The sequence below is a fragment of the Bubalus kerabau genome, chromosome 1, assembly GCF_029407905.1.
Source record: "Bubalus kerabau isolate K-KA32 ecotype Philippines breed swamp buffalo chromosome 1, PCC_UOA_SB_1v2, whole genome shotgun sequence".
NCBI classification, from domain to species: domain Eukaryota; kingdom Metazoa; phylum Chordata; class Mammalia; order Artiodactyla; family Bovidae; genus Bubalus; species Bubalus kerabau.
Genome location: NC_073624.1, coordinates 121,807,364 through 121,878,937, shown reverse-complemented (window position 1 = coordinate 121,878,937; position 71,574 = coordinate 121,807,364). Strand labels below are relative to the sequence as shown.

The 71,574-nt window shown below is 49.7% G+C and overlaps 2 pseudogenes; one reads left to right on the top strand and one right to left on the bottom strand.

Annotated features, from left to right (window-relative positions):
* The first annotated feature begins 14,206 nt into the window (after positions 1 to 14,206).
* On the top strand, positions 14,207 to 46,641 carry LOC129653410 (liprin-alpha-1-like; annotated as a pseudogene).
* Positions 46,642 to 67,431: 20,790 nt separating this feature from the next.
* Positions 67,432 to 68,678, bottom strand: LOC129641789 (ATP-sensitive inward rectifier potassium channel 12-like; annotated as a pseudogene).
* Positions 68,679 to 71,574: the final 2,896 nt, after the last annotated feature.

Sequence of the window (71,574 nt, the reverse complement as noted above, 5' to 3'; positions counted from 1 at the left end):
TAAAGCTTGAATTTTAATCCAGTTCAATGAGAATTCCTCTGAAGAGCTAAAATTCTTATGAAAAGGAAATTATGTGGAGTCCTTCTTGCTTTCATCTATTATACCTTATTCTCATCTACTTCTAAGGACTCTTGGACTTCTGACATTTTTGCCTTAGACTGTAATTTTTGACTGAGATAAAATCTTAAATTTAGATATTAAGAATGTCAAGAAGCACTCTTGTAAGTGTGAGTCACTCAGTCATGTCCAGTTATTCATGACCCATGGACTGTAGCCCACCAGGTCCTCTGTCCACAGATTTTTCCAGGCAAGAATATTGGAGTGGGTAGCCATTCCTGTACTCGAGGGGATCTTCCTGACCCGGAGGTCAAACCCTGGTCTCCTGCATTGCAGGAAGATTCTTTACCATATGAACCACCAGAGAACACTGACCCTGATGTACACGGATGTAAAAATCCTCAAAAGAATATTAACAAACCAAATTGAAGATACATTAAAAAGAATCATATACTATGATCAAATGGAATTTATTCTGTGCCTACAAGCATGATTTATTATCTGCACATCAATCACTGTGATACACAATATGAGCAAAATTAAGAATGAAATCATGTGATCTTCTCAATAATTGCAGAAAAAGCTTTTGACAAAGTGTCACATCAATTTTGGTACAACCTCTCAATACAGTGGTTATACATGGAACATCCTAAAGGGTATATAAGACAAGACCACAGGTAACATCCAACTCAGTGGTAAAGAGGCGAAAGATTTATCTAAAAGATCAAGAATAGTACAAGGATGTCCACTCTCACCAATCTTGTTCAACATAGTAGTGGAAGTGTCCTACCCAGAATAACTAGGCAAGAAAAGGAAATAAAAGCATCCCCATTGGAACAAATGAAGTTACACTGCCACTATTTGATTATGACAGGATTTATATGAAACCCTAAAAACTCCACCAACTAACAAGTATTAAAACTAATAAACTCAGCAATGTAGCAGGATATGAACCATCAGAGAGAGAACAGAACAGTACCATATACAAATGCATCAAAAAAAAAAAAAAACATGAAATAAATTTAACTGAGGAGCAGAAACACCTGTACAGTCACAGGCTCCAAGACATAGAGTCTGGGTTCAAATCCCACCTTACACTGACCTGCAGAGTGACCCAGGGAAAATCACACAATTATCTGAGGCTCAATATATTCAACTGTAAAATGGACAGAAACCCAGTTATCTCCTCCCAGGGCTGTGAAACTCCAAAGAAATGCTTATTTAGGCCCGGGCATTGGAGTATCTCCAGGAGCCTCTCCTTGTATGAAATTCCTCTAGAACTCGGCTCTCCTGATCCTGTGGGTGAGGGTCAAGTGTAGAGCCTGGGAGCCAAATGGGACTAGACAAGGACGAGGACAAAAAAAAATGCTAGTTCTGTGTCAGGGAGGGAAGCCACCTCCTTTTCAGATCTCAGAGTGGGGCCTGCACCGAGGGCCTGGGTGTTGAACAATCAGATGTGAACCCTGAACCCCCCACAGCAGGGATGGAGCCTTCCTGGCAAGAACCTTCTCTCTGGTCCAGTCTCCAGTGTGATGTGGTGCTGCTCCCTGAGTTCTCCATGTCTCCACCAGGCAAAGAGCTCTTGGGACTTGGAGGTCTATTAAACCACAGGTGCCTGAGAGTCAGAATGACACAAGGACTAACAACATTGAAAATTAGCTATATTAAAAAAAATGACAGAAGTACAGACGAGGTGGAATGAGAAGCAGAAGGATTGACTACCTCTCAAGCCTTTAGCAGAAATATCTCCATACCAGCTCAGCAGAGCCCACAGGAGGAAAATATAATGGAAAAGCAGGCTATGGGTATATCTGTACACTGCTGGGCCCAGGGACCCAAGTCCCAATCCACCAACATCATTTTGCATATCCAGACACCAAGAGGAAGAAACACAGACCTTGCCTTAGGAAGTCTCAGCCAGACTTAATATTGGGGTTGCTGAGCATGGTCACATGGTCACTATGGACTCAGCCCCTCCTCCGTGCTCACATCCTCTGTCCTCACAGAAACATACATGGTTCACTACAGAAAACCCTCTGAGGGTACTTGTGTATACTAGAAACAGGCAATGGTGAAGTGTGAAGACACAGAAATGGAAACATGCCTCTTGGGTGCTGTACAAATTTCCAAAGATCTGAAGTTCTTGATACTTGGAATTTTTTTTAAAAAGGTTCTTAATGTGTAAATGCAGAAAGGACATTTCCAGGAGAAAGGACAAAGGAATCGTCCCATTGGGAAAATTTGGTATCCATGTGGGAAGATAAGTTGGATCCCTACCTCAAAAAACACCACCAAACCAATTAGACACATACTAAAAACCAACAATTGCAGGAAAAACTACAAAATTTCGAACCATTTTTGATGAGGGAATATCTTTTCTTTAAATTGAGGTATTGTTGATTTACAATAATTTGTTTAAGGTGTGCAGCAAAGTGATTCAGTCTCTCAGGTACTTCTTTGTACAAAATTCATTCCCTTTGGGAGGCCCCTGGGCCATGCCCTCTACTCAGAACAGCTAAGAATCCTGAATAGGCAAAGCAGCATGTGGTGGTGCTCAGTGGGGGGTTTTAGACTGAATAAATTATTCTAACATGATACAAGAAACAAGCCCAGAGTTTAAGAAAGGATCTCCAAACCTATCTTCCAAAAGGAGGTCTTGCTCTCTTGATTGTCCGTACGTGAAAAAGCGCTTGGAAAGGGAAAAGGTGTGTCATGAATATTTGGTCTGCAGAGGGGACAAAGCGGTGTGTAGAGAGGATGCGCAGGCACGTCGTCCCAGTACACTCAGCACACAGACACAGTGACCAGACTCTCAGCCCTGCTCTGGGGGCATTGCACTGTCTTCACCCCTGACAGACTGTGAGCAGCTCACACTTGTCCAGGAGAGTAGGTCACATGACCTGGATCTGGCCAATCAGTGTATTCCATCCTCCCCGTGATTGGCGCTGACCAATCCGGAACCAGGGCCGGGCCTCACGCTGGAATCAAGGGAAGAGGAACTCTGGTTCTGCCAGAAGGGGTGGGGCCATGTGAGGTCAGGCCACAGCAGTGGGAGGGGCGTGAGGTCAGCCTGGGGCAGTTGGTGGCCTTCCCGCGCCCATCAGGGCAGAGCCACCAGCCTGAGAAGGAGGGCACCGCTGAGCCCGGGGGTTGAGAGCGCCGGTTCCTGCTGTGGTCCTGGAGCTCCACCTGAGACCAGAGGGAAGCCATCTGCCCGTGAGTCCTCTCCTGCTTGTCTGTCAGTTTGTTTGAACCACGCTGGATTTTCTGTCCAGCTGGCTAAGTGGAAACCCTGGAAATGCACCTGTGTGGGTTTGGGCTGGCTTCAGGGAAGAAATGCCAGATGATACTGGGAGGTATCTCTTGAAAGTGAAGTGAAAGACCCTCAGTCGTGTCCAACTCTTGGCGACCCCATGGGCTATACAGTCCGTAGAATTCTCCAGGCCAGAATACTGGAGTGGGTAGCCTTTCCCTTCTCCAGGGGATCTTCCCAGTCCAGGGATTTGAACCCAGGTTTCCCTCATTGCTGACAGTTTCTTTACCAGCTGAGCCACAAGAGAAGCCCAAGAATACTGTAGTGGGTAGCCTGTCCCTTCTGTAGCGGATCAGCATTCCCGACTCAGGAATCAAACCGGGGTCTCCTGCATGGCAGGAGGATTCTTTACAATCTGAGCTATCAGGGAAGCCCAGTATCTCTTAAGGCCAGCTATTCATTGTAGGATTACCCTAATTAGTCTTCATGGGATTAAGGTAGCAACCTGCTAAAGTAGCAATCGATGTCCTTTTTCTAGAGGACAAAACTGGGGCTCAAAGAAGGGGGTAACACAGCTACAGCAAGAAAGTGTATACCTAGACAAAACCCCCAGATCCTGCTGTTAGAACTCAGGGAAGCCATATGGTGTGGCTTGTCCTACTGTGGGGACCTGGCTTGGTAACTGCCTTCTGGCAGCTCTGAGACCCAAAAAAGCAATTTGCACTGGAGAGAGGAAGGACACGTCCCTCCATCCACCCCACCACACCCTCCGGGTACTCCCACACCCTGCCCCCTTTCTCTTGCTTTGTGAGGGAATAAGCGTCACACTCATGTGACCACAATGGCTGTCCACTGTTCACGAACTACCACCTGGAGCTGCTACCAGAGAGGCCAAGAGCCTTTGCCCCTGAGTATCTCTCTTTCCTTTGCACCGTGGGGGCCCTCCTCCACACCTGCACACCAGAGGCCTTTTCTGAGACATGCAGGGACCCTCCTTCAGTTTGCAACAGGTTGCATCCATCGCTGTCCTTTCAATGCTTCCCTTGACACTCAGTTCCTGAGCTCCTTTGTCTGCAATGAATCCAAAGCTTGGATCTGACAGGCAGGAATCTGTGTATAAATGACCTGATTAATCACTCTGTAGAGGCTATAGTGGGCTCCAGGGATCCGTAAGTAGGGCTTGGACCAAAGTGACTCCACAGCTGTTTTAATGCCTGGGGAGGGTCTGGCTATAGTGGGGGTGGGATGAGTCTCCTGAGGTTCTGAAGGCCCACTGTGTGCAGGTCCATGGTGCATGGAGAAGAGAAGGTGGAGTTCTTCCCTGGAGGTGGTCACAGCTCATGGATGAGCCAGACAGGCAGGCAGGGCACAATAGCACCTGAGTTGTCTTCATGAGTGAATGGTGTAGGGGCAGAGGAAGAGAACCAGGTCTGCTCCCTTATTGGAGCCCAGGGCAGGTTGTCACCAGACTAAACACTTATTATGGTGATGATCGTCACTGCTGTCTGCAAAGGGTTTACATTGGTGTGTGTCTTCATCAAGCGGTCAGGCCGTCTCTAACCTACACTGGCCATGGGCATTGCCTCTCCTTGGACCTTGACATGTTTCGTCTCTTCCTTACTGACATTCATTTCCAAGAGGGTTTTTGGGCCACAAGGATGTTGGGTTTTTCTCTAGCTTTGTCTCACGAGGAACACTTTTCCGCTTGTTGGTGTGGTTTGTTTTCCCAGCTCTCTTTCTTGGCTTATTTTCTGAATTTGTTTCTGCCAGAGGAAGAGCTCAGAATTTGCCTTCTGGCTGAGATGTGACACTTACAACAGCAATGCCTACCTGGCTATTATGACCAGATTTGCTGAAAGGGCTTTGTTTTGCAGAAGACACCTTGAAAGTATCTACACTGTCCTTTCAGATACCCAAAGGCTATTTGAAATGAAATAAAAAACAAGAATTCTCAAGTTTAGTCTTACAATATGTGGTTCAAGTGAACTCACTCAGTCGTGTCTGACTCTTTTTGATCTCATGGACTGTATCCTACCAGGATCCTCTGTCCATGGAATTTTCCAGGCAAGAGTACTGGAGTGGTACATTTCCTTCTCCAGGGGATCTTTCCAACCCAGGGATCGAACCCAGGTCTCCCACATTGCAGGCAGACACTTCACCATCTTTGCCACCAGGGAAATCCCCTGGAGAAGGGAAGCACTACCCACTCCAGTATTCTGGCCTAGAGAATTCCATGGAGTGTATAGTCCATGGGGTCACAAAGAATCAGACAAAATCTGATGACTAAACAACAACACTGAAGCTTCACCATTTGTCAAACAGAGATAACAACAGTATTTACACGATTGTGTGCATTTTAAGTGGCTCATTCGTGTTAAACTCTTTGTAGCCCTGTGAACCATAGCCCCTAAGATCCTCTATCTGTGGAATTTTTCAGGCAAGAATACTGAAATGGGTTGCCATTTCCTCCTCCAGGGGATCTTCCCGACCCAGGAATTGAACCCAGGTCTCCTGCATCTCCTACATTGGCTGTCAGGTTCTTTTCTGCTGAACCACCTGGGAAACAAGTCATTACATCACTGGGTTATCCTAAAGTACTTAACTTAGAGTCTGGCACTCAGGAAATTCTCACTGGTGATGTGAATATTCAGTCATATATCATTATCGTTCATATGATAATGAAATGGCCATGCTCACAAAGGAGAAAGTAGAGCCTTTCCAAGTCCAGTTAAATCCTTTGCCACACATATCTTTTTAAAAACTTCTTGACTTTGAAATGAACATCAAACATAAGTACATTGATTATGGCCTCCAGAAAAGATCAAGTTGTACCAATAAGTGACAAGGATTCTTCTCCCAGTTCCAATATGCATGCATTGTTTCCCCGGCACCACCAAGCACTTCTCTGGTGGGCTCAGAGAGGCTGAGTCACTCACCAAAGACAACACAGCAGCAGACCAGGACTCCAGCCCAGGTCGCTTAAACCACAGCTCCCTCCTGTGCCCATCTGACCTGCCCCTTGAGGGCAGCAGGAAGATCTGGGCTCCCTTGGCCTGAGCCCCCAGGCCTGCCTCCCCTCATCTGCGCTGGGATGTGTCCATTCCCAAACCATGTGCTGTGTCCCCCAGCCCTGGGCCATCATGTCAGGCTCCAGGATCCCTGCAGGTGAGCCCCATGCCTACCACCACACCTCTGAGCCCTGCCCATCTGGTCTCTGTGCCTGAGTGTCCTGATCCTAACTGTTTTCTTGAGGCAGCCCCAGGACTGAGCCCTGCTTCTTCGAAGCTCCCTGCACCAAGCCCAGTGAGGCTCTGTCCTGTGGCCTCATGACAAGTGTGGTGGACTGAGTGGTGGCTCCAAAAGCTGTCCATCCTTCTGCAGCCTCCAAAGGTGGCCTTATTCCAATGAAAGGTCTCGGCAAATGGAAGTAAGTTACTGACCTCTGCACCAGATCACCTGGGATGCATGTGGACCCTAAATCCAATGACGGGTGTCCTTGGAAGAGGGGAGGGGGTCCTCTGAGGCACAGAGCCACCCAGGGGAGAAGGATTGTGCAGATGGACGCAGAGGTCGGGGTGATGTGGCCACAAGCCCAGGGAGGCCTGGGGTCCCCCAAGGGCTGGGCCAGGCCAGAGGGACCCTCCTCTGGAGGGAGCTCAGCCCTGCCCACACCTTGACAGGTTTCTGACTCCAGAACTGGGGGGCAATGAATTTGTGTTAAAGCTGTCCAGTCTGTGGCCAGTGGCTGCAGCTGCCCCTGGACACTGAGAGTGAACTTGCCAGGTCCAAGGTGAGACCAGTGGCAGGACCCGCCCCCCCACCCCCCTACCCCAACACACAATCTTGTCATGAGGTTAAATGAGTTAATACGCCCAGATGCCTGAATCAGGGACTGACACTTGGATCTCAGCCCCTTCACTTCCTCCTCCTCGTCATCATCACCATCATAGTAAGCGGCCCTCATCCACTCATTCAGTAGACACTCAGCCCTCCTGCAAGGCCCTGATGTGGGCAATGAGGCCAGCGAGCTGGGAGGCTCCGCACAGGATTCACCCTGCCTGCTGGGGCCACATGGACAAGGCCTGTGCAGTGACACAGAGGCCCCGGGAGAGGCTGGATCCTCCAGTCGTGGGAGGCACAGGAGCCTCAGCATCAGAGGTGGAGAGTTGAGCCAGGTTCATCCTGGGGGGTGCAACCCTTCACTCAAAGTGGGGGAAGAACCCCACATGGCACCCGGTGTCCAGGAGCCTCCCCTTGTCCTGGTAGGCTGTGGGCAGAGCCATGGATGACCAGGAGTCTGCATCTCACTAGGGGCTGAAGCTGGCACTGAGTGAATCCCCAGTGAGGATTTAAAAAAAAAAAAGCATCCTAAGTGACTTGGGCTCCATTGCTTTTTGCCAAAAACCTACAATGGTCCCAAGAATTTTGTACACTCCAAGGGTGGTGACTGGACGTGGAGCCCAGCACAGACCCAAGTCAGCTTTGCCCTGAGTCCCACGGGCCAGCCACAGCATCCCCCTTCCATGGCCTGGCTTTCTTCTGCCAGGACCCCCAGAATGGTGGAAAGGCAAGTGTGGCCTCAAGCTGAGGGGCCCAGCGTGGGCTCCAAGCCCCTGGGAGTCCCCTTGGAACGTCTGGTGGACCTAGTTCCCACTGCCGTCGGGCAGCTCTGTCTCAGGGAATGTTGTGTTTCTTTGCTTTCTGTTGTGATGGGGCACCCCAGTTATCTCGGGGCGATTGGGAAGTCTGCTGGTGTTACATGCTCCTACCTTAGATGGGGAAACATTATTGCTGCATTGACACTGCTCACTCGATACTGGGAATCTGTTAAACACAAATGGCAAGGGGAACAGAGAAAAACAAAAAAAGAAAAATGGAGAATTGCTGGGTTGCTTCAGGTCTCACCTGTGATTAAGAGTGTGTACAGCCTGCACGTGAACCTGGGTTCCCACACCTACCAGCTACCAGGTCCCAGGCGCTGATTTTAGACCCCCCAGGTTCACTAAGGAGTCATTGACAGATACAGTTTGTGTGTATTTTAAGTCTACATTGTGATGACTTGATGCCCATAGACATCGTGGACTGATTGCCCAACATTTGCATCGCCTCACACAGTTAACTCTGTGTATGTGTGTGTGTGTGTGTGTGTGTGTGTGTGTGTGTGCGTGTGTGTCTTTTATGTTGTTCTTATAATCCATGAGCACAATATAGATAGCCCTCCATTTCTGTAGATCTTCTTTATCTTAGAAGTTTATACTTTGCTGTATGTTTTGCACATGTTTAATTAGATATCTTGATATTTTCAGTGCCATTATAAATTCCTAATAGATATAGAATTGACTTTTCTATATTCACTTGCTAAATCCATTTATTTCAAATAATTCTAATTGTATTTATTTATGTATACACAATTATGTCTGCAAATAAGTGCTTTTTTCCCCCTTTGCAACTATAATAACCCTTTTCTTTTTCTTGCCTTATTGTACGGACTAGGATCTCCAGTACAGAGTACCTTGGTGAACAGAAGTAGTGAGAATAAGTATCCTTGCTCTTTCCCATTATCAGAGGAAAAGCTTTCAGTATTTCACCATCACACATGATATTAGCTTTTTTGTAGATATTTTTATCAAAATATGTAAATTCTTGTTAGTTTACTAAGAGTTTTTTCCTAGTCATGAACTAAAATTATTACCTTCAATTTTCTTAAGTTTATTTTCTGCAGATTTTGAAACAGGTGGTTTTTCTTTAATGTGGTGATTTAACTTTTAAAAAATTTTGTGATTCTAAAACAACCCCAACCTGATCTCGATGTATTCTCCTTCTGTTGGGCTTTATTTGTTAGTGTTTTATTTAGGATTATTTCATCTATACTCAGAGTCTGTAATTTTACTTTCTTGTACTTCTTCCTTGTTGGTTTTAGTATCAAGGTTATGCTAGTCTTATAAAACAAGGTTGGAGAGTGTTCCTTGTTTACTCCAAGAATTCCTGTGAGATTGCTGTTTTCTTCCCTAGAGTTTTGGAAGAATTGATTGGCAAAACCAGTTGGCTTCATTGTAGTGCGGCTTTTAATTTCAGATGTAATTTTTTTCATGCAAATAAAATTTTCTGATTTTGTATGTCTTCTTGGGTCTATTTAAGTAAAGCATTTCCCCCCTGCTAGGAATTTATTGAGGCGAGCAGACTCTCCAATTAGTAAGTGAACTGTGGTTCATAATATCTTTCTTATCTGCAAGATGTATTGTCTCCCCTTTTAAAAATCCCTGATGCTGGGGATTTGTGCTTTGTTTCTTTCTCTTAATAAGTCTCTCTAGGGGTTTATCAGTTTTATCAGACCTTTCAAAGAGCCAACTTTTGGCTTTGTTTTTTAAAATTTTCATATTTACTTTCTGTTTCCTTATTTTCTGCTCCTTTTTTTCCCATCTACCTTGTGTTTCATTTGCTTTGCTTTTTTTCTGGTTTCTAGGGATAGAGGCTTAATTGATTTTTAGCCTTCCTTCTTTTCCAGTATATGTGTTTAAGGCTTTAAGTTACCCTCTAAACACAGTTTGCTGCATCCCACAAGTTTGAAGAAGCCAGATTTCATTATCTTTTATGGAAAAGTATTTTCTAATTTTCATTGTGTTTTTAAAAATTATTATTTATGAAATTATTCAAGCAGTATGTCATTTAACTTCCCAATGTTTGGGGAGGTTTTTCTAGTGACCCTTTTTTGATTTCTAGCTTAATTCAACAAAGAGCCCTGTCTTTGTCTTTTTGGGCTACTGTTATAAACACCGTAGGCTAGCTGATAAACCACAGAAAGTTGTTTCCCATAGTCCTGGAGGCTGGGGAGTCCCAAGATCACCAGCAGCTGCCATGTCTGGTGAGGCCTATTTCCTGGTTCCTAGACTGCCTGCTGTTCTCCCTGTCCTCGCAGCATGGGAGCCCATTCCCCTCTTGACCTGACCCCTCCCAGAGTCCCTGCCCCCTAGGAAGATTACCATGTGTGGGGTGAAGTTTGAGGGCACATAAACCATCAGCCCATTGCAATCCCTAAGTATACTCTGCATTATTACAGTCCTTTGAAATAATTTGAGCTTTCCTAATGGTCCAATATATATTCTTTTTGTTATATGTTCCTTGAGCTCTTGAAAATAATATGTATCAGTGGGAATGCAATGTTCTGTGTGTATCATTCAGATCAGGTTTGTCACTCATGTAATTCAGATTCCGGTAGCCACGTTGAGTAAAGGCAGAAGTAGGTGAAATTACCTGTAATATATTTTATTTTAACACACCCAAAATATCATTTCAGTGTGTAATCAACATGATAAAACCTAATGAAATAGTTCATATTCTTTTTTTCATGCTAAGTCTTTAAAATCTAGTGTGTGTTTCATGCTTGCAGCACATCTCATTGTAGAGCCAGCTGCATTTCAGGTACTTCATGGCTGCAGGTGACTTCGTACCAGGGAGCCCAGTTCCACGAGAAATGTGTCTTTAACGTCTCCCACTGGGATTATGAGCTTGGCTGTCACTCCTTTTCTATTTCTGTCGATTTTTATGTATTGATGTTAGGTACATTCAAATTTAGAATCCTCATATTCTTGCTATACTGAGCTTGTATCAGTATGAGATGCTCCTTTTTATCGCTAGTAATGCTTCTTTCTTTAGACACTATTTGACAGTGATATTGCCACATCACTTTTCTGTCCTTGTTTGCCTGGGTATCTTTTACTTTCACCTGTCTAAAAGACCTTCCATCTTAACATGTACCTCTGTGAATAGTGTATGGTTTTCATTGTAATCAGTTTGACACTTTATCTTTTAATGAGAGTATTGGCTCTGTTTATAATGTTGATATTTCAGTGTGTAGACACCATGTTGCTGTGTGTTTTGTTTGTCCCACCTATTCTGTGTTCTTTTCTCTTGTCTTCTTTTAGAAGTATAAAGTGTTTTTCTAGTTCTCTGCGCCTCTGTCAGGTTGTTGGATGTACATTCACAGATACAGTGTGTGTTTTACATTCAAGTCTAACTTAGTACTTTTACTGCCTCCCTGACACGACTGTTTCCTCCTTGTCACTGTTACACTTTAAACTGTTATATATATTTTTGGCATTAACATCATTGTTTTGTAGAGTTAATATTTACCTATTTACCCTCACAGTTACCTCATTGTTGGTCTTTTTATATTTCCATCAGAGACTACTTTTCTTTTTCCCAAAGCACTGCCTTAATATTTTTTTTTTTTAGTTCATGTCTATGGGTGATGAGATGTCTCATTTCCATTTGCCCTAAAAGTCTCTATTTTGCTTTCACTTTCAAAGAGTGTTTTTGTTGGGTATAGAATTCCAGGTTGGTGGTTATTTGTTTTTCAGCATTTTACAGATGCCAGTCCATTATCTTCTGACTTCCTTGTTCTTGAAAAGTCAGCTCTCAGTGTTGTTGTGCCATTAAAAGCCACACCATTTTTCCTCTGAGCGCTTGAACATTTTCTTCTTGCCTTAGGCACCCGCAGAGCTGCTGAAACCAATGTGTGGTTTTAATTTTTGAGTCAGTGGTCAGATTCTTGAACCAACTCTTGCCACTGTCCCTGTCAGTCAGTCCAGTCGCTCCATGTCTGACCCGTTGCAACCCCATGGACTGCAGCACGCCAGGCTTCCCTGTCCATCACCAACTTCCGGAGCTTGCTCAAGCTCATGTCCATCGAGTCAGTGATGCCATCCAACCAGCTCATCCTCTGTCATCCCCTTCTCCTCCTGCCTTCAGTCTTCCCCATCATCAGGTTCTTTTCCAATGAGGCACTTCTTTGCATCAGGTGGCCAAAGTATTGGAGCTTCAGCATCAGTCTTTCTGGTGAATATTCAGGTCTGATTGCTTTAGGATTTACTGATTGGATCTCCTAGCAGTCCATGGGGCTCTCAAGAGTCTTCTCCAACTCCACAGTTCAGAAGCATTGATTCTTCGGTGTTTAGCCTTCTTCATGGGCCAACTCTAACATCAGTACATGACTACTGGAATTTAGTAGTCAAATACTATCATAGCTTTGACTAAATGAACCTTTGTTGGCAAAGTAATGTCTCTGCTTTTTAAAATGCTGTCTAGGTTTGTCATAGCTTTCCTTCCAAAGAGCAAGCATCTTTTAATTTCACTATGTGCAGTAATTTTGGAGCCCAAGAAAATAATGTCTGTCACTGTTTCCATTGTTTCCCCATTTATTTGCCATGAAGTGATGGGGCTGCATGCCATGATCTTCATTTTTTGAATGTTGAGTTTTATGCCAGCTTTTTCACTCTCGTCTTTCACTTTCATTAAGAGGCTCTTAGTTTCAACCCCTGGAGACATTTCTAATTCCATTTTCTGTCTTTTTTCCACCATGAGGGTCCCCACTTATAGTTTTAACAACGTAGTTTAACAATAGGCTCCTTCAATATATTCTATACTTTTTTTCCTCTTATATATATTTTAACCGATCCATCCTTCAGTTCACTGATCCTCTCTTCAGCTACGTACAATCTGATGTTAAGCCCAGAAACTGAGTTCTAAAATTCAGTCACTGTTATTGTAAAGTTCTAGAGTTGGTTTTGATTCTCAGAAATTTTTCCTTTTGTCAAGTGTATTTTTGAACAGGTGACGTTTGCATCTGATACCTCTAGCATACCTCTGATATGCTGATATACATCTGATACCTCTGGATCTGGTTCAGTTCTTTTTCTCTTGGTCCTGTTTGTTGTTACACCCTTTTTTGCTTTTTTGGTTGCATGTTGGACATTAAATTTGGAAAAGCCTAGAGGTTCTGAGTGATGCTGTCTTCTCCAGAGTTTCCTCTGACGCAGAGCTGCAGTGGGGACAGAATTGTCTATTCACTCAGGTCCTGAGAGACTTGAGGCTGGGGGGTCCTTGTAAGCTCAGTCTTAGCAGCCTTCACCCACCTCCCCCTCCCCGACCCCAGGGAGGAGCTTACCAGTGTCAGCGACACCCTGAGCCTCCACCGTGCATCCCCCACAGGGCAGAGTAGTCTGGCAGCCCAGGGTCGAAGTTAAGAGGGCAAGTTCGCAGGAGGTTGAATGAACCCCTGTACCCACTGTGGGTTCATTTTAAGTGCCTGGAGCGAGGTTGGTCAAGCCCTTGCTGAGCATGAGTAAGGGAGTCAGTCAGGAAGGACTGTGCTCAGGGTGAGAGTGAGGGGCAGCTAGCGTGGTGAGTGGGTTCTGGGGCACTCAGCTGGGTGGGTTCTGGGGATGCACTTGAGTTCAGGGGTGCCCTTTCAGTAGCCTCACTGGAGGCTTGTTTCGGGGTAGAGGGTGCAGAAGCCCACTTAGAAGATGTGCTCATTCCCGGGGTGGTGGTTTCTGAAGCAGTTTATACTGGTTGGTTCGACTGTGACCCAGTACCTTACAGGGTCATGTTTGACAGGGGGCCTGAGCTGTGGGCACGGCCTTCCTCCCACACCCCACACTCACCTGTCGTCTTTTTGGCAGCCCCTTCCCCCTCTCTGCACCCTTAACGGTGGGCCTGAGCCAGGTCCCCTGTTACCACGGAGCCCCTTGTGACTGAGTGGGTTCTGGTTCCGGGCTCCTGGGAGATGTGCTGGAGGCAGAGCCTTTGTGCCATTTCTCCTTGAGACAGCTGTGCTGGTGGTCATAGTGTGAGAGCAGTGGTCACAGTGTGAGAGTGGTGTCTGAGAGCGGTAGGTGTGAGAGTGGTGGTCGTAGTGTGAGATTGGTGGTAATAGCTCGGGAGCCAAGGTATCCTGCCATGAAACAACGGTTGCCCCCGAGTGGAGATGAGGTAGAACGTGGCCTCGGCTCAAGTCCTGGAAGCAGAGTGGCCTGAGGTGAGAGCAGCCGGGGGGCTGGGCCCGTCGGATTGGCCCTCACCTGGCAAAGCGTTGAGGTTGTGTTTCATTTTGTTAGCATGGTTGTGGGCCCTACCGGCCAGGGTGTTTTGGCCTTAGTGGGCAGGATCGACCCCAGCAGGTTTACCTTGTGAGAGGTTGTGCAGGTGCTGTGTGGAGGATGGGCAGGGGCCCCACAAGAAGGGAAACACTGGCTGGAGGAGTCACTGGGGCACATGGACAGCTATAGAGTCAGTCCTTGAAGCAGAAAGGCTAAGCCCCTTAATGTCTCCCTTCTTCCAAAGAAAGGATATACTGGCTGGAGGAATCTCTGGGGCATGAGGATTGAGCTAGAGAGTCAGTCCTTGAAGTAGAAAGCCTAAGCCCATTAATGTCTCCTATCTTACAAAGCACAGACCAGTGTGTCCAGTATTTTAATGACAGGTACCTAGTGCTTACGTGTATCACATACACCCTCATAGCTTTACATGTCCACCACATGCCTCTTACAAGTGCTGGGCACTGTTTTGGGGGCTGAACACTCAGTATGTAGTAGGGAATATATAGCCCAGGATCTTTTTATTTCTGCAAAGAAAAATAGAAGAATGAAAGACTCTGTGTGGTTCGGTTTGAGCAAGTTCACCATGTGGATGGCCCTGTGTGCACACAAATTGTGGTAAAATACATATAACATAAATTTAACATTTTAACCAGTTGATTGAATGACTGGGTGACTTCAGTGGAGTCAGGCTAACAGATGGCCTTGAGGTGTCATCCGCCTTTTTCCCAGAGGAACACTCCAAAGCCTAGTGGCCTTGTAGACCTTCCCTTTTTTTTTTTTTTTTTTTGACTCTCCCCAGTGGTTCTAGGTCACTTGTCTGTGTGTCGTTTAAGAATCTCTTTATCCACTTTGTCGTTAGGTTTATGTTTTGGAAAGTTTCTCAGATGTCCCTGGGTCTTGAGAAGGCAGGCTTGGATTCCAGGTTCTCCCCTGCCGCATGCCTGCCCGGTCGAGGTGGAGGCTGAAGACTGGTCTGAGTTGTGGTGGTCTGTGTGGTCTTGGGGTCAGTGGACCCCCTCTTCTCTGGAGGGGCAAGGAGATACTTTGTGTAGAGCCTGGAGAGACTTGACAGGGTCAGTCTTCACAGTCTCGCTCTCTTTTTAATTTATGTTTGCATTTAGTTTCTCATTTAACTGTTTTCTAGGAGTTTCTAACTCCTACTGAAGAACTAAAAATATGCAGGGAGCAGCTTCTTAGAAGAAATTGCTGAGCTGAAAGCAGAAAGAAGCAACACCAGGGTCAGTAAGGGGATTCTCATGTGTTGACATTTGCCCCACGGGGGTCACCACTGGTCTCCGTGTTGCTGTCTTTAAATTCCATCTGATTTTCTTTTTTTTTTTTTTTTCAATTAATTTTATTTTTTTAAATTTTATTTTATTTTTAAACTTTTCATAACTGTATTAGTTTTTCCAAATATCAAAATGAATCCACCACAGGTATACATGTGTTCCCCATCCTGAACCCTCCTCCCTCCTCCCTCCCCATTCCATCCCTCTGGGTCATCCCAGTGCACCAGCCCCAAGCATCCAGTATCGTGCATCGAACCTAGACTGGCAACTCATTTCATACATGATATTTTACATGTTTCAATGCCATTCTCCCAAATCTTCCCACCCTCTCCCTCTCCCACAGAGTCCATAAGACTGTTATATACATCAGTGTCTGTTTTGCTGTCTCGTACACAGGGTTATTGTTACCATCTTTCTAGATTCCATATATATGCGTTAGTATACTGTATTGGTGTTTTTCTTTCTGGCTTACTTCACTCTGTATAATAGGCTCCAGTTTCATCCACCTCATTAGAACTGATTTGTTTTCAAGTCATTTTTCATATCTTCCCACTGAGCAAACCAGGGTGGATCAGCTCAGGGTTCTCATGAGTGTGAAGTCGCTCAGTCGTGTCCACCTCTTTGCGCCCCCGTGGACTGTAACCCGCTAGGCTCCTCTGTCCATGGGATTCTCCAGGCAAGAATACTGGAGTGGGTTGCCATTTCCTTCTCCAGGGGATCTTCCCAACCCAGGGATCGAACCTGAGTCTCCTGCATTGCAGGCAGACACTTTATCCTGTGAGCCACCAGGAAAGTCCTCATAACTCGCTTCAAATGTATGATGAGAGCTAATGTAATTTTAGTACATTTGAGGCGGGAGTTCTCTTAACTTACATTTTTGTCCATGCTACACTTTGTGTGGGATCTTAGTTCCCCAATCAGGGATTAAAACCCATGACCCCTGCAGAAGTGCGGAGTCTTAACTACTGGGCCACTGGGGAAGTCCACTCTAACTTTAGACTAAACTTGTGGGATTCCGATGTGCCTTAGCATGTTTCCAGCTATACCGTGAGGCTGAGAGGAGTTATTGGCCCTGAATTCGAGCATGAGGTTGAAGGTGCTCCTTTGGCCCTGCCCTGCAGCTGCTGCTGGAGCACCTGGAGTGTCTGGTTTCCCAGTACATGCCATCCCTCCAGATGACGGCGGGCAAGCAGCAGGCTCAGTCCACAGCTGGCATGACCAGCGAGATGGAGGTGCTCAGGGTGCTGAAATTGCTGTTTGAGCGCCACAAGGCCCTGAACGAGAAGATACCAGCCACCCGGCCGTCCTGGATTTGTACACTTGCTGTCTTGTTAGGTGGATAATGCATGTATTTATGTAACTAGTTGATTTTGAGCTTCTTGAATTCTTGTATATACATTTTTTCTGTAAGAAGTCAGAGTTTTATATGGTTAAAAATCAGTGCCTGTGTACATGCTCAGTCATGTCCAAATCTTTGCGACCCTGTGGACTGTAGCCCACCATGCTCCTCTCTTCATGGGTCTTCCCAGGCAAGAATACTGGAGTGAGTGGCCATCTTCTACTCCAGGGGATCTTCCCAACCCAGGGGTCGAACCTGCCCTCTTGCATTGGCAAGCGGATTCTTTACCACTGAACCACCTGGGAGGCCCCCAGTTAAAAAGTATTAGTTGGCATAAATGTCTCAAGATTTATTATATTCTGTATATCAATTTGCAGTTAAAAACTGGGTAATAGAATTAATTTAGGATAACACTTTGTTCTCTCAAACTTAGAATTTAAAGCTGTTAACAAGCAGATTTTCTTGACGTTAAGATCAATGAGAGACATTAAAGGTATTCTGTTACAGTATCCATGTATTAGGGTGAGTATACACTAAGAAGTGTACTAACGTATATACACACATCAACACACAGTGACTCGGCCCCTTTTATTTGAGTTGAGAGCGTGATTATGAGTAGCACTTGAAAGGTGTAGTTTGTTAGAAGAAGAATTAGGTGCCACACATAAAGAGGTAAGTTTGATCAGTCATCGTGTAATTTCAGTTAAGGGTTTGTCATTTGAATCCTTTCATTTAAAAAAAGAATGAAGACTGTAGTGGTGGGCATCAGATGTTATTTATCTTTCTGATTGAGGCCCCGCCCACCTGGGTTATTTTAATGACTAGTAAACTAGACTTGTGGCTCAGAGCTGCAGGATCTCTTAAGTACCCCTTTGTCCAGTAGAAGACAAATTCTGACTCTAATCACCTGGTTGTATTCGGGATGGATAGCATCACCATGTATTTTCTTTTTATGTTGTGTTTTCAGTTTTGAGTTGAGTTTTTCCAGGTGGAGTTTTGCTGTCTTTAGTTATTTCTTTACTCTGATTCGATTTTTTGGTTTTAGCAGATGATTCTTAAAGAGGAGAATAACCAGGAAAAGATACTAACGGACGGGGTGCTTGATGTAAATCACGAGCAAGAAAACATGCCAAGCTCCAGTGGAAAGGCAAGTCCTTGGTCTCTCTCTCTGTCTAGTTCTCGTCTTACCATCCAGTCTGTGTGAGGCTGTTGGGACCTCTCACCAATGCACCATGTAGGTCTGAGTGGCCATGAGGGTCCTGTGAGCTCCCAGTTTGACCTCACTGATTGCCTGGAAGTGCTGTATTCCCTCCCTCCCAAAACTAGGCTATCTAAGGCATCGTTTCTCCCTTAGAGACCCTCCGACGACTCTGTAAGCCACGAGGAAGACCTGGCTAAGGTGATTGAGCTCCAGGAAGTCATAGACAAGCAGTCTCAGGAGCAGAACCAGATGAAGGAGCGCCTGGCAGCCCCCTCTGCCCATGTGACAGAGCTGGAGGAGGACCTGGACACGGCCAGGAAGGACCTCCTCAAGTCCAAGGAAGTGAACACAAAACTGCAGTGGGATGTCTGCGAAGTGAGTGACGGTGGCCATGTCTGTTGTCCTGAGGTGGAATGTGGGTCCCTTGTTCTCCCGGTGATCTCAGCCTTGGGATGGCTGTGTGAATAAGAGCAGAGCACTGGCAGGACCGCGACTGGCTGCCTCCCCGCCTCTGCATCGAGGTCTCTGGGGTAGAAGAGGCCTGGTCCAGGCGGTCCGTTGGCAGTGGACAAACATGAGGGCAGCCCTGGTGCTGTGCTGCACCCTGGGTGTGGACTTCTTATTTCTACAAGTTCTAGGGGGCCCAGTATGTTCCTTTCTTTAAAATTCATTCATCCATTCATTCATTTATTGGCATATAGTTGCTTTACACTGCTGTGTCAATTTCTGCTGTACAGCAAAGTGGATCAGTCATATCTATCTATCTATCTATCTATCTATTTATCTATCTATCTATCTCCCTGTCTTTTAGATTTCCTGCCCATTTACTTCACCACAGAGCACTGAGTAAACTTCCCTGTGCTGTACACTAAGTCCTTACTGTTGACTTTATGTGTAGTATCAGTACTGTATATGTGTCAACCCCAGTCTCCCGGTTCATCCCCGCCCTCCACCTGCCTGTCAAATGTGTCCCTGATGATGCTGAAATTTCCTTCTGATTCACTCAGGCGAGTCTGGTGACGTCTGTGGAGCCTGTTCTCTCAGAGAAATGGGAGCATGCTGCATGGGCTCTGCTGAGGCAGCTTGCCTGGCCATCTTCTCTAGTTTTCTGAGGTTCCGCTCCTTGAAGGGATGTGTGACAGTGATACCGGTGGTCAGACAAGTCGAGTGGCGCTTGCTCACCCTCAGATCCTCAGGCCCAAGCTCTGTGACCCATGTGGAATCATGATGTTTCCTGTGGTCGTGTCTGTGGGTGTCATGATTTATGAGAAACTCCCTAGGGGTCACTATGAAAACAGAAGAGTGCTGGGGGCTCAGGCCTCCCCCTGTGAGCCTCACCTCTCCTCTGTGTGCAAACAGAGTACCCACCCTGCTCCCCCTCCCCCGTGAGACCGTCTCAGAGAGAAGCCCTCGAACGTGATACAGCAGGTGTACTTGTTTAGTAGCTTGGTGTGAGTGATTCTGTGTGAGAACTCAAAACAGAAATATTTGCAATGTTTGTATAACCTGTTCACACTACTCTTTGGCAACAGGAGATTAGGTGGCAGAGTTTAGTACATATAGAATTCTGGGAAAAGCGTTTTTAAGACCTTTCAACTTTTAATGTTAGGACTTCGCCCACATTGGTTACTTAGTGACCAGGGAGGGACCTGAAATGGATTTTGAGCTGGCGGACAGGAGTTGCACCAGCAGCAAGTTCTGGTCCTGGTTTGATTGTTTCATACATGTGGTGTAACTCTGCTTTAAGAACTAGGCTTGAGAAGGCTGCTCCCAGTTGTGTTAGACTTTGACTTCTGTTTCCACTCGTTAATATTCTTAGTTTAATTCTGAGGAAATTGCATGAGATTTTTCCAACTTTTACCCGAGGAAACGAGACTCAGAGTTCCCCATTGGATCTGTTGAAGGTCCCTCCCTGTTCTGGGTCAAGCCTGCCTGTATGGTGTTGCAGACAGAGGTCCTGCCTTCATGCCAGATACCTTTCCTCATGGAATTCTTGCAATAACAGGGTAGTTTAGTATACTTTTTGTTTGCTGTTTGGGTTTATTATGTAGAAAAGAAGCTTGGTAAACCGAGTGGCTGGACAGAACATTAAGACAGATGGGTGCCAATCGTGGCAAATGTGACCTTTGAGGTAGGCGCGTTTTTGCTCACATCTGAGAAAACTGCCATGTCTAGGACTTTAATTTTGAGGACATTAACTTTGTTTGATTTGAAACTTAGGACGACATCAATGATAAACTTGAAAATGAAATTGCAAATAAGGATTCTATGCATCTACAGGCAATGGCCTTTACTGAACTGTGTCTGACTTTTATAGTAGTGAATTACTGAGGAAGGAAGGTAAAGACCTTTTCATGTGACCCCCACGTTGGAAATCAAATCCCAGTGTAAAGTTCCTATGACCCTAAAATATTGCGTTCAAAAGTGTGGATGTACTCATGGTAAATCAGCTGTACTGGAAGGAAATACATTTTTAAAAAATTGAGGGTGACTGCAACTTACAGGTTCAAATTATTTGGGACTTGGTTTAACCATTTTGTGGGATTCCATTCCTGACTCTTTTGTTTTACTTGAACGTGAATCTGTTGGCTTGTTAGTGTTTTTTACTGAAAGAGCAGAGAGCAGCAGGGAACTTCACGGCAGCTGGCTGCCTGTTGGGAACTGGGGTCACTGTGACAAAAGGCAGGGTTAGAGCTCCGGTCTGATTAGGGTTTGTACTTCCAGTGATTTGGTGAGCCTTACTCGCTCCTGTTCCCATGTGGTCTCAGATAATCAGGACTTAACCAGGAAAACCAAATCTGGCTTCTCCAAAACAAAGTGAGTCAGTCTGGCGTGTGCCAAAGTGTATCATTGTCCCCACCACAAAAATAAAATACTAGAAAGCCATTGAAATGTGTGATGTGGAATGCTAATTAAGAGCATTACGATATACAAAATAATGGCTGTAAAAGGCAGATCAGAAAATACTACATACCATATGTTATTGTTTTCTGAGGGTTTTAAAGCATATCATATTGTTTGTGTATGCACATAGAGTAATACGCACACAGAAAAAGTAAGAAAGCTGCTTAGAAACAAATGCTAACCTCTTAGGAACCTGAGCTTATAGATACTTTATTATTTTTTTCTTTTTTAAAAAAGAATATGTCTAAATGTTCTACATTGAAAGTTTTTAAGAGTAAGAAGATATGTTAAAAGAATAATCGTGCATTTACAAATGTTAGTTGACTGGCATTTCACCAGGCACGCTCTTATCAGGTCTGTATTTCAGAGAAGATGAAAGCCATATTTTGGCTTACACACCCGTGGCCATCTGCAATCGGTAGGGTTCCCTTCAAATGATGATTCTGGTGATGTTTTAAGAAGGGTCTGTAGTGAACCCTTCTTCCCTTAACTTGTCAATAAGAATGAATAAGATTCTATAGAAAACTGATCTTCTGTAATATATAAAAACTTTTTTGTTGTTTTTTAAAGACGTATTTGGAGAACGTTTAGGAAAAGCAAATACTGTGGCAGGAGGTGTTCTGCTCACTGAGACCAAGCCCAGGAACACTGAGAGAAAATGTACCCTGACACAGCTTCCAAAACAGAACAAATCCAGTAGACACGTGCATTTAGGTTTTGTCTCAGCTTACTTAAAGTGACAGTGGCTACACCACTCAGCCTGTTTTGATTCTCTGCTCTCCCTTTGTAGACAGAGGATAAGAACCTCCAGTTGCAGGAGTGCCTGGAGCTGGTGGAGAAGCTGCAGCAGACTCTGTGGAGGGTGGAGACGCTGCCCGAGGTGGAGGCCAAGCTGGCGCAGAGGGTGGCCGCGCTCTCCAAGGTGCTGCTCTGGTCCCTGGGGGGTGGGGGCGGGGAAGGCCTGTTCCCGTGCTGTTCCACCGTGCCCCTGCCCGTGCTGCTCAGTCTGCACAGGAGCGCAGATGCGGGGGTTGTGCTGCCCGTCTGAGATGGGAGCGCTCCCTGAGTGTCAGGCAGCCCCCGCTTCTGTGTCATCCCTACCTTAATTTCCCTCCAGTTTTGTCCTATGTTCTGTGTGTCCCCAGTACGCTTCAGCTCCAAGTCACTGCTGCTCAGATTTGAGTCAGCAACTCAAAGCCTAGCAGGATAGAGACCTAGAAAACTCCCATTCTTGTTTAAGAGATGGCCAAAATAGCTCTGTAATGAACACAGTTTTAAGTCTTTATCCATACACTTGTTGAAGAAGTCACAGCAGGGCACGTGCAGACCCAGGGTCCCACTCCCAGCTCGCCATCCCCGGGAGCCCATGGGTGAGAGGACGCATCCTGGGGATGTGGTGCTGCTGGGGGCATCATCCCCACTGCCAGCCAGCAAGCCATCCCGTCCTTCTCATGGGAAAGGTGTTGCCCCGCGCTGCCGATGGGCACTGGCTGGGCATGGAGAGTCGGGCCGGGCCTGTGCTGGCGCGGCTGTCAGGATCGTTGCCCAGAGCTCAGTGAGCAGCTGAGGGGCCATCCAGTTGGCTGTGTCGGGTGCTCACAGACCCTCCCAGAGCAGGGTCACTAAGAGCCACCAGGTTCCAGGAGCCAGCACGGGAATCCCCACCCATGACAAGGTCATGTGGGAGAGCTCTGATGGGCAAGGCAAGTCGAAGCTCGAGGGCCCCGCCCTGGACCTGCCTGAGCGTCTACCCCAAAATCAGAATCTGTCTGTTTTACTTTCACCAACTCCTCTGACATTCACGGGGGGCTATCCCCGATCACTTTTCTCTGTAAGAAAATCAATTTAGAGCTCTAGTTAATAATTCTCCTAGGCATAAGAGGAGTGTTTCAATTCAAACCCCTCTGATGACTTTCTAGCTTGCCTGACAGGTTTGTTCAGATTCACAGCCTCCCACCCACGAGAGGCATGGGAAGCTTAAGATATTCTAACAATGCAGAGCTTCTCAGAGAGTTAAAATTGTTAGAATAGAACTAGTAGAGGATTTTTTTGTTGAGCTAATGCTTGCTGCCAAGTTTCCATATCCCTTACCTACTGTGTCCCTGGGAGTGTATTGATTAATATAGTTGGTGTATAGAAATGTAAGTAGTAGCTTTAATGTTTGTAACTTTGGACCCTTGAGTTAATTCTTTTCTTGTTATAACCCACCACACTTTTGCCCTATAGGAATGCACATTTATCTAATGCTTTCAGAGGGTGGCGCCTGACTTTAGAATAATCACCTTTAGAGAAAAATAAGTTTTCTGAAGAAAGGGTCATAAAATGTTAACAGGCCTCCTGGCCAGAAGATGATGTAAATCACCTAAAGCTTTTGCATATGATAAGTTTGCAAAAAGAAAGCCTGGCTTCAATAAAGGTCAAGGACTGCTGACCTTGCATGACTCTACCACCCCCTTCCCATTATCCTCTATGCACAACTTAAGGTATAAAAACTACTTTGGAAAATAAAGTGTGGGCCTTGCTCACCGAAGCTTGGTCTCCCTGTGTCGTTCTTTCTCTTTCCTTTTCCTTTTCAGGCTGATTCCCTGGAGTGCAGGGGCCCTCTGCGTTCACTTTCCTGCCTGGGCTTCTAAGACCCACTAGAGAAGGTGCCTAAGGTGGGGCACCTTCCACTATTCAAGAGGGTGCCTGCAGCCTACGTGAACAGAGCAAGTCCTGTGCTGGGGCTTTATTGGCTTTCTGCATAAACCAAGGAATATCAGCCTCTTTTCTCTCCTCTATTTTCTTAACTGCAAAATTCTTTCCTTATCTCTTTCTCTATTTCTATCAGTCACAGACGCCATCCTCCTGAGGGAATCCCTGGATCCATCCGGGCCTGGACCCCGGTAGCCAGGGGGCGCCCTTCTGCCTGTGATCTTCCTCTCAAGGCTTGGTTTCTTCTCTCCCCCAGCATCTCTTCTGTCCGCCCCCAGTCGGCCTTGTAGTCAGACCTTTAGTCTTCTGGAAGTTCTGCCACTAAGGAGGCTAAATGGTTCGAACTTACCTCCCAGCTTAGGAAGGTAGAATATGTGCCTCGCACGTCCTGTGCTTGCTGCTGCCTGCTGCCCACGCTGACTTGCCACAGGCAGTCCAAGGAGGGGCACATTGACCGCGGGTGTGGGGCCCAGGGCAGGGGCAAGCACATCTCCTCTCACAAGCCGGTCACCAGCACCCACCATGACCCACGTGTCACATATGAAGCCACGCAGGCTGCGTGAGCAGGCATGTGGGCGTGCCCCCTGAAAACCCAGGGCCCGTGGTCTGCACAAAGCATGGCCCGCTTGCCACCCCTGTGGTCACAGCCCGTGTGCTGTCAGGACAGGGTCCTTGTGAGCGGAGCTGATGCTGTTCTTTGCCAACAGGCAGGAGAGAGACACAACAGCATTGAGGAGAGGCTATGCCAGATGGAGGCCCAACTGGAGGAGAAGAACAAGGAGCTGCAGCGGGTGCGTTTGCTGACAGGGAGGCAGTGTCTGGGCAGGAGACACGGCTTGGGCAGGGGCCAGCACTGCCTTTCTCCACCACTCCCGTCTCTGCCACCAAGTGTGTGTACGTGTGGCCTCATCTGCTGATCCAGGCACCCACCTCCTCGGGAGCAGGGCCAGAGGTGGTCACCCATAGGCGGTGGGCAAGGGCCAGGGCGTCCCCACGTTCAAAGAAGCTGCTTGTTGCTCTGACCAGCCAGTCTGGGGAGCTGCTTGGGATACAGGTGGACCTCATGACTGCCCCTCAAACAAACCTGAGGGAGCCAGCCCGGGGCCCATGAAACTGAAGGCATGGCACCCAGGTGTGGAGCCTGCTTGCCTTGGACGTGGCACTGGAGTCCCATATGCCAAACTGCTGGTCCAGCACGGTGTGTGTGTTGGATGGCTGCTCCTGGGCAGGAGGAGAACCATAGTTGTGCTGCGACAGAAGGTGCATCAGGAAAGGGTGATGCGTGGAGGCTCGCATCACCGAGTCCTGAAAGAGGTTTCCCAGAAGGATTGGCCACACAGCGATACAGACCATCCAGGAAATGGAGTGGAGATCCCAGGTCCAGCCTCACGTGTCAGTACTGTCCCCACCATGCCTGTGTTCTTAGGCCTGGACTGCAGAGCCTCACAGGTGGGGTCCCAGGGGGCAGTGGTTCTGACTCCCATCATGAGACCTGCGGTGAGGTGCCCTCCCGCTTAGGCAGAGAGCTCAATGTCTCCCGATCAGGGGTGCATTTCCTTACTTTCAGAACTTCTGCTCAGAAGCTGTTGAGATCGGGATGCTGTTTATGACTAAGCCAATTCAAAGTCGACTTTTGTTTTGCTTTAAAAATATTTGAATGCCGATGCCTTATTGTGGAAGCTGTGACAGGTTTTGTTCCCTTGGGCTCAAAAATCACTGCAGATGGTGACTGCAGCCATGAAATTTAAAAATGCTTGCTTCTTGGAAAGCTGTGACAAACATAGACAGCATATTGAAAAGCAGAGACATTACTTTGCCGACAAAGGTCCATATAGTCAAAGCTATGGTTTTTCCAGTAGTCGCGTATAGGTGTGAGAGTTGGACCGTAAAGAAGGCTGAGAACTGAAGAATTGATGCTTTCAAATTGTGTTGCTGCAGAAGACTCTGTTTTAACAGAAAATAAACTGTTTTTAAATGTATTGCAATGGAAAATTTCAAATATGCACAAAAGTAGATGGGCATGTCAATTAGTCTCAGCAATTTCTAACACAGAGCCAATCTCAAATAGATCATTCTTTTGTCTTCTCTCCATTTTTTTTTATACAGTAGGTCCTAAAACAGCTTTTTAAACCTTGAAGTTGATGTTCATTTTATAAAACACAGACTTGCCAACTTTGTTATTACATTTAAAAATTGTTTGAGGTAATTATTTCCAGTTTTTTAATATGACTTTTCATATTGGAACAGACCCTGATGCTGGGAAAGATTGAAGGCAGGAAGAGAGTGGATGACAGAGGATGAGATGGTTGGACAGCATCACCAACTCAATGGACATGAGTTTGAGCAAGTTCTGGGAGTTGGTGATGGACAGGGAAGCCTGGCATGCTGCAGTCCATGGGGTCACACAGTCAGACACGACTGAACAAGTGAACTGAACTGAATATGAATTATCATTGGAAGAAAAGCTATGACCAACCTAGACAGCATATTAAAAAGCAGAGACATTACTTTGCCATCAAAGGCTAGTTAAAGCTGTGGTTTTTCCAGTAGTCGTGTATGGATGTGAGAGTTGGACCATAAAGAAGGCTGAGCACCAAAGAATCAATGCTTTTGAACTGAGGTGTTGGAGAAAACTCTTGAGAGTCCCCTGGACTGCATGGAGATCAAACCAATCAATCCTAAAGGAAATCAGTCCTGAGTATTCATTGGAAGGACTGATACTGAGGCTGAAGGGTCAATACTTTGGCCACCTGATGTGAAGAACTGACACATTGGAAAAGATCCTGATGCTGGGACAGATTGAAGGCAGGAGGAGAAGGTGCGACAGAGGACGAGATGGTCGGATGGCATCACTGACTCGATGGACGTGAGTTTGAGCAACTTCTGGGAGATAGTGAAGGACACGGAAGCCTGGCGTGCTGCAGTCCATTGGGTCACAAAGAGTCAGACACGACACAGGGACTGAACAACAGCAATCATTACAAAGAATTCAAGTAATGTTGCATGTAAAGAAAAATATGTGAAAGTCTATCTCCACTGGCTTTTTTCCCCAAAATGAATTTTCTCACCTTTTGCTTTATAAATTGAATTCATTTTACCCCCTTAATCCAGACTCAAGCTTCTGTTTATATACTGGGAAATTCCTCTACCAACGTGTGTGTATGCTGATCCCCTTTAAAGTCTGCTTGTTTCTGAGTGTAAATCTGCTTGCTCCCCGAACCCCTCCGACAGGTAATGGCTGGTGACAGTAAGGTCCCCCAGGTGCTCTGCCAAAGAGAAGTGTTGGGAGTGACCTTTGACAAGTGAAGTCCCTGCCTCCCTCTGCACCTGTCCGTCTGCTCTGGTGATGCTCAAGAGCCCACCAGAGGTGGCCATGGGAGGGGACTGCCTCGGGAACCAGGGCACAGGCCACAGTTCCCTGGTGCTTTTAAAAGAAGGACCATACTTTGCTCTTAAAGTTTATGAGTTTTTGTTTTTCCTGTTTTAGGCAAGACAGAGAGAAAAAATGAATGAAGAACACAATAAACGCTTATCAGATACCGTGGATAAGCTTCTGTCCGAATCAGATGAGAGGCTTCAGCTTCATCTGAAGGAGAGAATGGCTTCTCTGGAGAATAAGGTGAGCCAGCCCCATGGCCCCTTTAGAAAGAGGTGCATCTGGCCTGGCCTGGCCCAGCCCGGTCTGTGTGTGTGGGAAATCTCTAGGACAGGAGTTGGAAAACTGTTCCCATAGAGGGCCCCAGAGTCAATGTCTTTACTGGTTATGAATAATTGAGTAACAGCATTTCATGCTAGTCAATAAGCATGACAGCATCCACAGGCAGTGTGTAAAGGAACACACATAGATGTGTACTCACAACCCTTACAGAAAGCATCAGAGAGCTGGATCCACTGATGGCCCTGGTGTTACCAGCCACCGTGCTAGAACTTTCTTCTAGGCCCACCCTCACCCCTTCGTTTCTTTCTTAGAAGTTTATTTCTGGGGCTTTGCTGGCAGTCCAGTGGCTGAGAGTCTGCCTTGCAAGGTCAGGGACGCAGGTTCGATCCCTGGTTGGGGAGCTAAGATCCCACGTGCCACGCGGCAATCACGTCAAAGTAATCCCGTGTGATGCAACTGAGGCCTGATGCAGCCAAATCAAGAAGTTTAGTTCAGGATCTTTCATATAATGTGATAGAAAAGACTGAAGCAAGTAAAAGCAAGCATTTTCATATTCCAACTCCAGCCTTCTCTCTTTTCATTTGCTTTGGAAAATGTCTGAGAACCTCCACCAGAGCAGCTTAGTGGGCAACACTTTGGTTCAGGTCTGGTGAAAACCTGTCCCAGCTGCACCATTGCCCTGAAGACGAGGCCCAGAACCTTCCCCGAGGTCAGCGCTTGGGCAACACTTGTCTGAGAGAGACCAGTGGTCACTACAAGTTCTGCGGCACATTTCCCCCCCACAAAACCCAAGATGAAACACACACCTCACTAGAGACCACACAGGGTGGTCCCCTCACTTCACCCTGACTTGTGGGCTGGCTCTGAGGTGGGGATAGTTATGTCTCAGGTTTGAATTTGGCATGTGAAACATGTGCCAGTTTCCTGAGTGACCACTGAACTGCAAAAGCTGAAAGCAAGTATAAAGCAGTTTCACTTAACCCAGGGACCTGGCCTCCTTGTATTTAGAATATCAGTCGAGCAAGGAGATTGTCTGTGTACAAGTTAGTGTTAAACGTTGTCATCTGGCCACGTGCCAGCACTTCACTCTGGGCACGAGGTCCACCCCTCCTCCGGATGTGCTTTATGCTTTCAGACAGAAGAGTAGTCATCTCTCAGTCCATGCAGCATCTGTAAGAATTGACCTTAAAGCACTGTGTGTATCTTTTTCAGAATTCTCTCGTATGGGAAGTTGAAAAAGTGAAAAGGCAATTAGAAGAAATGCAAAATGACAAGGTACTTAAATCTCTAAATCGTTTAGAAATTTGTTAAGAGCTAAATTGAGCTGGGTTCGTTGTTACAGTCACTACAGACGCTTAGCAGAAGTCAAGTTACATTTTCCTTATGGCTAATCCACTGCGGTAACACGTATAGCATTCTGGTTTTGAACACTGAATGTGTTTGCATTATAGATGCATTTAGAGTATGTGGCCATTGTGTGTGGTTCAGAATTCTGAGTAGTCCTTTCTGGGTTCACCCAAAAGCTGAGACAAAGTGTGAGCCTTTCATGTGGACTGTGCTGTGTGTCAGAAAGATAATATGAGCTACATACACAATCTAAAATGTCCTAAAAACCAACGGGCTACTTGACGTCCTTCTTTCACCGTGAGCCTTGAAATCTTCTGTGTGATTTCCACATCGAGCTTTGCACAGGCCTGTCTCATGTGCTCAAGGGCTGCGTGAGGAGAGTAACTGCTGTGGCCGACAGCACAGAGCTTCCAGGTTGAGTCGAGTGACTCGGAAACTTGGCCCGTTTGACTTGTTTTATCCCATGAGGAAGTGAATTGCGCTGTAGAGGAATGAATCTGAGCAATGCCCAGGGATGCAGGTGAGCTCCGTGGAGACAGTTTAAAGCAATGAGAGGAGCAAGGGCAATAGAGTGAGTCCTGTCCCTGACCCGAACCCCCGCCCCAAGTCCAGCTTCTGTCTACAGACTTCATCGTTGTTAATGGCTTGCCACGTTTCCTCCAGAGAAACCTTTTCTACACCTGAGATGGAACTTCCTATTCATTATGGTTTATAACGGTTAATGTTGAGTGTTTATATTTGCTATGGGACTCTTAGAGAACATCTTCTCAGAATTAAAATGTTCAGAGTTGATAACTACTAACATAACCTGTTATGCACATTTTGGTGCAAGTCATTTTACGTCTGGAAAGCAAGCGGTGCAGGCTGTGTCATTTGCTGTTTCGTAGGACCAGGTGATTCTAAACCTGGAAACCCTGAGAGCCGAACTGGACCAGATAAGGCTGCAAGGGGCTCCCCTCCACCATGGGTAGGCCACTCCCCCGGGCAGCTCCTCTCAGCACTGTTGAGTGTGACAAGGGCCTGTCTGATGTGTGGACAGTATGACTGGGTGTCACTCATGTTCGCACCTCAAGGAGCCTGTAGCTTCGTGGCCAGTGAGAGGGAAGAGACAAGCATTGCTCCTTAGGGTCGATCTTGGTACCAGGGAGAGTGGTGGTCACTGCTAAGTCACTTCAGTCGTATCCAGCTCTGTATGACCCCATAGATGGCAGCCCACCAGGCTCTGCCATCCCTGGGATTCTCCAGGCAAGAACACTGGAGTGGGTTGCCATTTCCTTCTCCAGTGGTGGTCACAGTATTGACAAAACTCAAAACCACAGGCGGAGCTTTGGAAGTGGGGGGCCGACTAGTTGATATTTGAGTGTATTCATTTGAGGGGCCTGACAGACTGTGACAATGATGTTTCTGAAGAGTCTCAGAAGGTTAAGGACCTGTAGTCTTTTTTACGTGATTGGAGACTGAGACATGACTTGCCTTTGGCTGTGGTGGGAGGAATCACCTGGCTTGTGAATGAGGTGAGCAGATTACTGAGCATCCTGACTTTTTCTTACTCGTTGTTATAGGGGCAGTAATTCTTATCAAGTATTTAAATGTTTCTTTGACTTCTACATGGAAAATGGTCACAAGTGAGAGATAAACTTTAGCAAAGGTTATTAAGTGCTTAACTGGTGGCACTCATTCACCTGTAGGAAATTGACTACTGCTTGAATCCTGAGTTAGGAGACAGTTTGGAGCCCATACGCATATTTCTTTGTGTGCTTAGAGGATCCTCGCAGTCCAGGGCCCCCACCCAGCCTTCTTCTAGAGTAAGGAGATATCATTTGAGACAAAGGCCGAGCCAGAAACTGGCCCTATGTCCAAAACCACGGCAGGTGGAGTTCAAGGAGAGCACATTCCCTGAAGAATGGATAGGTGACATGGCCAGATTTGCTGGCAGAGCTTCTCCAGGGTGAAGGGCTGGTGCTTTCAGAGGTGGAGAACCCCTGCTCCTGGGGTGGACCAGGTGAGTGTGAGGAGGACTGTGTAGACAGTGGAGGAAGAGGAGTTGGACACGGCCTCTTGCTCTTGGGGGGTTTGGATAAGGAGGGGGGCGCTGGTGCCCGGGCCCAAGGCCTGGCATGGTTAGGGGGTTCAGATGGAGAAGCCTGGGGCCTGGTCACCAGTCCCCTGTGTGTGAGTGATAGTGAGAAATGAGAAGAGGAAGCAGCCGTGGGGCGGGAAGGTCCGCTGTGCTTTGAAGACAGTGGGCCACAGTGGCTGGTATGAGGGAGGGGTGTCTCCAGGAGGCAGCTCTCAAGGGGTCATGGCAGTGACTTAGCAGCGCAGGTGGGGCCTTGGAGTGGGGCTAGCAGGCAGTGTGGGCTGGGTGGGGAGCACTATGCTGGCTCAGGAGGGAGGGAGTGGGGACTGAAAACCTGCCTCACAGGCAGGGCAGGCACAGCATATTTGGTAGGACCTCCCAGAGGAATTGGTCACCTTGTCTCTGAGACCTTCTTCCAGAGGAAAGAGCTTCAGGTGAGGAGGGGGAGAGATATGGAGGCTGCACTCTGTGAGGGGACTGGGAGGTGATGGTTGGCGCAGGGTGGAGGGCAGGGGGGCGCCCCAACCCAGAGGCCTCTGTGGCCCTCAGAGACCCAAGGGGGTCTGCAGTGCATGGCAGGACTGTGTCGTACCCCTACCCAATTCCCAAGTGTGCTCTGGCCCCAGGCCCTTGGGTGGAAGTGAAGCAGAGAAAGGAGCGGTTCCGTCAGGAGGGAGGGGAGACCAGAGGGAAGACAAGCGTGGCTCAGGGAGATTCCAGACTTCCATCTCCTATGCAGCACAGTTTTCCTCTCAAAACCATCAAGCAGAGCAGCATGTGACCCCAAGCAGGCTGAGCTGGTGGTTGACCTTGGCCACTCTGCAGACGTAAGGGGTGTCCTGTCCTCGGAGGAGGGCTCTGTCTCCCGGGTTTAGGGACTCCTGCACGTGAAGGTGCCACCCTATTCCCAGAAACAAGACTGAGCAGAGCCCAGGTGGTCCTGCAGTGCAGGGGGCTCACAGTCAAGGGGGGGCCGCTCTGCCTCTCAGCAGGCCCCTGCTGAGTGAGTTCTTGGCACCAGTAGGCCCAGGCCTTAGTGCTCAGGGCCTGAGCATCTGTGCTGAGCCTCATTCATCCCAGAGTCTGGTGACACGCTCACCTCTGCTTTAATGGGAGTCACCAATGCGGCTCAGCTCCGAGCTGTAGGTCCGAGGCCTTTCTGCTGTGAGTTGTCTGAGGTGCCTTTAGAAGCACTGAGAGCGGTGCAGACAGTGTTCCAGGCAGACAGGTGATTGTGATCCACGGACTTCATGCAGGAGAGGGAGGTCAGAGCAGGCATGGGCCAGAAGGGAGGTGGGGTGCCAAGGAAAAAGCAGAGCAGGTGCAGGCCCCACCCTGGGACCTGAGAGTGGGTTCCAGGGGGACTCTGGACGCCCCAACCCCAGACAGCAGATCCTGTCGTAGTCAGCTCCACACCCTCACATCAGCGCTGCCTTCCCCACATACGGGAGTTTTCCAGCTGGTGGGGCTGAGCCCTGAGTGTTTGTGGGGCAGCGGGCAGCCTGTTGCTGTTGGAGCCAGGAGGGCAGGACCCTCCCAGGGGTCCTTTTGCTGTGAAATTGCCAATCTTCCAAATTGACAGGCTCTGGCTTGACTGACAGAGTGAGCTCTCATTTCTTCTAACAACGCTCTTCTTTCCCATGTGTTTCAGCTGACCCCACTTGGGCAGCACCCCAGATCTCAGGTTCCCTGTGGCGGACCAGCTAGCAGACTCCTCCAGCAATGGGATGGTGCTGCGGCGCCCCCAGAAAGGCCGGCTGGCAGTGCTGCACAACAAGCTGTCCAAGGCAAGGACCCCCGCCGCCCCCTTCCAGTCCCTGGTGGGCACCTTGTGAGGCACCTGCCCACTCACACTGTGGTCCTGAAATGGGTTTGGAGCAAAGCATTGATAGGTCACTTTACGTCTTCCCATTTTCCTTTTTCTGGCTAAGAGTTTACTTTTAAGGCATGCTTTTTTTTTCTTAAAATAACCAATTTTGATAACTTGTGGCCTACTGTGAGGCCCAGCATGGTACTAATTAGCACAGTTTTTAAATCGTCCTACAAGTAAATGGATACACATATCCATCAGCTTATAGTGAGAAGAATTCTCATTGGAAGTTTAAGTGCCTTTACATTTTCACCTCATTCATGGCATGTATTTTTTCATACATGTATGTGTTTTGAGCTTCCATATTCAGTGAGCAGCTAGTTTGGTCCAGACATCGTCAGAAGTAGGACTCCAGCAGTGAATTAAAAACCATGTGCATTCTTTATCCACTGCTATATAACGAATCACTGCCAAGCTTAGTGACTTCCCAGTGAGCAGCTCACAGTCCACAGTGCCTGTGCATTGTAGCAGGCGGGCCTGGTTCAGGGACTCCTGAGGGCACAGACAAGGGAAGGCCCCCCAGGGCTGGATAGCAGGCTTTCAGACTCACCTGGTTGCTGGGGACAGGCCCAGGTCCCTGCCGTGTGGACTTCTTCATGGCCTGGCTTTCCTCGGAACACCCTCTGACAGCAAGAGCACAGGGTGTAGCCCGAGGCCTTTAGTGCCCAGGTCTCAAAGCCCCACACATTCACTTCTGTTTGTTAGAGTGAGCTACCAAGTCCTGCCTTGCTCAGGGGCTGAGCGTGAGTTGCCCCTTCTGCCTCTTGAAGGGAGGAGGATGGAAGAATTTGTGGACCCCTTTTTAAACCCGCACAGCCTGTCGGACAGTAATGAGCAGGGAAAGGAGACCAGAGTGCCCGAGTTGTCCAAGGAGGAGGGGACGATCATGTGTGAACAGGGTGGCCAGCAAGATGACACCAGGAAGGTGACCTTGAACCAGAGACCCAGAGGCAGGAAGAGAAGTAGCCACTCGGAGATAGAAAAAGGGTCGTGTCAACTAGCGGTGACAAGGGAGAGAGCGGGCCACATCAGGGAGGACCCCGGGATCAGGCCTGAGCAGCTTGAGGCTGGAGCCTGTTTCCTGAGGTGAGGAGGGCTGCCAGGATGGGAAGCTAAGGGCCGGGCCTCAGCCCTGTTGAGGTGGACGAGCCCATGGGGTGTCCAGGGGATTGTCAGGAAAGCAGCTGAGTGTTTTGGCCTGCATCCAGGAGAGGACTCACTCAGCTCAGGGTGGACTTGGGGTCGTGGGCACACAGATGGCATTTAAAGGCACGAGCACGGTAAAGTCACCAGGCAGGTGCTGGTGGAGAGAGATGGGGTGCAAGGGTAGAGCCATGGGGTACCCTGCATTACAAGGTTGAGAAGGGGTGCAAGGAACTAAGGAATAACCCAGGGAGGGTGGGCCTGGAGCCCAGGGAGAGACATGCTGGGGGGGGGGGCGTGGGGGAGGGCAAGGAGGGGAGGGGGCTTAATAACATGTGTTCCTCGAGACCCCAGGGAGCTACCCTGCAGGGCGGGGCACACTGCCTACTTGCAGAGAGCTGGAAACTGGACAGGGAGTGGGACAGTAGAGGCCGCTCCCAGGGAGCTTTCAGAGACCCACAGTGGGTGCTGCAGGGAGCCCTGGAGGAGGAATCTGCTGGTTCCTGTTGTGTGATTGGAAGGCGAGACAAGGGAGAGGACGTGCTGACCAGGCTGATGGGGGTGAACCCATAGGCAACTGCTTCACTGGAGTGGAGCAGGAATGATGGCAGGTGGTTCTGGAGCCAGCGAAGGGGGTGGCCCAGCCCTGGGGTGGGGTCGTGACGAAGACAGGGAGCAAGGGCACTGGCCATGGGGGACAGGGAACTGGCAAGCCAGCACCTCAAGGCTGCCCCTCGGTTGCTTTGAGGTCATATCTGGGAAAAGAAGGCAGGACCTGGGTTGAGAGTGTGGCAGAGGGGAGGTTTGCACAGAGAAGAGTGTGAGGTGTGAGAGCGGGAGGGCGGCACAGGGCCCTGCAGGCACTCTCCCTTGTGTCTCTGATGACATAGCCACCCTTGCGGTGTGAGGGGCTGTCCCCCAGAACAGCCCGAGGGTCTGTGCCCTGAGAGGAGAGCTGCAGGGGGGCTCGCTCTCCCATCCCCTGGCTGTCCCTGCTTGCTCCTATCTGTCGGTGTTCAGACCAGCCTGGGAAATGGAGGGCTGGGAGCCTGCAAGGATGGCACTCCCCGGTGAACTAGTGCCAGTGCTGACCACTGAGGGGGACCCAGATGCTGTGGAGCTGAAGGATTCTTTTTTCTTATTTTCCTTCAGCCTGGCTGATGGAGGGATGGATGTATTTTTTAATTTTTTGTTTTTGTCTCTGACTCCATCAGCCCACCCTTGTGAATAACCTCATAGGATTGCCTTCCATCCACACTAAGACCTGAGTGTGACCAGGCCATCTAGGAACTGGATTCTCCTCCTGCCCGTTTCTTCAGTACTGCTCGGTTAAGAGATGGCAGCGTCTCATAAGCATGGCCCATTTATCCACAGTCAGGGCTTCCATGTAAAATTGTGTTCAGTTCCTGTCGACTTGAGCTGCCTGGAATGTCGCTGATGAGACATGGCCCTCTCATGCCCAGGTGCAGACCCTGAAGGAGCAGGACTGGGAGTGCATGCAGCAAGCCAGCATGCTGGCCAACGTGGCCCAGGCATTCAAGACTGACGAGGGCATGTCTGACAGCGAGGACGACAGGGTCACCCTCTTCAGCTCGGCCACTCAGCTGTCGCCCAGTGGGCAGGCTGATGCCAAGACTCTGACTGTGATGCTGCAGGAGCAGCTGGACGCTATCAACGAAGAGATCCGGTAGGTGATCCTGAGCTCAGCTCCCCAGAAACTCAGTTTCTCTGAGGAACTGTCTTCTCCTAGGGAAGTCTGAGTGTTCCATAGTAAGAAACCTGACTGCAGGTCTGCTTCAAGAATTTTCAGTTTTGAGATTGCCCTTGATTATAGAGCTTGGTCAGCCAGGGCGTTCTGTCCATGGTGTGGTGTCAGCACTCTGTGGGGGGGTGTTGTGGGGTGTCCCCCCCAGCTCTGAGCCCCTAGGTGTGTGAGGTGCCAAAGCGGTGTCCCCTGTGGCCCGTGCACCCTCCTGTGTCCCTTGGAGCCTCCCACGTTCTGGTGAAAAGCCACCTGGAACAGAAAAGCTGGGGTTTTGGGGTTGGCAAATTCCCACTCAGATCTGCATTTTCCTTTTTAACTTAATACAGTGTGAAGATTGGCTTTTGTAAGACAGTGGTCCAAGGACATGTGTTTGAGTTTTTCTCATCTTATCAGTATATTTAAGATGTTTTCTTTAAACACTGTCTTGGCAGTTATAACAATTTACAAAACGGGATAGAATCCAAAGGCCCACCTTGGGGTGAGCAGGGGTCCTTGGGTCTGGGTGCAGCCAAGCGGCTGAGGGCCCCAAGGCCTGCCTGGTGCCACACCCGCACAGCTATGCCCATGTCCCAGGTTCACGTTCAGAGTGGCCGCAGGCTGGTGACCCTGCACAGGACCTGGCAGAGCTAATGCTCAGACAGTTCTCGTCACATCAGCCCAGGCCGAGGCGCCCACTTCTGTCAGCCGAGTGTGGGGGGCCTGGGGAAAAGGCAGGGGGTGAAAGGGACAACCAGCAAACACAGGTGGTGCCGCCTGACCATTTGACGCTGAGACAGACAGCTTTGTGGGCCGTGTCTGAGCACAGACGAGCTCAGAAAGATTGCCTTTCCCCATCCCCGCAGGAAATATGGAACGGCTATGTATTAATGGTTTTATTTTTACAGCATGTTGTCAGGTAAAAGTGATTTTTCCTTATGCAACAAGTTGACTTGATGTAAATGGTAAATTCTGTCAATCAACTTACTATCAACAGTGAAAAACTTTCAAGATGTATAAGTAGAAGTGAAACTGGAGAGTTTACTTCCTGTAAGAATCTTGTATTTTAATTTGAAAATCATTTTATTTGCATAATTATGTATTTAAACTGCTATATCAAATCATCCATAACACATTAGGGGAGAAGAGCAGAAACCATGAATTCTAGGTTAATGCAGAACATTGACATGAATCCAGAAACTCAAACAAAGCTGGTGGAGAACTTCATCAAGTGATGCATTAGTACATATACAACCTTAAAAAAACAAAAAAAAAAAAAAAAAAAAAAAAAAACAAGATCAACTCAGCATTTCATCTTGTCTGGAGACTTGTGTTTAGAAACTCCAGCTTGTTCATGAATTGCTGTTTTGATTGTACAGAGTTCCCAATTCCTAGTGGAAAAGACTTGAGGCACTGACGTGCATCTCTGCCCTGAGAGCAGGGAAGGTAAAGGTTGTCAACTTCAGGTATCTCCTCACAGGAAGACAGTCGCCACCAGGGCCCCTTCAGAATGTTAGAGTAAAGAAGTGAAATCAAACGTGAATGATCAGGGGCCAGTTTGTAAGACTCAATGCTAAGTTATTCTAAGTTTGAGAATATTCAAAAGAGGGAAAGTCGAACCTTTTTGCTGAGATGTTAATTGAGCAACTGTTTCTGGAATTTGCTAATCATGACACAGAATGCCAGCCCAAATTTGTTTTCCAGACACGTTCCTCTGCTGACAGAGGCAGGTGGTGGGTTTTATTCTATTTTAGGTTGATTGAAGAAGAGAAGGACAACACGGAGCAGTGGGCTTAGGAGACTGAGAGCATGGAGAGAGAGCTTAGGCAACCTCCGTTGTTTTAAATCAGTGAGCTCCCTCAACCTGTATCCTGCCTCCTCGCATGCCGGCTCCTGCCCGCCCAGCAGTGGGCGCTTCCAGCCCCAAAGGAGGCAGCACAGCCAGGCACGGGAGGGAGACATCATGACTGGGCATCATGACTCTGGTATGTGTCTGCCTCCTCCCTGCCACATCCTTCCTCCAGGACACTGGTTTTCTTTTTTGTTTGTTTGTTTTTTGGTTTTTCTCTTTTTACCCAGAAGAAAATCAGGTACATTTGCTAGGCTCAGAGGTCTAAAATTTTTTAAACTGCCTAGTCTTTAATCATTCCACAATGGCACAGTGACAAATTAGTCTTGATATTTGGACCACCAGCTTAGCACGTCATCATGAACTCAGCCAGAGCCTGCCTCTGTAACGTTGGGCCTGGCCTGTGCTGGGCACAGCAGCTGCAGGGAAGTTTCTGTTCTCAAGGAGCAGACAGCTTCGTGAAAGTAACCATAGGCAGCTCTCATGGCATGGGAAAGCTGTGCAGCACATTTTCCATTGGGGATGCCTGGCTGTAGGGTGCAGGGAACAAAACCAAGAATCTAAACTGGTCTGCTTGCTGATGGACCTGGCCACGCACTCAGGCCAGCTCTGCATGTGAAACCAGGTTAAAAGCCCGGTGCCCCAGGGCTCCAGGGAAGACGTCAGGCTGCCTCACTTTTCCGAGTCTAAAAATGGGAAGACGACCTAGGCCTTTTGGTGACAGAGTGTGTGACTCTAAAGCACATGTTCCAGCTTTCTTGCGTGTTTAGCTTAGGTTTTGTGAGTACATTGCTATTTAGCCCATGAAATCACGTGTATAACACTCTGCTTTGTAACTGCACTTGTATTATCACTTTTTTCGGTTACCACCCATTTCATGTTAGCTGCATTGTTAGTCAATTTATAATTAAATTAACCGTGAATCATTTTAGCGGCATGTGAAGTGGTAACTAGTCCATTTTGTGATCTTTTGACACACTTTTTATAATTTTCATCATTGGCTAATGAGTTGATATTTAAAATTCTTTGACGATTTCTCTGTGGTTTCATGCTTGATTTCTTTCCGAGTATTTGTAAAAGAACAGTTCTATATATGTTTTCCTTGCTATTGGAGTTCTCTCACGGTGTGTCTGCTTTCAATATTGGTTTTGATTTCCTGTTTCATCCTGTTGTCTGCTTAGTCCTCGTCAATTCAGACTCCAGCCTCCTGCCCCCTAGGTTGTAGTTTACCCATCCATCTCCCCTCCCCTGTCCCCCCACTTGCTCTGGTAATAGCAGTGCTGTGGTCCACAGCATGTGGCCCCTTAAGTCGGGTTTGTGCTTTGCCTTCATGTCTCATTAAATGCTGTTTTTCCCCCATAGGAGTAAGTTTGAATTGGTGTATCACTATGCAGTTACAGGAGAAGGCAATGGCAACCCACTCCAGTACTCTTGCCTGGAAAATCCCATGGACGGAGGAGCCTGGTAGGCTGCAGTCCATGGGGTCACACAGAGTCGGACACGATCAAAGCGACTTAGCAGCAGCAATAGCAGCAGTATGCAGTTACAAGCATAATGTAGATGGATCCTAAACTACATATCATGTGTAACTCATAAATGAGATTATCCTTACATAAAGAAATGATCCTCTTAAGTGTAGAGTTAATGGAGTTTTAGATATGCAGATGACACCACCCTTATGGCAGAAAGTGAAGAGGAACTAAAAAGTCTCTTGAAGAAAGTGAAAGAGGAGAGTGAAAAAGTTGGCTCAAAGCTCAACATTCAGAAAACTAAGATCATGGCATCCAGTCCCATCACTTCATGGAAAATAGATGGGCAAACAGTGGAAACAGTATCAGATTTTATTTTGGGAGGCTCCAAAATCACTGCAGATGGTGATTGCAGCCATGAAATTAAAAGACGCTTACTCCTTGGAAGGAAAGTTATGACCAACCTAGGTAGCATATTAAAAAGCAGAGACATTACTTTGCCAACAATGGTCCTTCTAGTCAAGGCTATGGTTTTTCCAGTGGTCATGTATGGATGTGAAAGTTGGACTGTGAAGAAAGCTGAGCGCTGAAGAATTGATGCTTTTGAACTGTGGTGTTGGAGAAGACTCTTGAGAGTCCCTTGGACTGCAAGGAGATCCAACCAGTCCATTGTAAAGGAGATCAGTCCTGGGTGTTCATTGGAAGGACTGATGCTAAAGCTGAAACTCCAATACTTTGGCCACCTCATGTGAAGAGTTGACTCATTGGAAAAGACTCTGATGCTGGGAGGGATTGGGGGCAGGAGGAGAAGAGGACGACAGAGGATGAGATGGCCGGATGGCATCACCGACTTGATCGACATGAGTTTGGGTGAACTCCGGGAGTTGGTGATGGACAGGGAGGCCTGGCATGCTGTAATTCATGGGGTCGCAAAGAGTCGGACATGACTGAGCAACTGAACTGAACTGAACTGAACTGACACGATATCCTTTCTTTGTTGGTGCTTGTATTTAAGACTGTAAATCTCATCTGCTTTTGCACAGTTAATGTCTCTATTAGACTCTTTAAAAAAGTATCTTCTATGGTTAATAAAATGTAAAGCCTGCACCTGCTATTATGCTAGCTTTCATTCTTACATATTTTCACAGGGAACCTGCTTTAATGAATTTATTTTGAGAAGTTTTAAATTCTATTTCAGGATTTTACATTAATGTCCAATAGGTGGTTAGATTTATTCAATGTTAAAATAGGTATTATGGTAACTTCCTCATCAGTTAAATTACTAATTTAAAGTATAACATATTTTTTATTAAGAGAAACTAACTTATAGAGAAGTTTGGCTGAGGATAGACAACTGTCACTCCAGTACTCTTGCCTGGAAAATCCCATGGATGGAGGAGCCTGGTAGGCTGCAGTCCATGGGATCGAGAAGAGTCAGATATGACTGAGCAACTTCACTTTCACTTTTCACGTTCATGCATTGGAGAAGGAAATGGCAACCCACTCCAGTGTTCTTGCCTGGAGAATCCCAGGGACGGCGGAGCCTGGTGGGCTGCCATCCATTGGGTCGCATAGAGTCAGACACAGCAAGGCCCTTTGTTGTACAGAATGCTGTGCTTTAATAAATCATGATGTTGTAATAGAATTGTATCTTCCTGAGTAATAATTTATAGTGTTTCTCTAGTAAATCTTGAATAGCTTATTTAACTTCTGTAGTCAAAAAAAAAAAAAAAAAGTTCTGTTTCCAGTCACATGTTCTCTAAATCTTCATCTCACTTATATGTTTGCCATCATTTTTGCTTTACTGCATTTGCCTATACTGATTCTTGAATTTTTAGCTTCAAAGTCACAATAAATCTGGTTTCTCTTCATTTCTTTGCGTGCATCTATCAGCCTAGTGATTTAAGGAAGTAGCATCGAAAGGTAAAATATTTAGTAATTTAGCAGGCCTTTGTCTCTCTGTGAAATATTAAAGAGTCCTTATTGCTTAACGTGAATGAACACTGTGTGGTCATGTACTGGTGAATAATTGACGTTTTAATGGAAGTAATGAAACTCAGATCAGATCAGTCGCTCAGTCGTGTCCGACTCTTGGCGACCCCATGAATCACAGCACGCCAGGCCTCCCTGTCCATCACCAACTCCCAGAGTTCACTTAGACTCATGTCCATCAAGTCAGTGATGCCATCCAGCCATCTCATCCTCTGTCGTCCCCTTCTCCTCTTGCCCCCAATCCCTCCCAGCATCAGAGTCTTTTCCAATGAGTCAACTCTTCGAATGAGGTGGCCAAAGTACTGGAGTTTCAGCTTTAGCATCAGTCCTTCCAAAGAAATCCTAGGGCTGATCTCCTTCAGAATAGACTGGTTGGATCTCCTTGCAGTCCAAGGGACTCTCAAGAGTCTTCTCCAACACCACAGTTCAAAACCATCAATTCTTTGACGCTCAGCCTTCCACCACTTAAAATATGCTGATGGTTCTGTTGGAAAGAGGTCATTCGTTGGGACAATTGTAACAGTTTGCCTTTCTCCCACTTGTTTGCCTTCGAATCATCTCATGCTTGTTTATAATAGACATAGTATTATTTATTATTTTAAAATTTTTTCTTTACTTAGTTTTTTGGACATGCTGCACAGCTTATGGGATCTTAGTTCCCCAACCAGGGATCAGACCAGTCTCCCAGCAGTGAAAGTGCCAAGTCTTAACCTCTGGACCACCATGGAATTTCCGCTTAGTGTTTTCTTATAAAAAATGACTGAATCAGAGCCATAGATGTTAGATTTGAGGGAAGCCAATTTAATGATGGTGGGTAGCAGTGTGCAGGAGACTCTGTGTGCCAGACACGTGCTTTCTGAGTCTGTCATCTCATCCCCAGGTGAGGTCCAGGCTGCTGCTATCCCCATTCAGCAGACATGGACACTGAGGCTTAGAGAGGTCAGGCACCCTGCCCAGGCTCTCAAACCCAGCAGTGTGGTGTGGACTGGTCTGATCAGAGCCTGGACACTTAACCATGGTGCCGTCCACCTGCTTTCCTCCAGAGGCCCTCATGTCCATCACGGCATCCCTGATGGAGCATCAGGAGGGAGCTCGCTGCCTCTCCCCTTGGGTCACTTGGATGAGCCCCTGTTTGGGAGTCCAGGGCCCCGAGGGCTGGCCTTCCTTGTCCCTCTCCTGCTCCCAGCCCACTGACCGAGCACTCCTGGGCCTTCCCACAGGACTCGGGTGGCCACGCTCCAGTTCAGGCAGCTCAGTGCCTGGGAGCCCTTCTGCTGAGCACAGCAGAGCAGCGCCATCACCCTGGGGTTGGTGACCTCGGTGTGCCACTCGCCCACTCTGTGGCTTTGCCCTCCTGTTCAGTGAGGACACGGCACTTCCCATCCTAGCCACGTGGGCACCAGTGGGGCAGCTCCCATCCTGGGGGAGGGTGGCCAGGCTGGTGACCCTGAGGCCTTCCTCAGGAGGAGGCCTGGGGGAAGCGGCTGGCATGGGCCCTGACTCTGAGGCAGATGTTTGTCTCCACTGAGTCCATAGTCAACCCAGATGTGTCACTTCCCTGCTCTGTTCTTTGTTGTTTTCTGATTTTTATAAATGCTTATTTCAACTTGAATTTGAGACTGATCCCTGTTCAGTTCCATGTGGATAATTTCTAGCCTTTGTAGCCTTCTGTTATCTGAGGGTTCTTGTTAGAGCTCAGGGGAGGGTGCCCAGTTTATCCAGCTGCTATTAAATGAGTTCAGCTGTGTTTTGCACTAAGTCACTTTGTTGTCACCAAGCTCCTGTGGCGCTGCACTGGATCAATATTTTTTATAGAATCCCACTAAAAAGGCACAGGTTAGTTGGTTAAAACAACACACTCATTGTTTATAAAAATACATGCCATGCATGTTTCCTAAAACCTCCCCCTGGCTTAACCACACACCCAATGTATCAGTGAGACCTGTCTGGACCCTGAGGGGTTAATCTGTTCCCACACTGTTGCCACCACTGTCTTCCCTGTCCTCACACCCAGGACCAGCAGAAAAGCTGGGAGTCCAGGAGAGATCATCTCTCTCTCTCTTTTTTTAATTAGTTTATTTTTAAATTGAAGGATAATTGCTTTACAGAATTCTGTTCTTTTCTGTCAAACCTCAACATGAATCAGCTGTAGGTACCCATATATCCACTCCCTTTTGAACCTCCCTCCCATCTCCCTTGCCATCCCACCACTCTAGGTTGATACAAGATCATCTCTTAGTGAAGACCTTTATGTAAACCACAGTGAGCGAATTACACTCGAACTGCGTGTAAGTACTTGAATGTGTAGCCCCCAGTCTGTATGTTACTGAGAAATACGAGCCAGACACATGGTGTTCGTATGGAGGGGATAGGTACCTTTTCTGTGTTTCTCTTGTTGTCATGGGTTCCAGTAACCTGCATCATCACTACAAATGACCATGGGTGGTGGCACAAGCTGTGTCCTTTTCTCCTTCAAACAGAAAGGTCTGGATGGCTTTGCTGAGAGGTTTCTTATTCTAGCTGTGGTGCTTCTGAGCAGCATCTGGCAATGAGCACAGTCCTTTCATCAGGGCAGTTCATGCCATGCAAGGTTCACGGAGCCAGCATCGCTCTGCTGTCCTGCCCAGCGGGGCCATCTGGTCACTGGATTCCAGGGAGGGCAAAGCCCGGCTGCAGGGAGGCTCCCGTCCTGGGTCTCTGCACTCAGTCGGGTGCTCTTGCTGCCCCACAGCCCCGCTTCTCTTGAACAAGACAGCCCTTTAAGATGACATTAAGCTAGAACTAGGCACTTTTTTATGCTTGGCAGATAGCATAGCTAATAGATTTTCAAATAAGTTTCTGGTTATCATATGTAAAGCCTGTGTGATTGCCTTTTTCGACACAATCTATTGTTACCCAATTTTACACTTACATCACTCACTTAGCTGCCAGCTTTACGGGAAGAGGTACAAGATGACAAGAGCACCATCAAATGTGAAACCTCGACCCCCACCTTGTGGCGGGCCCTTCGGCTGGACCGGCTGCACGTGGGGGCGATGCGCACAGCCAGCCATGATGACATCAGGGATGCCCGCAAGTAAGGGGCCTGCACGCCTCGTTGTCAGTGTCAGGAGCCCTGCGCCTCTTGTCTTGAAAGAGTTGAAAGGATTGTTGCAAGGAATCCCACTGGGTTTGGTGTCTGTGTTTAGTGGTGAACTTCAGGTGCTGGGGGAGAAGAGCTCAGTGGCCTCAGTGATTTTAGGAAACGTCCGTCCCTATGGATTGACTCCTGTGGGAGCTTTCTTCCTGCTCTTGCTAGAGGTCTGCCCAGCCCGGGGCTCATTCCTGATGGTGACAGCCCCATGCCTCTCACGTTCACTTCTTGAGCGTCCCTCCCTTTTCCTCAGGGGTCTCCTCTCAGGAGACTCTGTCCCCTCCTGTGACTGACACTGTCTTCCTTCAGACCACCACCTGCTGAGCTCCTGTCCTGAGCCAGGCAGCGCTCGATGGAGGGCACGTGTGGTCACCTGACCAGCAGCCCTGCACGGTGACCATTGCTGTCCTGCCATGGGCGGGGATGGTGACCCTGCAGGAGGCGGGGGAAACTGCCCAGAGCAGAGTAGCTCGCCTTCTCCTGGAGTGTCATCACCTGCCAAGCAGGGACCCTGAGGGAGGGTCGGAGCACCTTCTGCACCAGCTGACCTGGAGTCAAGCCCTCCTCGGGGGAGAGCTCAAGGCAGAGAATCTCAGCTTCCCGGAGTGGTTGTCTGTGGCTGGGAGCCTGCATTGCTTATGTGGAGTGTGGTTGGTGAAGGAAACTCCACTGTCTGCTGCGAGGTAGAGGCGCGGGTGTTGTTGGGTTCCCGTTTCTATCAGTAGGTCTTGTGGAGGGTGTGTGTTTGCACAAGGGTGCTGGTTAAAGGTTGATTTCTCTCCCTGTAGCTCGACAGGCTCTCAGGACGGCCCCGGGAGCAACCCCACCAGCAGCACCAGCAGCCAGGACTCGCTGCACAAAGCCCCAAAGAAGAAGGCCATCAAGTCCTCCATCAGCCACTTGTTTTGCAAGAAGGGAAAGGGCCAGCCTGAACATCCCGGCAAGAAGACATTAGGACCAGGTGGGTGCTTCACCATTCAGAGGGAGGAGGGCCTGCAGGCATGTCTCTTCTGTGTCTCCTCCCATCATCCCCACTAGGCTCCTTTCACTTATGCTGGGGGTCCTCCTGGGAGCCGGAGCAGAGGAGGCGTCTGCCTTCTCGGTGGGTCTGAGATGATCTGATGAGTTAATGAGTGGATGGGTGGATGGATGGATGGATTAGTGAGTGGATGGATGGATGAACAGATGGCTGGCTGGATGGGTGGATAAACGGAGCATGGAATGAATAAAGCAGATGATTGTACTCCAATGCTAGAAACGTATTCTACGAAATTGATTGAGTAGGAGCTGGGCAATGATTGTTTCTTCCAAAACAGTGACAAGTGTTTGGAAATAGCCTTAGTGCTCATCAGTGAGGGGTGAGGTAAAATCTGTGGACAAGAAACAGACCCCCTCCTTCCTGCCACTTTCCTCATCCCCAGGAGCTCATCAGGGGTTCTGCCCATGCCCCCCACCCCACCCCACAGCCACGCAGGTCCTCCTGGGGTCTCCTCATCACACAGGGTTATCATCAGGCCCCCATCTCGCTCGGCTTCATCTCCTTGAGCACAGGGTATGTTCCTGCCTCTTCAGCCACAAATTTGTTGAGTGTCTTGTTTGTGCTGGGTGTGGGATTAACAGGGGTAAGTAAAGTAGATGTGATCTGGAGCACAGTTAAGTGACAAGAGAGAAAAAGGAGCAGGTTATTAAATGTTATCCCTATTAATAAATACAATGCTGAGATGGATGGTGCATTGATTATATACCAGATGCTGTGTGTGCCCCTTACCAAGCAGGTGCTGCCCCCTCCCGATTTACAGAGGAGGGCACGGTGATGGTCACGCAGTCAGGGAGTGGTAAGGGCAGGTTCACACCCACACAGTGGGACCAGGCACTTTGCCGAGCCCCAGCCACCTCTCTGGTGGATGCAACAGAAATGAGATGGTTCTATGGCATGATGATTCAATGAACATGAGTTGGAGCAAACTCCAGGAGATAGTGAAGGACAGGAAAGCCTGGAGTCCACCGAGTGGCAAAGAGTCGAACATAACTGAGCGACTGAACTAAACCTGAGTATGTGCTAACCTGCTTCAGTCCTGTCTGACTCTGCGACCCCAGGGACTGTAGCCCACTAGCTCCTCTGTCCATGGGATTCTCCAGGCAAAAATACTGGAGTGGGTTGCTATGCCCTCCTCCAGGGCATCTTCTCGACCCAGGTATCGAACCCACATCTTTCCTTATCTCTTGCATTGTCAGCAGGATCTTTACCACTAGTGCCACCTGGAAAGCTCCAGTGAATGCTGACAACTAGGAAATGCAGAAAATAAGGGCTGCTCCTAAGTTAAACTGGAAGAGCAGCAAGCACAGGTTGTAAAGAGGAAAACACACAATGAGTGACAACAGCTCTGACAGAAACAAGCAGGGATGCTTTCACCCACATAAAGAAAATATCTGTGCCATTCAGAAGAGGAGCCCTTCAGCCCTTAGAGGGACAGTTGGAACCAGGATGAAAACCGAGGCCATGGTCAGCAGTGCCCACCCACACGGCCCGAGTGGCGTGGTGTCACTCACTGGGCTTCTTGCATCCCCAGAGCTGCTGGCAGTAACATCTCTGAGTGCCAGGCTGGGCAGTGTCCCCGTGTGAGCTAAGGGATCACTGCTGTCCTTCCAGTGCTGCTGTGGGGCCCTCTGTGGGCAGCCACCCTCATCCCCTGCCCTGCCACCCGCTGGACCCTGCTGTCCCTCTGGGATCCTTTCAGCCCTTGAGCTTGGGTGTTCCCAGCCCTCTGCCACACCGGACTGGGATGCGACTCAGGACTTGGGCTTGAGATATCAAGGAGACCTTGAATCTGGAAGGACACCACCCTGGGACCGGTGAGAGAGCAGGAGAGCAAAGCCCCCATGGGGAGGAAGCAGAGCTGGGGAACGTGCCCACGCCCACCACTGCCTCCAGCACAACTGCCTCTCCTTTGCCTCTCCTTGACCTGAAACAGACCGCAGCTGCTGCTGCTCTGCAGTTGATTCCTAAAGATGCACCTCCTGCAAAAGCTATTGTCCTGCTGCTCTGGGACTGCCTGAGTGTGCTCAGGAGCATCAGACAAGTGGGGCTTCCACACCTCATACTGGAGGTGAGGGGTCTGATACTGGGGAAGGGTCTGAGGGTGTGAGAGGGCATAATGCTGGAGGAGGGCCTCATGCTGGGGGAGGGTCTGTTGTGGGGGGTGCCTGACACTGCTGGATGGTCTGATTCTGGGGGAAGGTCTGATGCTGGACAAGAGCCTGATGTTGGGGGGGACATCTGATCCTGGGGGGGAACGTCTTATGCTAGACTAGGGTCTGAAGCTTGGGGAGGGCCTCTTGCTGGGCTAGTGTCTGATGCTGGACTAGTGTCTGATGCTGGGAGGAAATTCTGATGCTGGACTAGGATCTGATGCCGGGGGAGGGCCTGACGCTGGAGGAGGGTCTGATGCTGGGGGAAAGTCTGATTCTGGACTAGGGCCTGATGTTGGGGGGGAACCTCTGATGCTGGACTAAGGTTTGATGCTGGACTAGGGTCTGATGCTGGGTGGCCTGATGCTGGACTAGGGCCTGATTCTGTACTAGGGCCTGATGCTAGACAAGAGTCTGATGCTGGGGGAGGGTCTGATGCTAGGGGAGGGCCTGATGGTGGACTAGGGTCTGATGCTGGGGGATGGCCAGATGCTGTACTAGGGTCTGATGCTGGGGGAATGTCTGATGCTGGAATAGGGCCTGATGCTGGGGGATGGCCTGATGCTGGACTAGAGTCTGATGCTGTGAGAGGACCTGATGCTGGACTAGGGTCTGATGCTGGGGGGGGGCCTAAAACTGGGGGAGGGTCTGTGCTTGGGGAAGGTCTGATACTGGGGGAGGGCCTAATGCTGAGGGAGGGCTTGATGCTGGACTAGGGCCTGATGCTGGGGGAAACCTCTGATTCTGGACTAGGGTCTGATGCTGAAGTAGGGCCTGATGCTGGGGGATAACCTGATGCCTGGGGAGAGTCTGATGCTGGGTAGTGTCTGAAGCTGGACTAGGCCCTGCTGCTGGGGGAGGGTCTGATGCTGGGGGGAAATGTCTGATGCTGGGGGGAACCTCTGATGCCGGACTAGGGTCTGATGCTGGAGGAGGGCCTGATGCTGGGTAGGGTCTGATGGTAGACTAGGGCCGGACACTGGGGGAGGGTCTGATGCTGTGGGAGGATCTGATGCTGGACTAGGGTCTGATGCTGGGAGGGGTTGTCTGATACTGCAGGAGGGTCTGATGCTGGGGGAGGGTCAGATGCTGCACTGGGGTCTGATGCTGGGGAGGGGGGGTAGTCTGATGATGGGGGGCGTCTGATGATGGGGGGGTGGGGTCTGATGCTGGGGGAAGGTCTAATGCTGGACTAGGGTCTGATGCTGGACTAGGGCCTGATGCTGAAGTAGGGCCTGATGCTCGGGGAGGGCCTGATGCTGTTGGAGGCCCTGATTCAGGTGGAGGGTCTGATGCTGGACTAGAATCTGATGCTAGGAGAGGGTCTGATGCGTGGGGAAGGTCTGATGCTGGGGGAGAGTCTGATTCTAGACTAGGGCCTGATTCTAGGGGGAATCTCTGATGCTGGACTAGGGTCTGATGCTGAAGTAGGGCCTGATGCTTGGGGAGGGCCTGATGCTGTTGGAGGCCCTGATTCAGGGGGAGGGTCTGATGCTGGACTAGGGCTTGATACTCGGGGGCTGGGGGGTACCTCTGATGATTGACTAGGGTCTGATGCTGGGGGAGGGCCTGATACTGGGGGAGGGTTAGAAGCTGGACTAGGACCTGATGCTGGGAGGAACCTCTGATGCTGGACTAGGGTCTGATGCTGGAGTAGGACCTGATGTTGGGGGAGTGCCTGATGCTGGGGGAGGCCCTGATGCTGTTGGAGGCCCTGATTCAGGGGGAGGGTCTGATGCTGGACTAGGGCTTGATATTGGTGGGGGTGGACCTCTGATGCTTGACTAGGGTCTGATGCTGGGGGAGGGCCTGATGCTGGGGGAGGGTTAGAAGCTGGACTAGGACCTGATGCTGGGGGGAACCTCTGATGCTGGACTAGGGTCTGATGCTGGAGTAGGACCTGATGTTGGGGGAGTGCCTGATGCTGGGGGAGGCCCTGATGCTATGGGAGGGTCTGATACTGGAGTAGGGCCTGATGCTGGACTAGGGCCTGATGCTGGACTGGGGTCTGATGCTGGGGGAAGGGCCTGATACTGGACTGGGGTCTGATGCTGTGGAAGGGTCTGATGCTGGGGGAGCATCTGATGCTAGAGTAGGGCCTAATGCTGAGGGAGGGGCTGACGCTTGAGGAGGGCCTGATGCTTGGGGAGGGCCTGATGCTAGGGGAAGATCTGATTCTGGACTAGGGCCTGATGCTGGGGGGAACATCTGATGCTGGACTAGGGCCTGACGCTGGGGGTGGGCCTGATGCTGGGGGGAAGGTCTGATGATGGTGGGCAGCCTGCTCCCAGATGTACACGGGGTTAAGTATAAATCTCTATGAGAAATCTTTTTTTCATACTTTCCTGACCACCTTGCTATGTTCTTCTTTTCTGAAGCATGGTTGCTGTACAATATTGGTTTGATTTCTGCCATACATCAACATGAATTAGCCATAGGTGTGCATATGTCCTGTCCCTCTTAAATCTCCCTCCCACCTCCCCCTGCTACATTCTTGTTTCTATGCATATATGAATAATAAAGACTGTTGGCTAAAATAACATAAAAAGCTCCCACACACAAGCGTGCACACGCACACTCCATAGTGCATCATTCGGGTCTGCGTCAGGGTTGCCTTCGGCCACCCCACCCTAGTGCATCATTCGGGTCCGCGTCAGGGTTGCCTTTGGCCACCCCGCCCTAGGACCGACAGTGAGCCTTGACACCTGCACTTTGTTCCCACCCTCGGCCCGCTGCCTGCGCCTCAGCAGCAGAAGGGCCCTGTCCCTGCAGATGCTGAAGTGATGGAGCCTCTTGTCTCTGGAGCCAAGGACATGAACACCCAGTCGGTCGTCCTTTGGGGACACCTATGCTTCCGCCTTCTGGCCTTTCCATTGTATCCATCCGTTTCTCTTAACAGAATGTCCATGTAATGACATGGGCTCCCATTACCAGCTCTGGTCTGTTCTCAGTTCTCAGTGAGTTCTCAGTGAGGGTACAGCTTACCCTCGGCACTCTTATTGGCAGTAGAAAATTTTGCTTTCAGTACTTTATTGAAAGCAATAAGTAATGCTGTGATTAAAAAAATAGTTCAAAAGTAGACTGTACATACTTTGTCACATATTCAGGAAGTTCACAAAAGATTTATAGAAAAACAACAGTAACAATGAATTGTACAAGTAAATTAAAGGCAGAACCCACATGTAAAGAGACATGCTGTCTCTGGCTACCCAGATACCAGCTGCATAATAAATACCACACAGTGATCTGAACGCATCTCTTGCTGGCTTTTTTAATGTGCCACTGAAAACGTAAAAGTTACATTTGCTACTTATACAATCCAGAATGGCTATGTCATCACAATCTAAAAATGTATGCCTAGGTCCATTCTCAGAGAAGGCAATGGCACCCCACTCCAGCACTCTTGCCTGGGAAATCCCATGGACAGAGGAGCCTGGTAGGCTACAATCCATGGGGTCACTAAGAGTCGGACACGAATGAGTGACTTCACTTTCACTTTTCACTTTCATGCACTGGAGAAGGAAATGGCAACCCACTCCAGTGTTCTTGCCTGGAGAATCCCAGGGACAGAGGAGCCTGGTGGACTGCCGTCTATGGGGTCACACAGAGTCAGACATGACTGATGTGACTTAGCAGCAGCAGCAGCAGCAGCAGGTGCATTCTAAACATGTTTACAAACAGATGTAAAAAGATGATTTATATAAAAATAAGGCCTTTATCAGAGCTGCACTATGCTGTCTGTCTGGGAAGTGGCACCTTCACTGTCCAGCTCGATGGTTCCGCAGCGGGTGCAGTGCCTCGCGATTGTTCCCCGAAGAGTCTCACAGGAGAGGAGGGAACTGGGTCCATAGAGACTAGGTTATGGGAGAGATTTTCATAGTCTTCTTCCAGTCATCCTTTCAGCCCAAATTCCATTAGAAGCTCACATTTAACATCCAGTACTTTCAAATCGCTTCACACTGCAGACAAAAAGCATTCTTGCTAGAAAAAGTACAGTTTAGGTCAATCGTTAAAATCCAAAAACAACTGGTTGAAATTAAGTTTGCTTATTTCAGAGTGATTGTTGGAGAGCTTGGTTACATTCTGGAAGGATAATGCACACCGTGTCATGATGATTTTACAATTGCAGGAAAACCCCTTCTCTCATGGTTTAACACTTAAAAATTAAACAAGAATAATTACAATAAATGCATCATTTACAAAAGCCCTATATTTGTTCATAGGATTTATACAGACAAGCACTACAGTACATTCATTTGAAAGACTAAAATCAGGTATCAGAACATGAATTGATCTGAAAGGATATTTATAGCCTGAATATACAAGAAAAAGTAAGTAATTATATAAATGAAGTCATAAGTTTACATAAATATAAGAAGCATTAAATTCTAAAATATTTTCTGCGGGGAGCTGCCCGTGAGAACGGGGTCCTTTGTCCAAAGAACACAGCTCTGGGAGCTGCCTCAGTCCTTGAGGGTTTGCTTGCAAACATAGCTCTCTGTCCCGCCACCCCAGAGATTAGGCGCTTATTTACTGCAGGCACCTGGAGTTCTGTGCAAACTTCTCATGCACAGAGAAATGTTATCTGGTGTAAGAAATAATAACAGGGTGCCATTCCCATGCTCTCAAGATTTCTTGTGACTGTTTGTAAGATGTATAGGTCAACAAAGAAAATGTTAACTGTCTTGTCTTTCTCACGCTCTTCTGTATAAATATGAGATGCTGAATAAAGTTGGTGTCAGACTGCGTCCCTCCGTGGAGACGTGTCTGAACCTCTCAACCCCATCTTTGTTGTAGATTTCTCTTGCTTTAGTTTCCTTTCTCAGCCCCACCGTGCATGTTCTCGGGACCTGATCGACTTTGCTGGCTGGCACCGGCAATTTTCTCTATGGTATTCATGAATTTTTAACTAATTAAAAACCCTGTAATAAAATATCTTTGGGCCCATATAACAAGTATTAACAGATTAAAGATTGCATTGAGTTCAAAATGTAGTCTTTGTTGTATCTTGGACGCTGTATAATCATCTAGAGAATTAGTGTGGGTAAACTTGAAACAAACACACAGGAGAGTCAGTCCTGGGACAGCTGCTGGTGCCCGAGCCCCTGCCCCTCCAGACACCCCCCCCAACTCCATTTGGGGCTTCAGCTGATTTAAGAATTCAGAGAAACATGGAGGACCAAGCAGATCAAGGAGAGAACTCTGTGGCTGACTTTATTCTGACATATAGCTAAAAGCTGCTGGTAAGAAAACTCAAAACCAAATCCAGCTTTCTAGCTGAGATGTGAACAGGACAGAGCAGACAGCCTCCTGCCTCAGAGCCGCTCGAGCAGGGCTGGGCCCCAGGGCGGGACCCACCAGAGGACCACCCAGAGCAGCACCTGCAAGGGAGGGTGGCCCCTCAGCAGCGGCCAAGCCCCAGATGCCAGTGCACCTCCGTGTAAAACGCTGGCCTCCGCACGCAGAGGCCCAGGGCAGAGCAGCCTCATGAACCCTGACGCTCTGGGCCATGTTCCCTCCGAGAACGTGCACACAGGGCGTGGCCGGCAGCACTGCAGCTGTGGGAGAGACACCTGTGCACGCTCTGACCACGCCGGTGGCATCCAGGCACCAAGGTCACGTTCTCTGGTGCTATGGGCTCTCCCAGGCCGACCTCTGGAGGCCCGCTGACCTTCCACTCCCAGGGTGTGGCCTCCGTGCCCCTGCGGGACCAGGCCGACCTGTACTCACCCCGAAACTCAGCAGGAGCAAGTCCTGCCTGTAGTGGAATCCAGCCTCTGCATTCCCGCCACACTGCCTGGTCCCAGGAACGCAGGAAGAAGCGTGAAAACACGGGATTCATTTAGTCATGCAACATCACATGGGGCACAAGGACACACACACTTACACCCGCAGCAGCGCCCACTCCTACTGAGGGTCTGGGGAAACTTTTAGAGGGTGGATGAGCCGGAGAGAGCGAGCCTGGCGGCTGCCACGTGGAAATCCCTGCCCCCCACCCCAGGGCGGGGGGTGGGCGGGGGGGGGGGCAGTGGTCATACTAGAGCAGCATCGGCACATTCTATGACAGAAACGCCGACATGGGGACAGCTACTCCACGTGAGCAGCTGCCAGTCTCTCCCTAGACCTCCATATTCACAGGGCTGCTGGACCTCTCTTTCAGCCCTCACAGGATCTGTGAGACGGGTCATGGGGAGGGACCAGCTACTTGCAGGTCAGTGGCTGGGCACCAGTGGCTTGGAGCCCCCCGATCTGCTGTCCTGGGGCCTGGGCCACTCTCCCCAGGCCGCTTCAGGGAGGGCAGAGCACGGGGCTGATCTGAGAAAGCAGAAACTCAGTCTCAGCCTCCTTCAGAAATGTCACCACTGATGTTCTTTTCTTGTCACAACACAGGCTGTAGGGCCCAATGGGTCAGCCCCGACCCCCACTCCAAGTTGACTCAGAAATCTCCATAGCCCCCTAGCAGAAACCTGCTGCTCCCAATTCAATGTTTTCCATCTTCCCCTGGGCCCACCAGAAACACATCTGATGAGTCTCTGGCCAGGGTTCCAGAGAGGGCTGAAGACAGCGGGTGGTGCTGATGGAGCAGACCACCTGTCCAAGCCCTTCTGATTCTAGGAGCCCCAGACACCTGCTGCACTGCAACTTCAAAAGCCATGAAAACAACCCAGTTACACAGCTTATGCCCTGCCTATCTCACGTGGTTTGTAAAAGGTCATCTTCCATATATTATATTCCCAACACCTCTCTCTAGGATTGTTTCTAATTTATCTAAACTCTAATGTCTACATCACCATGTGCATCTGACAGGGAAATGTTGGATTTATAATGAGGAGAAGGGAAAATTAAAAAGCAAGCAGTTAGACTCTTCAATCGACTGAAAGCTAAGCTACAGTTAAGATTTATAAAAATGAGCTGCATGCTCCTTGGAAGAAAAATCCTGTTTAAAAAAGGAGAGAGTCACTGGGTCTCCCCCCGCCCCCCCACCCTCACCCCTGGTTAAACGTATTATTGAGTTCTGGCGAAGAGAGGATATAGATTCCCCATAAGCCCTCTCACTGAAAGTGCCCAACTTAGCACAGGCTTTACCTAAATGTACTTTGCTCTGTGAGAGCAAGTGAGAGCAAAGCTTATAAATCTACTCATGGGAAGGGCTAATAACAGGAAAAAAGTGGCACCAAAGAGACCCTCCAGGCCCCGCTTCCACGGAGTGAGCACACACTCTCTCTGGGAGTGCATAAAAGTGGTGAGACTGGGCATCCTTGCCTTGCTCCTCATCTTAGAAGACACACTTTTAGATTTTCACCGTGGAGTATGATATTAGCTTTGAGTTTAAGAACTGTGCCTTGGTGAAATATTCCCTCGGTATCTTTGTGTGTGTGTGTGTTGTGTGTGTGTCAGGGGTGGGGAGGGGGATGCTGCACAGCTTGTGGGATCTCGGTTCCCTAAACCTAGGCCTCAGCACTGAAAGCCGGGAATCCTACCCACTAGGCCACCAGAGAATTCCCTCTCTGTACTCATTTTGAGAAGAGTTTACCATGAGTGGACGTGGAGTTTTGTCCAATGCTGTTGCTGCATATATTGAGATGATCATGTAGAATCCACATCACTTGATCATGGTAGATGGTCCATGCAATGACTTGGTGAATTTGGTTTGCTGAGAATTCATGCATTCATATTCATCTACTTTATTAGTCTGCACTCTTTTTTTTTTTTTTTTCTTCTCAAGTAGTGTCCTTGTGTGTTTGGTATAGAATAATGCTGGTCTCATAAAACCAGTGAAAATTATTCCCCCTCCGAGTTTTTGGTAGAGTTAGTGAAAGACTGATATTAATTCTTTTGAAACTAATGGGTAGAATTCATTAATGAAGCCATCTAGTCATAAAACTTTATTTGTTTTAAGGTTTTTGATCACTGATTCAATGTCCTCACCCATTATTGGTCTTTTCAGATTTGTTGTTTCATTATGAATCAGTTTCAGTTGGCCTAAGAGTCGAGGCATTTGTCCATGTTTTTCTAGGCCATCCATTCTGTTGGTGAGTTATTTTGATAGTAGTCTCTCATGATCTTTTCTATATGTATGGTATCAGGTATAGTGTCTCCCCTTTTCTGTCTATTTTACTTACTTTGAGTCCTCTCTCTTGATGAGTCTACCTAAAGATTTGCTTACTTTTATTACCTTTTCCAAAAAATGTAGCTTTTAATTTTGTTTTCTTTTTAGTTTATGTTACATTTATTTTCATTCAAATGTTTGTTATTTCCTTTGTTTTACTTACTCTGGGTTTAATTTGCTCTTCTCTCTGTAGTCCTTCCCCTTCGTGGATTACAGCCTTGTCATGGTGAAGGGCCTTTTTACATAAGTCAGTGAAGCTACAAGCCAATCCATGCTGGGCTATGCAAGACAGATGGGTCATAGTGGAGGGTTCTGACAAAACGTGGTCCACTGGAGAAGGGAATGATCTCTGACCACACCCAGAACTGGCTCCTCCCCAGAGCACCCTGCCTGGGGTCCATAACCATGGAGGCATCTCTTCTAAGGAACACAGGCCTGGGAATGCCATTGTCACCACCCTCCCACAGTCCCAAAGTGCCCAGCAACCCTACATGTTCTCATGGACCAGCTGGCACCCTGAATGGGTGACCGACTGCAGCTGCAGGGGAAGCAGAGAAGGTAGCAGGCAATGGTGGAAATGGCCAGAAGACGTCCTAGAGCTCTGGGGGCTGCTGTCCTTCCGTCACCAGAGCACACGGATCTGCTTGCCTGTGCAGCAATAAAGTCAATCTAGTGACATCCAGTTGTGTGAACGAAACTGCAGTGTTTACCGAAGGGCAAGCAGATTAGGAGGCCAGGGCAGCTGGTGCTCAAAACACCGCAACTCCAGGGTGGGGTCACAGAGCAGGAGGAGCAGCTCGAGCAGAGTTTTGATTGGTTGATGACAAGGTAATGGGGTGGGGTCACAGGGGTGACCATTGTCAGTTCTCAGTCTCTAGTATCTCCATGCTCCTGGTCATCAGTTAACTTCTTCCATGCAGTGGGGCTTTTAGCATCTGCAAAACAACTCATGAGTGTGCATCAGATACTATCATCTAGGTACTTCAGAAGGAGCAGCAGCAGCAGCAGAGGACGTGTGAGAGGGGTCGATCCTGGGAGGGCCCCATGGGATCCTGCTTGGATGCATCCCGGACCCCGTGAGTCCTCCCTCTGGACGTGGATTCTGAGCCAGGGCTGGTGAGAAGCACTAGCTGAGAGCCCCTGCTTGCCCGGTCATTGATTTCTCCTTTCTCAGACATGACCGGGAGTCTTGGAAAGAAATGCTGATTCTGTGGGATTGGCTTTTTCCAGTGATTTCCTTCCCTCTGGTCCTAAAGCAGGAGGCCAGAAGATGACTTGATGCTGCCAGGGATGGGCCAGAGTGGGGACAAGTCGGACCTGGGGCAGCTTGCTGCCTTCCACCTCAGGGGGCTAAGGCCCTCTTATGCACATAGAACTGTAATTTCTAGTCGCCCGTTTGTGGCAGGAGGAGGGGGGTTAGCTGGGGTTAGATGGGGGTCATTTCAGCACCACAGACGTGTCTCTGTGTCAGAGCCACACATCCAGGTAGCTCTGCTGGATGGGCTGGATCCCTTTAGAGAGGCTGGGCTTGGAGATTGTTGGTCCTCTGCTCCACCTTCCATCCCAGCAGTCCATCTGGTTGTGCTGAGGCCGTGTCCGTGCTGTGGATGTGTGCCAGCCCTGGCATTGACTGCCACCTGGCAGCAGCAGGACCCGTGATGCAAGCCATGGAGTGGACTTTATAGGAGGGCCTCAGCTAACAGGGCCCAGGTACAGGGCTGTGAGCTGCTGCTCCATAATTGTGGCTTATTTTCCAGAAAACTCACCTGTGGGGGCAGTCTTTTCTGTCAACTCAGATTTTCAAAATATCTACTTTGGATTGCTGTCAACTAACATCATACGACAGAACGTAATTTGAGTCTCAATTAGCTAGTCAGGTCAACGTCCAAAATACGCAAATGTTGCTGAAGGGGGCCACGTGAGGCCAGACAGGGCTGCATGGGAGAGCTCATCCCTGGTGCAGCCCCTGGAGATCCGGAGACTTGGGGTCCCCACTGATGCCCTTGTTCTTCTTCCTCAGAGAGTGAGGGGACACAGGCTTGAGTCATGGCTGCCAAGCACCTGGTGCAGAGCCTGGAAACCCCTTGCCCCCTGGGGCTGTGGCAGGCACGTCTCTAAGATCAGGCCTCGGCTCGTTGAACAATAGTGCAGCCTAGACCCAAGGGAGCAGCCCTGGTACCACCTGCCCTGTCTGCAGGGCTTTCTGATTTCTCAGACCTGCTGCTCATGATTTCCCAGGATCCTCCTCTGGCCGCCCCTGCCAGAGTCCCTCTCCTGCAACAGCAAATGCCTCCTGCCTTCCCTTCTTTGTGCTCCAGCCGTCCTGCAGCTGAACTTTTTACCACAGAGCACAGAGAGCAAGGGCCTGACGAGCACACCAGTGAGCCGAGTGGTGGCCTCACCGTGAACATCAGGGTGTGGCGTGGCTCCTTAGAGTTTCCTAGATGCCTGGGTCAGTCACACACAGGTGTTGCTGCCCCTAACTCTCATTAGACAAAACGTCAGATATCAGTGAGGCTGCACACCTGTGTGCCAGGTGACACTCAATCTCCTGAGGTTGACAACTGTGAGGGACAGATGCCATCAAGGCCCTGTGTCTGAGTGAGAGAGAGAGCCGACGCTTCCAACACTGCAGGCTCCTGAGGGCAGGCATCTCGCCCCCATCCCTGGATGGCGGGGGGTGGTGGGTGGGGGTGGGGGGCGAGCGTGTGCTTCCAGCAGAGCAGCCCACATGACAGGCTCTTTGTCTGAAAAAGAGAAGCAAAAGCAGGTGAAGCAAGTTGATGTCTATCACTATGACATCTTCCTCCTGAATACTACTTGAGTGTATTTATTAGAACGTAACTGTTATTTATTTGAGCTTAAAAAACGGGACATCCAGCAGCATGACACAATAAAGGAACATTCTGGAACCTTTGCAAACCAAGAGAAGGTACTCATGCAGCGGTGTTCACTGAAAGGAAAAGAATGCAAACAAAAAAAAAAAAAAAGAGAGAGAGAGAGACGTGAATAGGTGTGCGGTACCCTGCACACAAGTCAAAGGACGTGACAGTTGTGGACCAAGTCTGGGGGTGGACCAGGAATTCTGATGTCAGGCAACAGTGACATCAAATAGAGACCAGGTTCCCATGGGTAGCTCCCATCTCCCCCAACCCTAGATGCGCTTCTTGAGAGCAATGAACACAGGAAGATTATACTGTGTAGCAGACAAACGGACTCACTCATGGGCTTAATGTTTCCAAGACCACTTGACCTTTGTCCTCCACCCAAGGAGCTAAGCATCTTATTAAACAGGGCCTAACCAGGGACAGAGCCAAATGCAGAACCTGTCACACAATAGGTGCTCAATAAAGAAGCTCAGAATTAATGTAGCTGCTCCTACATGGAGGCCAAGTAAGGGATCTGATGCACCTCATGGCCCTTTATTGACAGGCACTTAAAATGCCAGCCTGCTATTGAGGTCTATGCTATGCTATGCTATGCTAAGTCACTTCAGTCATGTCCGACTCTGTGACCCCATAGACGGTAGCCCACCAGGCTCCCCCATCCCTGGGATTCTCCAGGCAAGAACACTGGAGTGGGTTGCCATTTCCTTCTCCAATGCATTAAAGTGAAAAGTGAAGGTGAAGTTGCTCAGTCGGGTCCGACTCCTAGCGACCCCATGAACTGCAACCTACCAGGCTCCTCCATCCATGGGATTTTCCAGGCAAGAGTACTGGAGTGGGGTGCCATTGCCTTCTCCAATCAAGGTCTAAGGTGTTTAATTATAGAATTCAACACATTTATTTTAAAAGGCACTGCAAAGAGTGTCTTGACAAACAACATACAACTCCTGTCACGTTCATCATCCTGAAGATTGACTTATGTGTATTGTAGACACTTAACAAGAAGCTCACGTTGAAAGGTTGTTGTTGAATCACACGAATACACTGGGATTCTTGGCCCCCAGAGGAGAAGAATTCAATCTGGGGCCAGAGACGAGGCTTGATCGCTCAGAGCTTTTGTGTAATAAAGTTTTATTAAAGTATAAAGGAGATAGAGAAAGCTTCTGACATAGGCATCAGAAGGGGGCAGAAAGAGTACCCCCTGCTAGTCTTCAGCTGGATGTTATATAGTCACTAGCAGTCTGTTAATGAAAGAAAGGAATGTCTTAAAATTCAGAATGGCACCAAATGGTTTATCCTGGGACATAAAATGATTAACTTGAATCTTAAAGAAGGGCAGACCACCATACAAATACTTTCATTTACATAGATTAAGGGAACAATATCTGAGTATAACATACTGGTTTGTCAAGTAGGTTCTGGGCCAAGAGGTGGAACCGACTTAGAGACAGAGTTTGGGGTAAAGGCGTAGTACATTAGCATAGCTTAAGACAAACATTTCCATAAGAAAAAGGCATTGGTTATCTCTAGGCTCAAGAATAGCTAACTTCAGGTGAAACCAGGTGTCATTATGGCAACACAGTATTTTAAGAGAAACCTCTCTTTAAATTTGTATAGAGAAGGAAAAAAATATTGCTAGTTTATTTCCTCCTGCCGCTTAAGAGATAAAAATGTCTGACACTTGCAGGCTATTTCCTCCATTTGGAGATCCCTCTCTCCTTGGGGACCCCTAGATTTCCTATCAACCTGCCTAGGAAATGACTCTCTCAACGTGTACCAGATGTCAGTTATTAGCAGGTGACAGCTAGAAACATGTCCTAGCTGTGCACATCTATTCATGTGCTCTAGTATGGATGAAACCACCTCTCTAGAGGCAGCAAAACATACAAGATGTGAGTTGCCAATTTATTTTCAGCAGCTCATGATCATATGCTGGAGGCAGGAAGAAGAGGAACAAGCTTTAGACTATGGCCCTTTATTCTTTGAGACCTCAGTCCCCCATCCACAAGGGACACGCTTGGTTGAAATAATGGCTAATGTGTGTGAAAATGAGAGTGGTACTCTGACCTGACCTTCCCAGGATTGCCCAGACTAGGTGTCTTCCAGCAGGGGAAGCAGATGTGCACCTGGGAGCGGGTGGGGATGGGTTCTCCAGCTTGGAGGAGCCAGGCCCAGGGCAGGAGGCAGGTAGGGCTGCTTTCCCAGTGGTCTGCAGCGGACCCTGGTACCTTCCAGGCTACACTGAGACCCCAGCCACCCACGTGGAGTAAACCCCTCAGGGAGACTCTTCAGATAAGCTCTCAAGACAGCACCAGCCCTTGTCAGCACTCTCCAGGGCCCTTTGAGGAGCTGCAGCTGAAGGAGCTGGTGGTGTTTCCCTGCCCCTCCCCACATGGGTCCTGCATCTCATCCCCACAGCCTCTGCTTTCTCTGTAGTACCTTTTCCCTCTTGCCCACAGGTATCCTCTAAGGCAGCGATGCTGATAAGTCTGGTGCTTAGACCTAGGAGGGACCAGCAGAGAGGTTCTGTACAGGCATCACTGCTGGTCTCCCAGATGGAAAATGCTCCCCTTGGAGAAAAGGGGACTCATGTACACTGTTCATAGTAGTGCAAATTGGTGCAGCTACTGGCAAACAGGAGGAAGCTACCTTCAAAAATTAGAAATAGATCTACCATATGACCCAGCAATCCCAATTCTGGGTGTATATCCAAAGGAAATGGAATCTGTATCTCAAAGCATATCTATGTCCCTTGTGCATTGCCACATTACCTGCAAAAGTCAAGATATGGAGACAACCTTAGTGTCCACTGATGGATAAGTAGATAAAGAAAATACGAGACGTGTTTGTGTGTGTGTGTGTGTGTGTGTGTGCCGTGCTTAGTCCCTCAGTCGTGTCCAGCTCTTTGTGACCCCATAGACTGTAGCCCGCCAGGCTCCTCTGTCCATGGGGGTTCTCCCTGCAAGAATGCTGGAGTGGGTTGCCATGCCCTCCTCCCAATCCAGGGATCAAACCCAGGTCTCCCGCATTAAAGGTGGATTTTTTCACCATCTGAGCCACCAAGAATGCCCCTATCTGTTTGTATGTATAACGAAATACTCAGGTATCTGGAAAGAAGATTTTCCTCTACCCTTCTAGATTCTTCTGGTTGGTATGAGAATTAAATTGACATGTGGCGGATTCATTTTGATATTTGGCAAATCTAATACAGTTATGTAAAGTTTAAAAATAAAATAAAATTAAAAAAAAAAAAAATAAAATAAAAAAATAAAAAAATGCATGTTGAAAAAAAAAAAAAAAAAAATTGACATGAGGCAGATTAACAGGAGAGCATCAAAGTTTAATAACATGTATACATGGGAGAGACCCAGGGAAACTGAGTAATTTGCCAATGCCAAAACCCTCACCTTAAGTATTAATACCATCTTCAGCTAAAGACAAAAGAGGGAGTCAGGTAGGGATTGGGGACTTCAGTGGGAATGCAGACAGTTCACATGGAGATGGGAAATCAAAGTTTGGTAAATCAGTGTCTCCTGGGCCCTGTGGAGACAGTGGGATGAGAGTGGACTCTGGTCTCCAGGCTCTGCTGACTCCCCCCACTACACAAAACCCACGTTCTTGGCAGATTTCTCCAGGGACAGCTCTGTTCCAGGAACAGTCTCTTTATCTAAATTCTATAGGCAGCTAAGAGGGAGGTAAAAATAACAAAACAAAACACTTCTCAAGTCTTCTGTTTTTTAAAATAATCAGGACTTAAATGAATCTTCGTGCCAGAGAGATACATTTTCAGGTAACAGAATTTGCCCCCCTACACAGGCAAGGACTCAGGCCCCTGGCTGGCTGGGCTCTTCACAGACTTATACTTCTAGCACGGGCACCTCCAATCCAGGTGCATTTATCTGAGATTTATCTGAGGCTCGGACAGGGGTCTTCCCCAGGCGACTTCAAGGAAGAGGGGGAAACGTTGAAGGTGCTTTTCCCACTCTGACTTGGTACCCAGTACTTTTCCCCTCCAAGCCCACACCCACACTCTTGGGTCCCTAGAACTCCCAGAGCCTTTTGCTGGGCCTATCCCCACAGTGAGATGACCTCTATGTGCTCTGCCCCACCTAGCCCTCAACAGGTGCACCGTTTCCCAGAGGACAATGGAACAGCTGGAGATGCTTGCATCATTCAACCCAGGAAGTGATGAAAGCTTTCACGCTTCCATTCAGGGCCTGTAGCTTTACTCACCTACTCACACCTCTGAACTCAGCTCCTGACAGACTGGACCTGCCCTTGTGCCCATAACCAGAGAAAGCCATCAGTTCGTAAGGGCTCATGTGATTAGATTAGGCCCACCAGGATCTTATCCTGCCAAAGGTCATTGATCAGTAACTTTAAAATGACAGTCACAGGCCTGGCTGCACGGCAGATGCTCTGGGAGGCAGCTACCCACTGAGGCCGCTGTGCTTTGTCTGCTGAGCCTTCAGGAGCTCCTTATCCTCTGTCCCAGCTCTCACATGACCTGGGAACATGCTTGCTCACAGCGTGATTGTGATGACCTGGGCAAACAAGTATAGGTTGTGAGCAGTGTTGGATTGATGCGCTCGGCCACCAGGCATGCTGCAGGGGCCATCCAGCTGGGTGAGCCCCAGGGAGGCTGAGGGCTGGGGAAGGTAGTCAGGCCCTGCATGGGGCTCACTGGGTCTTCCCCATGCCAGCCAAACCATTCCTTTTGCTTCTTCATATGTTCTTACCCCAGGGCCTTTGCTGGTGCTGGCTCCACTCTGGGAAGCCCCTTCCCATATACCTGGGAAACCTCTTCTTCAGATCTCAGAGGAAATGCCCACTGGTCACTCCAACAAGGCCTCCCCTGCTTTGTCCTTGGGGCCTGAGTATCCCTCTCACTCAGGGACAGGGCACCGTGGTGGCAGCTGCTGCAGATGTGGCTTGTGCACCACCGGACACCTGTACCAGGGTGAGCCTGGTGCCCTGCTGCTGGGTCATTGCCTGGGGGCTCTCAACTGCCCCTTCTCTGGAGATTCATTCAGGTTAACAGGAACCACCTGGGCCCAAGAGTGCTGACAGGCTGTGCCTCCCCGTGCGAAGGGGCCATGGTTCACACGCCTGAATTCAGGGTCAGGCTGGCTGGCCCCCAGCTGCTCCCACATCTGCCCTTCACTACCTTCCCCAGGCCTCAGCCTCCCCGGGGCCTCCATAATAGCCTTGCAGCATTGCTCCCCAGCCTCTCTGCAGCAGGAACTCTGGTCCTCTCTTGCTCGTGCTGGAGCCCCAGCTCCCAGAAGAGCCAGTGCCTGGCACCCTGTAGGTGCTCAGCTTGGGCTGCTCTACAGTATGTAAAAGAGTCATGGGAAGTTGTTCTTGGCCTTGCTTCTATTGCTTCCTTCGCCACCATGCCCCTCCACCCCACCACTGCCACCACTGAGTCAGGTGCACATGGATCTATTGCAGGCTCCCACCATTGAATATCTGTCCCCTGATCCCCTAGAGTGATGTCAGGAGCTGGGCCTATCCTGCTTCCTCCCAGAGCTCCAATGCCGGGCACACGGTGGCAATTCATAAATGCTATTGGAGGAATAGATGGGGCTCCCGTTTCTCACATGGGGAAACTGAGGCCGAAAGATGGCCCATCATAAACATTTAGGAGGCCAAAGCCTCTGAGACCCCAGGCCAGCCTTGGGTAAGGACGACCCCTACTGTGCTACCTCAGCAGCACTGAGAAGATAAGTGGGGGCCCAGGGCCCTCAGTAGGCTCAGACTCCCTGGAATGCCATGCTCTCCACCGTCCCTGCCCCTAGACTGAGCTGCTCTCTCTCCAGCGTGGCTGGTGGCTGGGCTCTGCCCACGAGGGGTCAGGGGGAAGGTGGGGGTGGGGGCAGCAGGTTGTGAGACCTGAAGATCCCCCTCTGGGTGGGAAGCCCACAGGACCTGCCCTCTGCCCACCCATCTTCCACCAGCACATCTTACCCTGCTCCTGGCACTGGACCTGCAGCAGTGGGGTGAAACATGCCATCCCTGCCCACAGGGAGTTTCTGCAGGGGGCCAGGAAGGATGGGGAGGTGAGTGTAGGGGAAGGGTGTGGGGGTGAGGGGAAGGGCGGTCCAGGCAGAGGGAATAGCCCCTGCACAGGCCCTGGGGTGGGGACCAAATTGTGCTTTCAAGGGACTAAAGGGGGACAGGGTACCTGGAGCAGAGGAGGGGGATGAGGAGGGCAGAATGAAGGCAGGTTGGATGGACAGGATCCAGTGCAGAAGGAAGCCAGGGAGGGCTCACAGGCAGTGGGCAAAAGGCTGGACTCTGGTTTGGAGACCACTCTGGGCATGGTGGAGGATGGCCTGAGGGAGGGGGAGGGGTGTCCTTTGAGGACACTGCCCTGACCTCGGCTCCTTGGTGCTGAACAGAAACCCATTTCCATCTTCGTCCCGAGTTGCAGACCCCCAAACAGAAGGCAGACTTGGGGAGACCCTCTGGCTGGGCTGTCCATCCTGACTAGGAGGGCAGTGGCCTCTGCATCCAATGAGGAGACATGGAGGTCACAAGGGGCGCTTGGGGGCTTGAGGCCTAGCTCTGACCCCGGGTCAGGTAGCTAACCTCCCACTGCCCTTGGGCAAGTCCCTCACGCACCCTGAACTGACCTCCTCCAGGACAGGAAGCCTGTCCCCTGATCTCCGATTCTCCCCGCCCCCCTTCCCCCAACCCATTTTTACCTATTTTAGGGCAGATTCCAAGGTGGACTCATTTTATCCTCTTGGAGGTGGGAAAGAGTTGAGGCAGCCAGTGGGCACAAGCCACACAAGGATGGGGGCTTGAGGACCTGGGTTCCAACCCAAGGGCACAATTTCAAGGCTCTCCCTGAATTAACAGGCTCTCTCCTTCACTCTCCAACAAATCTGCAAGCTGGCTGCTGTAGGGAACACCCTTCTCCACTGATGGGGAGACTGGGGCCAGAGGGGAAAGGAAGCCACTCTTGACCAGAGAGCAAGTGTGTGGCCTGGGGTTGGACTGAGGGGCCAATCAGGATGGGCCTGAGGGGCTCCTGAGCTCCAGCTGGGGCCATGTCCTCCTGCCCAGAGGCCCGGGCTGACAGTGCTCTGGTGGGAGGTCTTGCGGGGCAGAGCAGGGTTGGCCTGCAAGGCCACGCGGGCTTAGATTCTAGCATTGGGACCCCAGGGAAAGCTCCAGGACCAGGGGAGGAGAGCACCCTCCCCCACCCCCACTTTCAAGCCGATCACCTCTGGATCCAAACCATGAGAACATGGGCCAAGAAGCCTTCCCAGAGCCCACAGCCCCTCCCACAACCTGGCTGCCTCTCCAGTGGCCTGTAATCATCACGTGGATCTTCACTGACACAAAGGTGGCTCTCCGCTCAGGGAAAGTTTGGGCAAAGGGAAGTAGTCTTTCCCTGGGGCCTCCTTCCAATGGAGACCCTCGAAGCGACAACATTCTTAGCCCAGAACAGACCAGCGCATCCACACTGCTCCCCCCAGCAGCCACACATGCCTGACCTCTGTGGCCCCACCGCCCCACTTCAATCCCTCTTGGGCCCCCCACACTGGTGGGAGCCAGGCCTGCCTCATGCTGGGGGCTCAGCACACGTCAGCCCTGCCCTCACCAAACCCTTTCAGGAGAAAGGGAAAGGAAGGAACAGGCCTGGGGAGGACCCGCAGGGGCCCAGGGCCCAGATGAGGTGGCTGTCTGGCATACTTGGGCAAGGTCACAGCCTGAAGAGCACATAGGGATCTGCAAGGAGGCCACCTATGTCCTCTCTGTCTCCTCTTGTCAGCCTCTGGGGAGTCCCCACAGGACACAGAGTATTGGGTGGGGGTGGGGGCAACACATGGGGCCGTGAGCACTGCATCAGGTGGGGCCTTTAAACACACGTCTGCACACGGCGCCGCTCCAGGAGGTTGAGATGAGTCTAGTGTATGGCCTACATCTCCAGACACTGCTGTGTGTTGAAAACAACATGAAAATTCTCCCCATTTCACCATTTAAAATATATTTGACATCGATTTAACCTTTGCAGGGGCTGCCTTCCCACCAGGCCCCCCGCCCCCATGGGGACCCTCTGGGGCAGAACTGGGCAGCACAGCGCCAGCAGGTGAAGCAGGCAGGGGAGCCCTGTTCTGAGAAACACACCTGGGCCTGAGTGGGCACACGGCCCCTAGACCCGAGTGGCCCGCAGACACACACAGGCCATCCTCGGCAGGCAGGCACAGCTCTGCTGCCAGAGCCCAGCACAGGCATTTACGTGTGTTTGTGGACAGATGCACACAGGCCTCCTAAATGCAGTCATGTGCAGAGACGCTCACCTTTGCAGGTGGCACACTCACATACTCGTGTGGCTGTCACCTTGTGCCAACGGGCACAGAGGAGCCTCACCCTGTCGCCTGTGCCCCTCACATGCCCACGTGGGCAGAATCAGGGCAGAATGCTGGTGGGACCACAACTGGAGTCCGTCCTCAGTGCTATGTGCCCAGCCCCACAGCCTGGAAACATAGTAACCACCCAGCACACAAACAGATCCATGGGTAGATACACACGTATGTACCATGCACAGACACCAAGTGCCCAGATTCACACACATGTTGGAGATGGTCATGGGCACGCATCTGCAGGACACTCCCATACACAGACTCAAGCACTTCCAGGAAAAGCCGTCACTGGACACACTTCACTGGCACATGGATGAGATGACTCCACATGGGAATTCATGCCTCGGCGCTCACACACTTTGCTCAAGGCCCCTCCCCACATAAGGAGTTTGGTGTCTCAGGGCAGAGGGCGCCTCGCCAGCTCTAGCCTCTGCACCACCAGACACAGGCTACTAGGAAGCTTCCTGGAAATACCACCGCCAGCGGGCAGGGGCAGAGTAGGATTGTACACCCACCTGCACAGCACACAGGCCACGTGACCAACACACGTGTGCCCACACACTCCCACAGAACACACGTGCTCTGCACACACAGCACATGGCACGCTGAACACTCAGTGGGTTCACACACTCCACACCTCACACACGGGCACACATGCCCAAGGTCAGGGACCACCTGATCCTGCCTCTGCACTCACAGCTCATCCATCTGCCCTCCTGTTTCAAGGGCGCTAAAGAGGGAGACTGTTTTGGTCTTTAGCATAAACAATAAATAAATAAATAAACACAGAGGAGGCAAAAATCAGACAATGGAGTTAGAAAACACAGCATCTGCTCTTGGTGAGAGATGAAAGGCTGCTTGGAGTGGCCCTCCTGCAGAGTCTGTGGCCTGAGCCATCCAGTGTGAGTCTGGAAGGTGGACAGGCCTGAGAGGAGGTGCCCCAGGCCACTCGAGACAACTGATCGATAGCAGCTCAGATCTCAGACTCCCGTCTGTAAGGACAAGGGCTGTGCCAGCCTGTGGCCTGTCAAAGTTGCACGTGGCCTGGGAGCTGAGGCTGTCTTGCTCTCCATCCACCTCGTCCTCCTCCTCGTGGCTCAGAAAGGCTGCTAATTCTTGTAGCAGGAGGAGTTGGTGCTTTGGCAGCAGGAATTTGTTCTCCACCAGGTCCCTGGCACTGCAGCAGGATGTGGATGGCACCTCAGACATCTTGTGGAAATGTGAGTAGTTGATCTTGTACTGGTTCTTCTCTGAAGAGGACAAGCTCAAAGTGGTGGCCCCACAGGATCTCGTTGGCCAGGTAGGATCTGCAGGCTTGCCTGGTCATGGCCGTGGCCTCCACCGTGCCCTCCAGGATGACTACGATCCCAGAGTCCTCCGTATCCAGGTCCTGCAGGCTGATGCCAAGCAGTAGGGCTGGCCTCATCGATCTTGTGCAGGATGGTGATGGGAGACACCAGGAAGATGCGGTCCAGGCCCTTGTCAAAGCCGACATCAATGTCGATCTGGTCCAGTGGGATGTACTCGCCCTCCTCCATGACCCGGGGCTTGATGGGCTGGGCCTGCACATGGGACTCCACATGTGGCTCTTGCCTAGGTGCCCACACACCATGTGAGGCAGAGCTTGCCATTGTGCAGTGCCACCACTGCATTGTACTTGAATAGCAGCATCTGGGCATGCTTCTTGGGCTGCACCATCTTGGCCATGATGGTGCCAATCCTGAGGGAGTCACTGATGCCGCCCACAATGGACAGCACCACCACCATGAGCACTGCTACCTTGGTCACGCAGCGCAGCCCATAGCCAATGGTGGTCTGCGTCTCGATGGAGAAGAGGAAGGCGCCATGAGGCCAAGCACCTGCAGCGCGCTGGCGTTCAGCTGTGGGCCTCCGCGGGCTCCAGGTCCCCATGGGCGACAGCAATGATGCTGAAGATGACACCAAACAGCAACCAGGAGGTGAGGAAGACCAGCAAGAAGATGAGCAGCATGGAGTGCCAGCAGATGTCCACGCATGTGGTGAGCATGCCTGCCAGGTAGCGGACTTGTTGGCGAGCTCAATGTTGCACCGGCCACTCTTCTTGATGAAGTGATTTCTGCACCTGTACTGCGTGTGCACCTTGCCATTCCCAAAGCGGTTGGCACCAGACACAGTGAGCAGGTGCAGCCCGTCCTTTGTAGACACGATGCTGTAGGGGTTTGCACGGCCGGACACAGTCATCCAGGAGGTGGGGGCAGCAGGACCCTGCTCGCCCCCAGACTGGCTGAGGGCTGGGCAACTCCTGCAATGGATAGGACTGGCGGGGTTGTCGGTTGTGCTGGTGGGAGCCTGCCCCCTGCTGCCTCCGCCCCGGCCCAATCCTGGCTGTAGAGACCCAGACTCACCCACAGCCAGCTCCTGGTCCTCCCTCCCACCTCAGCCAGCTCCCTGCCTGCCTCCAGCCTTCCGGCTGCTCCAGAGGAGAACCCTGGTTCTTCCTCATTCCCCCTTTCTCCCACCCAGCACTCTACTTTCCAATATGTTCAGGATTCAGGATCCAGCTCCTTTATTCTACCCTCCCGGCCTGAGTCCTTGAAATCACCCACGAAGACCAGCATGAAAGACACCATACTGGCTTTCCTGCTCCCACCCTGATGCCAGTGCCCGTGGCAGCCCCCAGGAGTCAGTCCATCTGGTCTCCAGCCTCACCCTTGCTCATTCCTGGGCCCATCTGGACACCCTCCTTTCAGCCCTGGCTGTGATGCCTCAGGGGCATCTCCAGGGCTTCCTTGCACCTGAGAAAACTGTGCACCCACCCCCCCCCAGAACCCCACTGGAATCCTACACATACCTCTCTGACCTCACAGTATGAGTAACCACAGCAACAGCTTGCTCGGGGCTGCACAAGCCGTCCCAGCACGAGACCACCAGCTCCCTGAGCACAGGGGTTTGCTGTTGGTTCACGGCAGTTTCACTCTTGCAGCCTGGACCTCAGCCTGAAGGACACCCAAAGCTGGGGCCACCACCCTCCTGACACTCACACTCTCCCCCAGATGCCTATTCTCACTGCCCATATGCTAGGCCTGTGGCCTCCCCGTCACCAGAGGTGGCTAGAAGGGGGTCCATGAGTCAGCCTCCAGGGGGGTCACTGACTGCTGACCTAAGCCTGGGGGCCTCCACCACCCCTGCCTTCCTCAGCTCTAAATGAGAACTTGTGGGGAGCACTCAGAAGAGTCTTTGTCCTCCGCCAACTCAGCATAGCACCTGGCTGGCACACACACTTGCACACTGGGTGATTCCAGGCCATAACCCACGGCATTGTTCCTGCAGCCAGAAAAACCCCATTCTCACTGCTGGGGGCAAGCATCCAGGCCCCAGACGCACAAGCAGCCACCCATCCCTGGGCCCCTGCTGGCTCTGGCATAGCATCTGTAGACATGAGACCCCAGCTCCACTTGGCCCCATGGGTGGGCATTGAGGCCACATGGCTGTCCATGTAGGGCAGCAAGCCAGAATAATGTGGCAGGTAATGATGGACCCCATGCCACACCCCCAAACCCAAACCAGTTGTATCATGAGATCAGAGCTAGACGGGCCTGGGAGCACTTGAGTGCACTCAGACACTGAGGCCACAGAGAAGGTTCCAGGGCAACTGGACCAGGAGAAAGGGAATGGAGGTGACAGCCAGGAGGTGGCAGAGCTGAGATCAGCCCTGGTGTGGGACAGGGTACAGCCAGAGCCGCACAGAGGGCACTGCCTCTGACACCTGGGAGAAGGAAGGTGGAGCCCACTTGACCAGCCAGGCTGCAGACCCCTCCCAGGGTCCGTCTCATTGCCAGTGTCACTGGATCCCCAGGTCTGGCAGGTACACAATGCTCCCTGCTCATCCATCCACAGGGAGAGCAGTCCAGACCTGTCAGCAAACACTCCTGGGTCCAAGGAGGTAGTCCAGGGAGGACTCAGCGGTCCAAGGAGGTACCTACCGTGGCTATTTCTACTCTCTGGATGGAGTTTCAGATTGGTCAAGTGACTTTCCCCAAATCACATAACCACTAAGAAGGAGAGCTGAACTCAGAACTACTCCCGTCTAACACAACGTCTCCCACTGTGGGAACCCCAGGCTCTGCAGTGGCCTCTCCTCACACTGTGGTTCTCCCCTACAGCTGACCACCTCACCCTGGGTCTGAGGAGCTGAGGCCTGAGGCTATAATGGTGGATGGTGCTTCTGCCTGGGCCAGGAGGCAAGGAGCCAGCAGTGGGGGTGCCTCAGGGACTGTGCCTAGAAGATAGCCTAGCATGAGATTCCTGGGCCTTCCAAGAAGAGGTGACCAGGGCGGGACACTCAGATGCTGGCAGCATGCCACCAGATTGCAGGGGAGGTGGGGGGCGGGGCACGTCTGTGTGGCCAGGAGGACTTGCAGGACATCCAGGTGGTCACGGCTGCTCCGCATGAGGCTCTGAGCTGCTTGAGGCCTTCATCGGGGACAGAAATTGAAAAAATCAAAGCCAGGAGAGCCCAGACTGGGACAGCTGTTCCCAGGAACTGGGCAGCCTCACACCTAGCCGACTCCCAGGCAGGTGGCGGGTGTCACGGTGACCACTGGTGTCTCTGCATGGGCTGGGTACCTACCCCCCACCCAGACCTCTTCTATTGATGTTCCTCCTAAAACTATAGAGAAAATCAACAGGTCATATTCACAGCCACTACCGCACTTCTCAGAGCTGGAAACTGGTACTTAGAGTGAAGTCACCTGGGCAAAGGCCCCTGGAAGCCAAGGAGCAGAAACACAGCAGACAGCTCTGTGTGCATGCACGTGCGTGCACGAGATGCCAGGGGTGTGGGGAGTCCATGCAGCTCTTGGTGAACACATCACCACAAAGGAAGGCTAAGAAGAGGACCCACAGGAGGAGCCCCAGCACCACAAACATGCCAAACATCCAGGGACCCTCCATACACACAAGGCAAGGTTGCAGGGCTCTGTGGTCCTTAAGGACTCAGTTTAAGAAATGTGGGGGACATCCCTGGTGGCCTAGTGGTTAGGATTCTGCACTTCCACTCCAGTGGGCCTGAGTTGGATCCCATCCCTGGTCAGGGAACTAAGACCCCGAAAGTTGCAGGGCATGGCCAGAAAAGAGA